At 38.4% G+C, this 72,089-nt stretch overlaps 3 protein-coding genes across 3 annotated transcripts; 2 read left to right on the forward strand and 1 right to left on the reverse strand.

Annotated features, from left to right (window-relative positions):
* The first annotated feature begins 22,763 nt into the window (after positions 1-22,763).
* LOC121977397 lies at positions 22,764-23,896 on the forward strand. Its single transcript, XM_042529976.1, has one exon. It carries the CDS (start codon positions 22,959-22,961, stop codon positions 23,808-23,810), a length of 852 nt encoding a protein of 283 aa, XP_042385910.1. The 5' UTR covers positions 22,764-22,958; the 3' UTR covers positions 23,811-23,896.
* Positions 23,897-50,221: 26,325 nt separating this feature from the next.
* On the forward strand, positions 50,222-51,721 carry LOC121974706 (DNA-binding protein MNB1B-like). The gene is made up of 8 exons (XM_042525883.1): positions 50,222-50,383; positions 50,474-50,531; positions 50,641-50,751; positions 50,846-50,903; positions 51,007-51,051; positions 51,122-51,202; positions 51,298-51,411; positions 51,492-51,721. The coding sequence occupies exons 2-8, from the start codon at positions 50,482-50,484 to the stop codon at positions 51,510-51,512; spliced, it is 480 nt and encodes a 159-aa protein (XP_042381817.1). The 5' UTR covers positions 50,222-50,383; positions 50,474-50,481; the 3' UTR covers positions 51,513-51,721.
* Positions 51,722-52,289: 568 nt separating this feature from the next.
* LOC121978108 (RING-H2 finger protein ATL80-like) lies at positions 52,290-52,844 on the reverse strand. Its single transcript, XM_042530488.1, has 2 exons — positions 52,665-52,844; positions 52,290-52,550 (listed from the first exon to the last, which is right to left on the reverse strand). The coding sequence occupies exons 1-2, from the start codon at positions 52,842-52,844 to the stop codon at positions 52,290-52,292; spliced, it is 441 nt and encodes a 146-aa protein (XP_042386422.1).
* Between the last annotated feature and the right edge of the window lie 19,245 nt (positions 52,845-72,089).

A 72,089-nucleotide genomic window follows, 5' to 3' on the forward strand; every position in this document is an offset into this window, starting at 1 on the left:
TTTAGTTTTGGTTCAACCTTAAGGATTTTATCTTCACTACACTTGTGCTTGATGCTTGAATAGTTGATGTCATTGAAATAGTCATGATTCATCTTGTTTGCTTAGTACTTGGTTTCCATGGTGATTTCTCAACTTTCATTTTGGTTACTGGATGAGGCTCAAATCATTAAAGCTCATTTGGAAAAATCAAAATATCCCAACATGTGTGCTAAAAATACATTTGTGAATAAGTTTTGCACAATGCAAACACTTATAAAAAAAAATAAAAAAAAAATAAGGGATATAAAAAATAGTTGTCATGAGTGGAATCTAGCAAGTCACCCCTTTGAGACCGAGTTAGGTTACTGGGGAAATGACTGTCTAGCTTCCCTTGAGATTGAGCACACTTTTGAGACCTTGGGTTAGTTAAGAAATATGAACCAAGTGAATGGTGAGTAAGTGCCTATCACTGGTTACTTGTCTTTCACTGGAAACATTAGGAATTCAAATTTGATGACGACTTGACTAGGACATGAATTGAGACTTGAAGGGTGTTGAGTTACTTTTACACTGTGCACAAGATTCTTATGCTTGAACCATACTTTACTTGTTTCCATGATCACGCTTGTTAATGAAACTTTTTGATAGAGTTAGGAAAGTGCACTAGGTTTTATGAATGTGTTATAGAACATATGAATTTAGACTGCAGCATTTTGCTCGAGGACAAGCAAAGGTTTAAGTCTGGGGGTGTGATGTGCGTAGATTATATACTCTTTTATGCATGTTTTTACGCACATTTACAAACTTTGAGCATGCTTGATCTATGCATTTTTATACTTCCAGCTTTCCTTTTAGCATATTTACTCTTTTGGTTCGGAGATCTACTTTTTGTGCATTTTCTGTACACAGGAGTCGAAATTGGTGAAGATTATGCGTCCTCGGACAAGCTTGGAAGGAATTAAAGGGAGAGAGCATCAGGCCGTGTACCACACACGACCGTGTAGTTTTAACAGGAAGGGAAGAGGACGTGGCCGTGTGAGATCGCTTTCCTTTTAGCATATTTACTCTTTTGGTTCGGAGATCTACTTTTTGTGCATTTTCTGTACACAGGAGTCGAAATTGGTGAAGATTATGCGTCCTCGGACAAGCTTGGAAGGAATTGAAGGGAGAGAGCATCAGGTCGTGTACCACACACGGCCGTGTAGTTTTAACAGGAAGGGAAGAGGACATGGCCGTGTGAATCTCACACGGTCGTGTCTTGATTTGAAGAGATTAGAGCAGAAGCCTTACATGGCCGTGTAGATCTCCGCGGCCGCCGGAGCATTCCAAAAACCAAGCAGGCTGTGGCCGTGTGCACCACACGGCCGTGTAGCATTTCCAGAGAGCAGAAGGGTCCTGGCCGTGTGAGTCACACGGCCGTGCAGCTTTGGCAGAGAAGGAACTGGACATGGCCGTGTGAATCTCACACGGCCGTGTCATGGGGCCGTGTGGCGCCCGATTTCCTCCTCTATTTAAACCCTCCTTCATGAATTGAAAGGGGATCTCTTCCCCTTTGGGAGAAGGCAAGATTTGGTGGTATCCTCCCATTCTTGGGAGGATTTCTGGGCGATTCTAAGGGAGTTCTTGACGATTTCGACTCCGGAGCGAGGATTGGATCCGAAGACGAGGCTTCTTCGTAGATAAGTTTTCTCTTTCCCCCTTTTCTTGGTTTCTTGGATTGGGGATTTAAGAAATGCTTGTAATCCTTATTTCTTCGGGTATTCTTCCTCGATTCATGGAGTAGATCTTGTATTCTAGGATTAAGGAAGTATTTGTATGATGGATTGATGTAATCTCTTATGGATTTGCCAATTTCTTGTTTCAATGACATTGTCTTGCTTGTATCAATTAGATCTTGAATGATTAATGGTGATTTGTGCTTAATTCTCATTCTTGATTGATTGTTTGGATTTCTTGTGGACTTAGTAAAGATAAACTCTCACTCGATCATCCGAGGGATCCACGTGACAGGTGCAAGCCCGTGTAAGGACGTTTGAGAGATAATCTTGAAGAGGAAATAGGAATATTCAAGAGAGTAGGATGGATCTTGTGATTAGTTTCTTGTATCTTGATAGGTTAATAAGTTGTGGGCTTCTATGTTGATATCCGAGGAAGGCATAGTAATAGGTGCGCTTCTGTGTAAGGACAACGTAGGTTCACGTCTAATTGATCATATTTAGATACATTTCTCAGTCCTTAGCCGGTTATCTATTGCAAGAGAGAACCGGCAACTTTCTACAAGTGTTTGGCAATTGAGGGATAAGAATTGGTGAACCATTTACATTCAAGAAATCTTACAAAGAAATCGAAACTCCTAGAATCTCCCCTTATCATAACCCAAAACACTAAACTCTTGTTTGTTGATCTTTAATATTAGATTTGTTTACTTTCACTTTGCATTTGAAACAATTGGATAGTTGTTTAGCTAATTCGCATTGAGGCATTTCTAGTGCTTATTCCAGTCCCTGTGGATACGATAATCTTTTATATTACTTGCGACATTTCCGTACACTTGCGGAGCGTAACATCTTGCAATCCTCGGTCCAAGTAAACTTCACGCCTTTCATGGTCAAGCGTGTAAGTAGCATAGCAATCCGTGAGAAACCCTCAACGTATCTCCGAAAATATCGAGCCAAACAAAGGAAGTTGCAAGCCTCTTCTATAGACTCCGACTACTCCCAACGATAACAACCTCGATCTCCTGTGGAACCACGGTATACTTCTACTGGTGACCGTGTGTCTCAAACATCTCACAGAAGACAACCAAAATACGCACTACTGATCTTCGCATATAGATGTTCCCATCGAAACAATCTCTAGAACTATGCAAAGATGATGTGCGTGACTCACCGCAGATCTGAAATAGATCACATCATCGTCAACAAAGACAATGGAATCCGATCCAAACATCCTGGGAAATACCAAAATCATCAAGTATCTGAAAATATCTAAGGCTCTGTAAGCCCTAATGATAAAACCAAGACACATAATGCCCGTATCACAGACATTCCTAACCATAACATCCCTGACAATAAATCTGAAATATAATCACTAACTATACAAGTCATCAAAGAATAGATCCACCAGTGTGAGAGCAACACTCCATCACAGAAAACACCACATATGTGGGAGCAACGCTCTATCACAAGAAATCCTCAATATGTGGGAGCAACGCTCCACCATAAATAATCCGAAATATGTATCCACAATAAATATGGGAGCAATGCTCCGCTACCATCAATCCGCAATATGTGGGAGAACAAACCTAAGTGCCCAAGGCACCTAACTATCTAACCAGAGACTACATGGGGTCGCTCTACCACAGATCACTGTGGGCAGCCAAAGGTATAACAACCTAGTAAGCAAATCAAATCCATAGTCAACTCTATCATCATTCTAGTGGGTCGGTCACCCACTAATAGGAGAATTAGTTGACAGGGTAATACAACCAATAATATAATGTACACACTTAACATTCTACATTCGACATAGGAAAAATCATAATGATGCTATCAACCGTACACCTGACACACGTGCACACACAACATAGGTATGATCAACATAATCCTCCAATTATTATACACCAACACACACACAAATCAGGTATATTCAGTATGATACCTCCAACAACACATACCGAATACGTGTGCAAAATCAACATAGGTAAAATCAACAATACACCTCAAACAACATTCACATGACATATATACACCTATGCCAAGAGTATAACCAACATATACTTCTAATAGAGCATACTAAACCCAGGTGCACTCAAAATCAAACATAACAAAAAGATACCTCAGATACCACACCAAACTCATATGTACATATCACAACACTGATGTAATCGACAAGATACTTCCAATTAAGACACTCAAACACATGCGCACATACTACGACACAGATTAAATCGACAAGATACATCAAGAAAAATACCTAAACTCATGTGCACATCCCACAACATAAATTAAATCGACAAGATACTTTCAATAATACAATCAAATACATACACCGAACTACATAGCTATGATCCACAAGGAACCTACAACCCATAACAGAACATGTATACCTATACTACTTGCAAATGGACAGTCTACCACAGGACTCCTACAACACATAACAATCATAATATACATGCAGCATAGACATGCATAATCAGCATACTAGCTCAATCAAAGAGACCAACCCTATGCTACCAACACTCATGGGTTACGGGTATACCTAAACAAAATCATGCATAGGTATCAAGCAGGAATACATCAATCATAGACACCCCAAAATAAAGTAGCCTAATCATCCAGTAACAACCCTGCTCTAGTTCAAAGGAAATCACCAAATTGTCAAATAACTAAATTAGTTCATGGGTCAATTCAACACTAAATACATCAACTCCAACTAGAAAATGTCAACCCACATAATATCATATGTATTAATGTGTACGACCCAAAAGAAAAAGTCAAAATTCAAGAACATCAGACACTCTCATTTTTATCCTCAAAAATATCAGCCCACATACTATGAGATGAATAAATCTCTACTCCCCATGAGAGCTAGTTAGCATTCAAAACATCAAATCCTTATTTATCCACATAGTTTAATATCAGATGAAGCAAATATCAATTTTTATCATCCTGTTAACTAACCGCAACTAACCAGATTTATTAAAATCTCATAGGCACACTCAACCGTAAACTCTCTAACACCCGCTTATAATAGATCATCAAAATAGTTATCCACTAATAGATCATCAAAACAAATATCTAGTAATAGATCATCAGACAACCACATAACATTTACTCTCATAAATCATTAGAAATCAACATATCACAATATCTGATCTCACAATATCCCGCAACCTCCAACCATTCTCAACCATGATCAAACATGATAACTCCCCAATGACCAAATTTTCATTGTATCGGGTACCCTAATATCCAAAAGATATGAGTATAAAAACTCTACTGGCTAAGTCAACAGGAATATGTATGTATCATCCACTACCCAGCTAACAATAGCAGAGGCTGGTATGTGCCTCCATCTCCTACTAGTAGTAACAGAAGCTAAAACTACTGATGGTATGATATGAAAAATCACCAGAGACCTATAATCCTTGATCTCTATTAAGGTCGACCAAGATCAGTGGCTAACCCATCACATGTAATATGGCTACAATAACCAGACAAGTACTAAAGATAAAGTGCTAATACATGACATAACTATCATAAAATAAACATCATACCTATATGTCGTCTGGAGATGTTCCGTCGCTGTCCAATCCCCAAATTAACCTCAAAATTTCAAATGAGAAAATCACCAGAAATCCATTTAAATCTGAAACGGAAGTCCGAAACATAACCATAATGGAAATCTGTACAAACTGAAATAGATATCCAAAAATCTAGAACACCAAAAGCAGGTATCATAACCCGCTCTGATACCAATAAATTGGTATCAGAAAATTCTCAAAAATCCAACACACGAAAATCAAACAAGTATCGCCAAACTCTGGCGCTCTGATACCATATCAATTGGTATCAGGTTATACCAACTATCCAAAATATGAAAACAAAGATCGTAAAACTTAAGCTCTGATACCACTAAACTGTCACGCCCCGGAGGAGTCCCTGTCCGAAGAAATTTCGACAGTATCTCCCCTGTACAGCGGACAATCTAAAACTTTCTACATCTCATATACCTCAGCCACATGCGGCTGGAATAATAACAGAAATAAAATATAGCACACAGACATTCCACGCAGTTTAATAGATAACAAACCGAAACAAAAATAGGAGGACTCAAAAACAACCCTACTCAACTACACTCGTAAAGCTCAAATCCGATAATAAGATCAACTTACCTCTTCTGTCGTCCAGGCAGGCATGTAGTAAAACATATCCAAACACCAAAACCATCGACACATACATTCATACCAAATCCATAGTATCAAAAATCCATAGTATCAAAACCAGCATAAGTCTGACATAGTCTAAACAATAAAACTAAAAGATCATCCAGCATTTTCATGGTCTGCAGGGGACTAGCAACTGGAACTCTCTCCTGACAGCATCAACCTGAAAAATATCAATAATGGAGGCGGGGTGAGTCCAACGCTCAGCAGGTACAACTGATATACATAGTAAGGAATTAACATCTAGCACTAATCATGCGTACAGTCTCCTGATATAAGAAGGATAAAATGCAACTGAAGTAAACAAGAGAAAATCGTACTAACCAGGACCTGGGTATAAGGACAAACAGTCCGAGAGGTATAGAAATCCTGTATGCATGTCAATCATAGACATCCAAACAATATGCAGCATATAAATGCAGCAAACACAAACACAAGCAATAAATGCATCATGCATATGATGCCAATGTCATGGTCACCCCTGACGTCAGTCAGCCAACTCACAACAAAAGTGGGACCGAGTGGGTAGGGCTGTGACGACCGTGCACTCTACATCACTACTCCTGATGAGTGACCGAGAGGACGGGATGCTGTCGGAGTACACACATACTCCTACCCCAAAACATAAATGAGGGAGCGCAATGCTCTCATCTCCCGGTACACTATGACGAGGAGGGATCCCTAACGTGCTACACGCTGCTTCACACTACCCATGAGTGGACCAACGGAGCACCGGAAGAGCAAACTGACGTGCTACCACGCTGCGTCACGCTATCCATAAGCATCACAATGGAGCACCGAACAGTGATGAAACTGGCGATGTGCTCGACAATAATGGAGCAATCCTATCACACAGCATGCAATCATGCGAATGGTGCATGACACTAAGCATGGTAATATACTGAATCAATCTATATACATATATGATGTGCACCATAGCAAATAAAACATATCAAGGGTACACAGATCAGGTAAGGTATCAGATCTAGGTCCTGAACATGGTGAAACATGGTATATCACTACCCCTATAAGCATGTATAAGCAAGTAAGGAATAGCATGAGATGCGAAACAAGCAATCAACCAAGCATGTAACAGGTATTGGGTAATGATTAACCGTAACAGATAAGAAACATAATCTTTGCTATTTGTTAAATTCATTACTATGCATATCAAATGACATAAGTCAAAAGTACCCGCCTCCAATAGAAAGGTCCAATCCGAAATAGATCCCTCGTCGAGACACCGTGTCGAATCAAAGTCCTGCAGATAACGTGATAAACAATTTAGCTAATTTTATAAACAACAACTAGCTAAATCCAACCCAACTTAATTAGGAAAACCCTAATCAATCCATCATTAATTAATCCTAATTAATCTCCTTAATCAATAATCCTCAATCAACACAATCATTTCCTTTCGCTGATCAACTTACGATTAGCAATATGATCATCTCTAATAAATCCAAGGATTAAATCTAATCCAACATAAATCAACTATACTTAATTCATCACAACTACAATAGATTAAGCCTTCCATAATCACATTAGGTTAAGTTAAACATGAATCCATCATAACTTACCTAAATCCACATCTAACCAAGCAACTGCAGATTACACATCTCCAACATAATCCGATACAAATGCATATCTCCAAATATTCATAGAAATAAAACCGAAACTCCACACATAGCTTTACACCAAAAACATTTATTAGCAATGAGTGGTTACCTCCAATGATAGTCGGTAGCAGGATACTCCGCTTCTCTTACCCTTTGAAGCTCTAGTTAGAACTTCACAGAAAATCCACCTAAAACTTGTCGTCGGAAACCCTAGATTGGCGATGGCAGCAAGCTTCTACACAGCCGGAAGCTTCCATACAAATCTGTGATTTCACGATCTTCCCTTAAATCAAAGGTGTCAACGAAAAGGTAACAGGAACAAACAACAAACCCCACCTTCTTGTGGCCGGAAAAATGGCGTCTGTCGGCTACACCTTGGTTGTGCCAGAAATCAACAGTGGCCTGGCATCTCGCGACAGAGTAGAGGAAGAAGGCACTGCTCTCCGGTGGGAAGAGGTGTCGCTCGGGTCCATGCGTGAGGAGTAACACTAGCCCTAGCCCCCCCCCCCCTTGTGTCGATCCTTCTCCGGCGGCCATAACCCTTGCGCCAGATGCAGGCGTCGGTGTCGGGGGCAGAAGCTAGGGCAGAAAGATGGCAGCCGGCGTTGGGCAGCTAGGGCACGAACACTAGGCAAACGGGAGGTGCTCGGCTGTCGGCGCTCAGAAGAGGAGAAGAAACTTCGGCGATGTGTCGGCGGTAGGGCGCCGATGCTGCTCTGTTCGACCTCAGGTGGCGGCAGCGCGAGAAGAGAAGAGGTATCGGGGTGTCGGCGCCGAGAGAGAAAGATCTAGGGCTCGGTGGCTCAGTGTGTGGGCGGCGACAGGACTTTTCCTTGGCTCTCGTCGGCCGACGAGGATGGATTGGCCGAGAGGAGGAGCTGGCGGTGCTCTCGTGGCGGTTAGGGCAGAAGATCGGGAGAAGACAACTCGGCGTCGGCGCTGGGGTTCGGCGGGAGGAGAAGGAAATAAGAAAAAGAAAAGAAAATTGTATTTATAAATAAACATTTCCTCACTTAAATGGGTAGTCCAAACAGGCTTTTCCCGGGACCCTATTTTATCCCCGTAAACTCGTCCATACGAGCTCCGAAAAATTCCCGAAAAATTTCCAAAAATTCAGGAAAAATCCCTTATCATTATTCGCTAATTTTTAGTATTTTACAAAAAGGTTGTAAAAAAAATAAAGAGTACAAAGTCTTATATAGTTAATTATCAAAAAACCTAAACCCTAAATTGAAAAGGTAAAAGACTAAATTGCCCTCAAGGCTATAAATAAATAATTCTAATTATATAATCTAACATTCCCCCTCAAACTCACGATACTACAGCCAAAAACATTGAGAGCTTGTCAGATAAAAATCGGAAGCGCAAAGCGAAATGAGCCTTAGTAAACATATCAGCTATCTGCAGTGAGGAAGGAACAAAAGGCAATGTGATAGTGTCAATCTGTAGATGATGACGAGTGAAATGACAATCTATCTCAATATGCTTCATTCTCTCATGAAAAACTGTATTGTGCGCAATATGAATGGCACTCTGATTATCACATTGAAGAGCAGTAGGTTTCTGAAAAAAATTCTCATATCAGCAAGCAGCCAACGTAGCCAAACAATCTCACAAGTAGTGGTAGTCATGGTATGATACTCAGCTTCTGTGGACGATCTCAAAATAACATCTTGCTTCTTACTTTTCCAAGAGATAAGAGAATCTCTAAGAAAAAACAAAAACCAGTGGTTGACTTACGATCCGCAAGGTCACCCGCCCAATCAGCATCAGAGTATGCACAGAGCTCTAATGAGGAAGTAGAAGGGAATAAGAGACTCTGAAATTGAGTTTCCCGAAGATACTGAAGAATGCGAAGAACAGCAGCCCAATGAATTGTAGTCAGTGCAGTGACAAATTGACAACCACATGTACAACATACGTAATATCAAGACGAGTTATAGTGAGATAAACTAAGCTTCCACAACTGTACGGTAGAGGTTAGGATCTAGCCAAGGAGAACCATCTAATTAAGAGTACCTAGCATTAGTCTCAAGGGGAGTATCAACTACCCTGTTGTCAATAAGACGTGTACGCTCAAATAGATCAGCTATGTACTTTGACTGAGATAAGAGATAACCTTTAGGTGAAGAGGCAATCTCAATCCCCAAAAAATAGCGCAGTAAACCCAAGTCTTTCATAGCAAAACAACGAGCTAATTCAAATTTCAAACACTCAATTCCATCAAAATCATCATCAGTAATTATCATGTTATCCACATATAAAGACAAAAGTATATGACCTGCACGCGTGCACTTGATAAATAAAGTTGAATCATGATTACTAGAATGAAAGCCAAGCGAGATAACCACCGTGGAGAACTTGGCAAACCAAGCATGTGGTGCTTGTTTGAGTCCATAGAGAGCTTTGCGAAGTATGCAAACTTCACCAGATCGGTGACTAACTCCAGGAGGGGGCACCATTTACACTTCTTCTTGAAGATCACCATTTAAGAAAGCATTTTTGGCATCCATCTAAGATATCTTCCATTGACGAATTGAGGCAACAGCAATTAACATATGAACAGTGGTCATTTTAGCAACAAGGGCAAAAGTTTTCTCATAATCCATGTTATACTCCTGAGAATAACCTTTAGCAATAAGACGAGCTTTGTACTGTTCGACAGAACCATCAGATTTAGTTTTGATCTTATAGACCTAACGAGAACTAATGACACATTTCCCTGGTGGTAGAGGTACCAAATCTCAAGTATGAGCATGATGCAGAGTAGTTAATTCCTCATCCATAGCATTCTGCCAAAGAGGATTACCAATAACTTCTCTATATGACAAAGGCTCAGAAAGATGAAAAATAGAGGCAACAAAAGAGACAAAAGAAGTAGAATAACAAGAATAAGCAAAATCAGGTAGTTTAGTAGACTTACAAGGACGTGTAGACCGACGAATAGGATTGTCTGCAATCTCTGGAGGTGAAGGAATAGTCGTAGGAGGCGGAGGGGGAGGTGGAGGAGGTGTCTCGAGAATACCAGATTCAGTGAAGTCATCATGTGGAAGAGTAGTAGTGGGGGAGGCTTTGTCGATGTCGGTACTGAAGGGATCAATGCGAATAAGATCTGCATGAGTCATGTCATGTGATAGAAGAGGTATGGAGAAGAAAGGAATATGCTCAAGAAACACAACATGATGAGAGACATATAATTTTTTACTAACTGGATTAAAACAATGATATCCCTTTTGACCAACGCCATAACCAAGGAAGACACATAAAGCAGATTTAGAGGACAACTTATCACGCTCAATTTTTTGTCGGAGAACAAAACAAGTACAACCAAAAACACGTAAAGAGGAATAATTAGGAGCATGATCATATAGTTTTTGAAAAGAAGACAAACCTAAATTGTGAGAAATTGGAATCCTATTAATTACATGAGTAGCAGTAAGAACTGCTTCTCCCCAAAAAATACTAGGAACATCTACAGACAATAAGAATGAACGGACTGTCTCAATAAGATGTCTACATTTTCTCTCTGCAACCCCATTCTGTTCAGGTGTTTCTCGACACAAGGTTTAATGTATAATACCTTCTGATACAAGTAAATGAGAAAAATTATTGGAACCGTATTGGCCCCCTAAATCACAACGAAAACACTTGATAACTACTAAATGTTGAGTTTTGACAAGAGCTTTAAAGTTATTGAAAATGATAAGATAATCAAATCTATGTTTCATAAGATAAACTTAAGTATAGCAAGTGTAATCATCAATAAAAAAACATAATATCTTGATCCCCCTTTTGTAGTAATAGGAGAAGGCCCCCACACATCAGAATGAACAAGATCAAAAGGATTAAGAGAAAAAGTTAGACTTTTATTAAAAGGTAATGCAGAAAATTTTGCCAGTTTACAACCACTACAATCTGAAATATCATAACTTTTTAAAGTTCCTAATACTCCATATGAAGCTAAAAAATTATAAACGAGAGGCTGAAGCATGACCTAGACGAGTATGCCACAAATAAAAATCAGAAGAAGAACGACTTAATCGAAAAGATGACAAATCGACACTAGAAGCTGCAACATCTGGTACTCGAAGCTTATCCAAGACATAGAGTCCTCCTTGCCTACGCCCTATCCCAATCACCTTCTGAAATCGCGGGTCCTGCACATAACAATTGGACGAAGAAAAAGAGATTAAATATCCAGACTCAGACAATTGACTAACAGAAAGAAGATTAAGTGTAAGACCAGGAATATAATAGATATCAGGAAGACACAAGCAAGTTGTAACAACAGAACCAACACCTAATAATGGCATTGGAGTACTATTAGTCATCATAACTGATAAAGATAAATTAGAAGATAAAGAGATGAAAGATGATAAGTTAGGTGACATATGATGAGAGGCTCCAGAATCTAAGATCCATAAAGAGGAAGATATACATGATGTACAGGAGGATGACAAACCTATATGAGAATAAGCAAACATGGCAGAGGGCTGTGAACTAAGGAATTGTTGAAACTACTCAAGCATATAAGGATCTAAAGAGGGGGCAACCACTGCATTACTTGATTGAGATAGTCCATTTGGCAATTATTGTGGTTGATTACCATATTTCCATAAAGCATTCTAATGTAGCAATGGTGGCTGTTGAGGTCGTTGTTGCTGATATTGTTGTTGTGATGGTCGTTTTTGCTACTTCGGTAGTTTACCTTTGTTCAACAATAATAGACATTGAGACCTCCAATGTCCTTTTTCTTTACAATAAGCACACTTATCACTAGAAACCTTCAAAGTCGACCTACTTTAATTATGCGACATAGATCGCTGTGGTGCTACAAAAACAGATGGCATAGATGGTGCAACAGTTCTCTTATCAACTTGAGATTTAAGACGAATCTCCTCAGCTAGCAATTAATGTACTACTGAATCAATGGAAGGAAGAAGACTACGATACAAAATTGTTCCACGCAATCTTTCAAAGTCATCACGAAAAGCCATCAAGAATTGGATCAGACGTTACTCTTCTCTACGAGTGACATAAGCTGGGAATGCTCGCAATTCTAAGGATTCTGTGAGTGCTAACTGGTCCCATAGTTCTGACATGACAGAATAAAAATCTTGAATCCCCATATCTTGCTGTCAAAGTGCACATATATCTTCTTCTAATTGATATTGTTTGGCAAAGTTAGACTGTGTATAATCTTGCCAGATGATCTCAAACCTTTTTTGTTGTTTCGTACTTGGCCAATTGAGCACCAATGGAGCGTGAAACAGAATTATTGATCCATTCTTCACATTATCGGTCTCCAAAACATCCAATGACTTTGTATAATCATCAACATTAATGTCTGTAGGTTGAACTCGCACACCTGAAATATATCCCCACATAGATTTTTCTCGCAAAAAATTTTTCATAACATATCCCCAATATGAATAATTTTTTCCATTCAATCAGACACTGATCGATTGAAGCGAATTTTCTATGCGACCACTCATGATGATAGAACAAAATGTGCTCACGAATAACCGAATATCAAACAAAACCAAGTATTGCGAAAACAAAAGAAACTCAATCAAAATTGTACGGTTGCGCCAAAAAAAATTTCGAGGCTTCGGCCCGAACTTCGAGTGGGGACGCGTTCCCCCCCCCCCCCCCCCCTTCCAGCGAACTCACTATGGAGTTTGATCCGCAAAAATTGTGAATCGAATTAACAGTTCTTAAATCTAATTATCAAAAACATACAGATGAAGGCTCTAATATCATGTAGAAATTGATGCCAAAAAAAAAATAGCCGTCTTTATTGATAAATCCAAAAGAAAGGTTATAAGAAAATAAATAGTACAAAGTCTTATATAATTAATTATCAGAAATCCTAAACCCTAAATTGAAAAGGTAAAAAGATTAAATTACCATCAAGGCTATAAACAAATAATTCTAATTATATAATCTATATTATATAATCTAACATCTTTGCTATTTTATTATGGACAGTCCCTATTAATTTATGATATGAAATATATGTTATCTTCATTTTAGTCTAAAAACAAAACAAAACAAAAATCTCCACTGTAGTAGCAACATTTCAATGGCAGTAACGTATTTAATGTTTTCTTGTTGGTTTACTCAATTACTCCTTATCCTATACTTGTATATATGTTTTGGAGTCAAATCTAGTCATGTTTGAGCTATCCAAGAGTTTTTAGTCTTGGTGAATATAACATGGTCTCTTTTTGTTTTACGAAGGAGAGCCTTGCTGCAGCAACAAAATTGTTGTAGTGTGTCTTTTTCAATATAATTTTCTTATACACTATGGTTTTGGTATTAATGTTCAGTTGCAAATCTGTTTAGCATTCCTATTTTCATACATGCAATAGTGATGTTTAATGATGGAGCTTTTCCTGGACTAATAAGATGATTTTTTTCTGGATAGAAAATGCTTATGGTTTCTAAATTATACTATATTGTAGTAATATAGAAATATAAGCTTGGTCAAAGTGATTAGCCAATCAACTTTTACAGGAATCAGTTTCTCACTAACTAGACTTCCATTGTGATATCTAAATATCAATTTGGGATAGATTCTTTCTGGATCACTTTGCTGACACTTGGAGTTTTTGGTATAAAGTCATCAGCCAATCGACTTTAACAAATATCAGTTTCTCACTGACTAACTTGACCTCCACTGTGATATTTGGACATCAATTTTGGAGTAATTTTTTTCTGATTTGTAAATATTACTAACTTTAACAGGTATTCTATATTTTGATTCAATTATTTTTCTATTTGCTGATAACTTCACTTGAACGACCATTCACAATTGAAATTTACTAACTTGGATTTCTAGAATGCACCTTACAATATTTATTCTGTGGAGTTCTTTTTCTCTTTTAAATGTAAATTAAATAACATAAACTTAGAAAATGTCACTATCATGACTGATTAATATCCTATAATAGGTGGTTTAACATGACTTGATAATATGAGATGATAAACTAATTGTGGCATATATTAACAACATGGAAAAGTAAAAGGTTCTGTCTCATTAAGATTTCTTGTTTGTGTATTTATTCTCTAAAGACAGATGTCATGGAAAGAGTTACTGATTTTTAACATAAAGCATGTTGTAATAACCTAATCTATTCCAGATGTACCTAACCTTAATGAATTATTGATTTTTTTTTCATAATTTTTTATCTAACTTCTTTTGGCTCGAATTTGCAGTTGTTATGCCAATGCTATTTTGCTATGTCTAACTTCCACAAAACCTCTTATGGTCTACCTACTTCGAAGAGGGCATTCTTGGACCTGCACATTTAAATGTTTTACTTATTCTTGTGAATGAGAATTGCATAATTTCATAATATCTTTAGTTTTACTCATTCATTAGTTTCTTAGGTTGTAAGAAAGAATGATGCCTCAAGTGTGAACTTGAGCAACATGCTTTACTGTTGAGTGAAGAAGGTGGTCCTTTGTCTCCCATCAAGGTCCTTTCAAATATGACAAATATTGGGTGCCCTAGTTGCTATATGTTTTTCCTGTGTGAAATAACAGGTAAGTTACAAACTTGAAAACTTTTTTATGTTTACCCTAGTTGCTATATGTTATTTTTCCTGTGCAATAGTAGCACTTTCAATAGTAGCACTTTTAATCATCTACTTAACTCATGGAGTTGAAGTGAAATACATTAGTCTTCTTTCAATTGAAATCAATAGATTTTTTTTATCTATCGAATTCATTATTTCCTTTGGGAGTTAAATATCAAATACCGAGATTGAGTATCTTCTATTTTTTTCATTCTATTTCTTGTTTGTGTATTCTCTCCACTAGGCCTTGTTGAATAGTATTTTTATTTTTTAATCTTGGCCAGGAATTCCAGTAATCTATTATTTTGAAGTGGATATTGTGGTTTTGAGAAGATGAAGGCTAAGATAGAAGTATTGAGAACGACACAAACATTGGTGGCTAGTGAAACACTGTTAGATGCATATCAGATTTAAGCAGTGTTGGAATGTTGTTGATAGTGAAATCCTTGAATGTTAGTGATTTATTATTTTTGTAGTTGCTTTAGAGAAATTTGTGAGCTTTGTAAAATGATAATTAGAATGAATACAAATTATGTATATCTTTTGATTGTATTTTGTAATTTTTTTTATTTCCTTTTTAAGTGATGAATGAATTATTATAATATCTAAATTTTAAATTTGAATTATATATTTTAAATAAATATTAGTGATAATTATATGATATTTTAACTGCAGTGTTATGCATGCTATGAATGTTGTTAATTGCAGCACGCACCACGCACTGTGAATGTTCTTAACCGTAGCGTACGGTGTGAGCTGTGAATGCTCTTAATAACAGCACGCATTACGCGCTGCGAATGCTCTTAACCGTAGCACGCGGTGCGTGCTACAAATGCTCTTAACTACAGTGCGCAACACGCGTTGTTGATGTCTTATGACTTTTAACAACTTGCAATTGTGCAGCGTGCGATGTGTGATACGGATAGCATAATTGCGTGCTACGAAAAGTCAAATTTATTGTAGTGTGAGACTACGAGACTTCTCCACCTCTAGATTGTTTCCAAGAAGAAATAAATTTCATAGTGGATGAGATTATGAGGAAAGTGGACCCTTGGATTACTCACCTCAAGAAGGTGGCTACCAAGTAAAATCAAGAGTTTTAGCATTGCTACAAGTTTCCATTGCAAATCATTATCAATGAAGCGATTGGAACTAATCACCCCCCTCTAGCTCCCGGAGTATCCTAATAGTTTGTCAACTTAAGAAATTCATATATGATCTTTGACAAGCTCCTTGTGAATGGTTTCATAAATTATCTAACCGGTTGGCCAGCTCAATGATTTTCTATATCAAAGACTTATTCTTCTTTATTATATAAATATAATGATCAGTCTTTGATATTTTTTTCTCATTTACGTGGATGATATTTTAATAACTGACAATGATCAAAAGGGTATCACAACTCTATTAAGTCTTCTCAATCAAGAACTTCCTGTTCGAGATTTGGGTAATGCTTATTTTTTTCTTGGTATTGAATTTATCCCACATGATGAAGATTGTCTCTTCTCTTAGAGTAAATACATTACTACGACTTCTTCAAAGAGCTAAATGGATGGAGAACGTTTTGTCTCCACACCAATTACTATAAACAACTTCTCAGCATCTTCTCCTATTATGTCTAATCCTCAGATTTATCAAAGCATTATTGGAGCTTTACAATATACTACTATCGCAAGACCTAATATTACCTTTGTAGTAAATCATTCTTGTCAGTTCATGTATGCTCCCACTAAACAAAATTAGGAAGGTGTGGAAAGAATACTTCGTTATCTCAAAGGTATGATTTTGCATGGTCTTTTTTTATATCGTCAGCCATCTTGAGACCTATATGCATATAGTAATGTGGATTAGGCAAGCTCTCCTGAAAACAGACGCTCTATTATTGGATATGCAATATTTCTTGGATGAAACCTTATCTCATGGAATTAAAAAAAAGTAACCTACAGTATCTCGTTCAAACACTGAGGCTGAATATTAAGTTGTAGCAAATACAACTTCTGAAATTATTTGGTTTCAATCACTTCTTTCTGAACTTCATCATGTGTTAAATATCGCACTAAAAATTTGATGTGATAATATTGGAGTCACATATCTTATAGTAAATTAAATCTTTCATATTCGACCCCACCTAGTGGGATAAGACTTGGTTATTATTATTGTTGTATGCTCGTACAAAATATGTGAAAATTTATTTTTATTTTATTCGACATGTGGCGGCACAATAATTATTTGTCTTTTACATATCTATAAAAGATTAATTATTGATATATTTACTAAATCACTATCTAGACCATAGTTTGCAAAATCGTGATCCGAATCGTAGGATAGTAGAATCGTATGATCCTATGATTCGGAAATCCAAAATCGATCTAGGATCGTGCAGAATCATTTTTTACAGTAGGATCGCAGCAGGATCAGTAGGATCGGAACAGAATCGGTAGGATCGGAACAGAATCGGTAGGATCGGAGCAGGATCGGTGGAAGCTTTGAGAGGTCATAACTTTTGACTCGGATTGAACCACGGGACCTATAATATATATCAAATCAAAGCTCGTTCAGAGATCTTTAATAAATTTTAAAGGTTATCCTTAACCATGCTATTTCAACCCCAAAAAATATCATTTAAATCTTTTCCGGATGTCTAGAAGATTTTATCTTTTTTTATTATCTTTTTTTTCATCTTATTAGGGGTTTAAATTAGTTAAACATATGTTTAATTATTTTTGAGTTAGTTTTTTATTAATAATATTCTGTCATTTCTTTTCCCTAAAATAATGAGTTTTTGAATGCTTATTGTCTAGTATTGTGGCATCAACTAGTCTTTAGAAGATTATTTCCGACGTTCATATTTGAATCAAAGGATTCAATAGCTTCGGTTATATACGTTGGGTGTTTTGTTGGCCTTTAAATTGAATTATCTTGTAAACCAAGGAAATATTTTTGACATTGAATGTTTTATTATTATTGTATTAATAGAAATTTTATATTCTTTTATTTTATGATATGAAAATATAAATATTATTACTATGCGAGAATGATAGTTGAATTACAAGTTAATTTAAATTTGTACATGTAATAATATAATTTGAGGTGTTGAGGGTAAATAATTATATATATATATATACAAAATTAATTATTTATATATAAATGAGATTTTTAGATATTTTTTCTAATTATTAATCATGTATGATACAATTTTAAGGATTTTTGGTAGGATCGTATGATTCTACGATCCGATCCTAACCCTAAATCAAATCTACGTAGGATCACGATTTTACAAACTATGATCTAAATAATGTTTTAATAGACTGACAAATAAATTCAATATCAAAGACCTTCCATTTGGGTTGGGTAAAAGAGAATTATTAAAGATCACCAAATCAAGACATAATAATTAAAAATTTTCATATTATTTAATTAATCTTTTATTAATGTGTCAATTGACCGAGCATTATAATCATCTATAAATTGTATTGTAAATCAGAAGTTTATTTTTCTTACCTCCGGTTGCTTTTCTAATAGCCACCAGAAATTTAAGAAAACGACGCAGAGCCGAGACGACAAAAGGCATCTCTTATGTCAGCAAACTAAATAAAAACATAAACTCTAAGCAAGCAATCAGATGCATAATTAGAGATTATAGGAGAGGATTACGGTAAGTGATCTGTATTGAAAATAAGGAAAATAAAATAGATGGAAATTCATTATTATATAAATCATTATTTGGTCAGCCATCTAATCATTGTTTGATTGTCAAATCAATTTCTTTTGATAAATTTATCAGCTATTAATTGATGTCACATCAGCCTTGCTTGTCATTATTTTTATTTTGGCTATAATACAATTAATATTTGACTGGATAACAACGACTAAATAATTATTTTATTCCTTATAAAATGGGAGTTGCATCTCTCATTGGATGAATTAAGAAATTATATTTTCTATTTTCTATTTTCTACAAAAAAAGACTAAGGGTACGTTTGGTACGCGTGTTTTCTATTTTTATTTTCTGGAAAACGCACATTTTCTAGAAAATAGAAAACGACTTTTTGTCATTTTTTGTTTTTCTAGAAAACGCTAGCTATTTATTTTTAGAAAACAAGCACGAAAAACGCAAACCAAACATCATTTTTCAAAAAACGCGCGTTTTTCAAAAAATGAAAATGGAAAACGCACGTACCAAATTACGCACCCTAAGTATCTCCTTCTCCACGTTTCTTATCCTCAAACAAGAGGGACAATCTTCCCTTCTTGTGAGAGAAGTTTTTTATTCCTCTTTGAAATACTCTCCTTGTAACATATCTTATGAATACAAGAGTGAGTTTTTTTAAGAGCGGTGCTTCATCTCATGCAATCTGAATCACTGTCAATTTTCAACATGGTATCAGAGCAAGTTGATTGATTCCGATAGGACGTTGCAAGCTTATTCTGGGCACTAGTTCGATCAACCTTGACGAACCTTTATACATTGTACAAATATGGGAGATTTGCAAGCAAGTTCAGCACAACCTTATATTTTTTCATCTATGATTCTCAATTCATCTAATTACTTCTCTCGGACCACTCATATTAAGAGATCTTTAAACTCAAGGAAGCTTTTGAAGTATATTACAAATGATCCTCCTGCAGAGTCGGACCTTTCTTTCGAAGCTTGGAAAGAGAAGGATGATGAATATTTATTCTCCTATCAAATTCTATGGATAAAACTCATAGAATAATGGTCACTTGTGCCCCAACGTCGAAGGTCCTTTGGGAACAAATGAGTAATTTGTATGGACAAGAATCAAATCTGGGAAAGATCTTCGAAATTAAAAGAAAATTTGTAGATATCAAAAAAGAAGAAAAGATTCTTTCCCACTATTTAGTGACTACTAAGATCTATAGAATGAATATAATACTTTGAGGCCGATTACAACCGACTTCAAAGTTTTACAACAACAAAGAGAGGAAGATATGATATTTGGCCTTCTTATGTCGCTAGAAGAAACTTATGCTCCTCTACGTCAAGAGATTCTGAGGATGAAAAGTTTTCCTCCCTATCAAGAGGTCAGGGCTATGATTCAAAGAGCTGCAGCAAGCATGAGACTTGAAGCCTCACAATCAAAGAGTCATGGCTTCAATATAGACCTAGAAGAACAAAAGGCGAATAAAGTCCAAGAATCCAAAGTTGTGTGTGGATACTGCAAGAAGCCGAATCACACAAAGGAAAAATGTTGGCGACTTCATCCACACCTAAGGCCTGATCACTTAAAGAAAAAGGATCAATCATCCCACAACTCGACCAAGATTGCAACTCTGGAAATCGCCATCAATGACATCTCAAAACTACTCGAGCAAGTAAAAACATCTATAAATGATCAAGGTAGTTGCTCAAACTCTTCTAAATTTTTTAGTTCTCAAAGTTGGCTAATTGATTCAGGTTGTGATTATCATATGGTAAGAGATAAGAATAAACTTAGTAATCTCAAACCACTAGTCAACCATATGATGGTAAAAGTAGCTAACGGACATAATTTAAAAATAAAAGAACTATGAGAGATAGAACTTTTTGGGAAAAATACTAATGCGTTATATGTTCCTCAATTTACTTCTGATCTACTATCCATTAGCAAAATCACTAAAGATCATAATTGCAAGGTTGTTTTTTATTCTAACTTTGCTACTTTTCAGAATCTCAAAACGAACAAGGTGATTAGTAATGGATCCAGAAGAAATAATCTTTATTTTTTGGGCCAACATAGTCATGCGCTCACAACATGTCAAACAGATAATTACTCTTTATGGCATACTAGATTAGGTCACCCACATAAACAAGCCTTACAAAAATTGTTTCCATCTAAAATTTATGAAGAAAGATCATGTGAAGCTTGTATTTTTGGAAAAGAGACTCGAACGTACTATCCTATTTCTGAAACAATATATAAAAATGTCTTTGATCTTATTCACTCTGATATATGGACCTCTCCAATTGTGTCTAGAAGAGGTTTTAAATATTTTATATCTTTTATTGATCATGTAACTAAGTACACTTGGACATACATGCTTACATTTAAAGGACAAGCATTCGAGGCATTTAAACATTTCTTTCGATACACTTCTAAGCAATATAATGCTAATATCAAAATACTTAGAACTAATAATGGAGGAGAATATATGAGTCATGAATTTAAAAATTATCTAGAAGAAAAGGGGATTATTTATCAAACATCTTGTCCATATACCCCACAACAAAATGGTGTAACAGAAAGAAAGAATCAACACCTATTAGAAATAACTAGAACTATTCTATTTCATGCAAACATCTCAAAAATTATTGGAGTGATGCAGTTGAAAATAAGGAAGATAAAACAGATGGAAATCCAACATTATGCAAATCATTATTTGGCCAGCCACCTAGCGTTGTCAAATCAGCTTCTTTTGGCAAGTTTATCAGTTATTAATTGATGTCACATCAACCATTAATTGCTTGTCATTATTTTGACTATAATATAATTAATATTTGGCTGGATGACAACGGCTAAATAATCATTTCATCTCTTATAAAATGAGGAGTTGCATCTCTCATTGGATGAATTAAGAAATTCTATTTTTCTATATTCTATTTTCTAAAAAAAAAGGTTAAGCATCTCTTTCTCCACGTTTCTTATCCTCAAATAAGAGGGACAATCTTCCCTTCTTGTGAGAGAAGTTTTTTATTTTTCTGTGTAATACTCTCCTTGTAACATATCTTATGAATACAAGAGTGAGTTTTTTTAAGAACAATATTTTATCTCATGCAACCTGAATCATTATCAATTTTTAATAATTTACAATGAACGAAGTAATGATGAAACATTTAGACATGTTATTAATTGATTAAACATTTGAACACTCCACGCGTACGTCGTGATGTCTCTTTAAATTTTCAATTGCTATAGGATTATTATCTGGAGTTCACTAGGCATGTCGTCGAGCTGCATGCTGTTAAGTCCCCCATCCGGTGTTTGATTGAATCCTGAGGTCTTTCAAGTCCTAACAATGTAATCACAGATCTGAATCTGGTATCGGTTTTTAATTACTCAAAGGAACGTAGCTGTAGAAGCGACACGAGGAATCGGCAAATAATAACAACAAAACAGAAAGTAGTGGCCTGATTTAGTCGCTCACACGTTTGCTTAGTTGTCAGAACACGAGAAGTTTGCATGCCCCATGTGTCGTGCTCTGTGGGTTTGCTTGCATCCCCCATTGTCTTCGGTTGGTCGACCGAACCTAATGCCTTTTAATCTAAGTCAACTTATCTGTGTCGAATGAGATTTTGTGAGAAGGAACACTGTAATTAATTATTTCTGCTCTGCAAATTACAAACAAGAGTTCTATATCACGTAACCTTAAAATAAAGTAAAAAAGAAATGTGAAAATGATTAGAACATAATTACGTAAAAATAAATACAAACCAGATATATCAATTGCTCACAAAATAAAAAGAACAATAATAATTTTTACAGAAAGACTATTAAATCAGAATACAACACGTATTGCCTTTTCCCGTTGGTTACACCACGATGCTCTGATCGACACATGCAGGAGACATGACCAGCCGCGGTGCCAATTATTTCTTTAATTCCCATCTAAACACGTCGCGGTGTTCTGTCCCTCATCCACGATGCTTCTCGTGTTTTCCGTTATTACTTTATTCCCACCCATCTCAGCTACCCTCTGGTACAACCGCGTTTATAAATCCCATCCCTGCTCGCGATCGGTCACCGCCGGCGAAGAAAAAAAGTAAAAGAAACCAAGTAGACGCCTAAAGAAAAGAGAGTAAGCTTAACGGGAGTGCAACTGACGCCCGGAATGATCGCCGGATTTCGTCGCTCCATCTCCTTGCCAGGCCTGAGCCCTAGCGCCAGCCCCTCCCGTTGCCGCCGCCGCGACGCACAGCACACCCGGTCCGCCAGCTTCCCCTGCCGATCCCATCCCGTCCTCTCCCTCCTCCACGACGAGATCCGCTCCCTCCGCGCCTCCGCTGACCTCGGTTGCTACACCTCCTCTGCCTCTGCCGCCGCCACAGTTTTCGAGCGGATCGACCGTCTCCTTGCCTCCCTCGACGACCTCCTCCGGCTCTCGCAAACCCAGGATTCCCTTCGGCGCCTCCCGGCCATGACTGACCTCCTCCTCGACGATTTCCTCCGCCTCGCGGACGCGCAAGGCTCCTACCGCTCCGCTGCTATAGTGCTCGCGCAGCACGCCGCAGAGGCGCGCGCGGCGTCCCGGAGGAGGGACACCACGCGGCTCACTTCCGCGGCCCGATCGCTGCGGCGAGCGGAGAAGGATATCGCGGGGCTCGTGTCTGGGATCAAGGACCTGGCTAGATCTCGTCCATTCGCTGCGGGGAAGTGGGAGGGCGCGGCGGGGGCGGAGGTGGCTGGGATCTTGGCGGAGGCTGTGGCGGCGATTGGGGCTGCGATGACATTGGTGTTCTCGAGTGTTTCCCAGGCCGCGGCGGCGGTGGCTGCGTCGATGGCGAAGGAGGAATCACGGAGGGGGATTTGTGGGTTGAGAAAGAAGACGGAGGAGGGAGAGGAGGCGACATTGGAGATGTTGGAGGAGCGCTTGGAAGGAATGGAGGAGGGATGCGAGAAATTGTTCAGGAGCTTGATCAACATTCGGGTCTCGCTTCTCAACATCATCACTCCCTCTGTGTAAATTGTGTCTCATCTTACAAGTGGTTTGACGAACATTCATTCATTCATCAGCACAAAAAATAACTGCTTGATTTGGATTTTATGATACATCTTCATAGTTATTAAAACATGATAAATCATCATAACCCCACAGGCGTAGTGCAACAGTTAAGATCATAATTTGTAGGGGAGACATCATGAGCATGATACGAAATTTTTTTAACCGAATTCTTCCTAAACATTTTATTTTAATAAATCAATTCTTATTAGTTCTATCTCAAACCACTAAAATAGTATCATGTGTACATCAAATATCGTCCCCTCGAGCATATATATATATATATATATATATATATATATATATTTTGGTAGGATTTAACTTATCGTTGGTTGGATCATAATCCTTACAATTTAGATTATAAATTAAATAGGATGATGATTAATACTAAACAATTTAATATTTGATTAAAATTTTAAAAATAAATTAAATTAATAATATTAATAATATATTTTAAATATATATAATTATTAAATAAATTTTATTTTATAAATTTTAAAATATATATATAGAGAGAGATTTGATATGCTAAGCGACGCTTTGTGCGCGACCATGAGTGATACACAGACGTGGCGTTACTAGCTCGATTTCTTTGTAAAAAAATATTTCATTTATTCTCTCTCCCCTTCGGCCATCTTTTCAAAACATCACCGAGTGAAATTTTCTAATTTCTAAATTTCTCTCGCCGCTCTCTCTTGCGCCTTCCTTCTTCATCGTTCGTCGGACCTCGTGCTCCTGCCAGGAAAGTAAAGCAAAGGCGCTGCAAGCTACTTGGCTCGTCGCTCTCTCTCTCGCTCTCGTCTCTTCCTTCACCGGCAACACCACGTCTGATAGCTGCTATTGTGCTTACCACCTCTCTTCATTCTCAATCGTAAGGACGACATCTTTAATTCCTTCCATTTCATACCCAATAGTAATCCGTTTCATTTTAATTTGTTATTCCCCACCGTGATCCGAACAAATATTAAAAGGATTAATGCTATAACGTGCAAGGACGACGCTTGTTACAAACGCTTGCAGGCTGCAGCCACTTGGAAAGGTAGTTGCTACACGTTGTAGCAGCTACTTCGATAGTTAACTGCTACACCTTGTAGTAGCTAACTATCCATGTAGCTGCTACAATGTGTAGCAGCCACTTGGTAAGTCGTTTTTGTAGCAGTTACATTTTCTAGCAGATATTACCTCTAAAAATATTTAAGTTGATGTATATCAACTTGGTAAAAAATTATTTGAAATTATTTTTACTGATGCAGTGCCTTTACTTTGTTGCTAAACATTGCAGCAGCTACTTCGCAGCTAACTGTCCATATAGCTGCTACAACTTGTAGCAACTAACTTGGAATAGTGGTCATAGAAGGAAGGATTTATGCTACGACGCGCAAGGCTGACACCTGCTACAAACGCCTGCAGTCACTTGGATATCGAATGCTACTACAAGTTGTAGCAGTTATTTCGACAGTTAACTGTTACACCTTGTAGCAGTTAACCGTCCATGTAGCTGCTACAACGTGTAGCACCCACTTGATAAGTCATTTTTTTAGTAGCTACATTTTCTAGCAGATATTACTCCTAAAAATATTTTTGTAGTTGTATATCAACTTGGTAAAAAATTGTTAAAAATTATTTTTACTGCTACAGCGCCTTTGCTTTGTTGCTACACGTTGTAGTAGTTACTTCGACAAATAACTACTACACCTTGTAGCAGCTAACTGTCCATGTAGCTGCTACAACTTGTAGCAGCTAACTTAGAATGTTAGCTGCTACAACATTGTACTAGATCTTTCTTCGTTTACATTCAATAAGATGTTGCTCTGTATTTTCAGCCATTAATAGATCATAGCAATCTCAGTTTTTTATTTAGATCAATTAAATGAGGTTCTACACGTTGTATCAGTTAATGTATAAATAGTTAGAAGTTGCTACACGTTGTAGTAGCTACTACAGCATGTAGAAACGGCTAGTCATCAAAAGTTGCTATACGTTTCTCAAGAGTAGCTACTACACCGTGTAGCAGTTGCTACAGATTAGCTGCTACACATTGTAGCAGCTACTCCAGAATAGCTGCTACAACGCCTAGTAGCTACTACTGATCTCCAAATAACCTTTTCTTACCAATTATAATTTTGTAATTATTGTGCACAAATATACTATGCAATTACCTTTTTACCCTCACCGGCCACAGTTTTACTTTGAAACTAGCCGTGTGATAAATATTTTGAAAGAATTTCAACCATAGTAGATCGGTGCCCACACAGTGTTTTCATCAATCAATCTCACCACGACGACTTGTTTCTCATCCAAATCTTTGCCTCCATTGTAAGTATGGTGTTAGGTTTAAAGTTTTGATTTTTCTCATTTTGTTTAGGGGTTTGAATTTTTAAGGTTTTGATTCCTCTCCTAGCTGGCAGCTACTACAATGGGATTTAATGATTTTAGGGCTGAGGATTGAAGATTTTGTTTAAGGGAATAGAGTGTTTAAAAAAAGTTTATCTTTGTTATAGCAACTACCATCGCGTAACTGCTACAACATAGTTAAACCCTAATGATTGATATAACATGGTTAAACCATACAGTCTGTATTGGCTTCTCATTATTGTAGCAGCTACTTGACCCTAACTGCTACAACGTGTTCAATACTCATGTTGTAGTAGCTATTAATTGTTGGGACCTTGATGCCCGCTAGAGTGGGGTGAATAGCGTCTCACCCAAAACGTCACTTCCTACAATGATTAGTATACATATCGAAATACAAAAACAAATACTAACAATAGAAAGCAAACCTAACATGTTGATTTAACGTGATTTGGAGATAAAGCTCTTACTCCATAGTTGTCCGTAAGGTGGACGATCCCGATCCGTCGGTGGATGATTCCCCGGAGAACTTCTGGCTAGCTCACGTAGCTCCTTGTAGGTGGAGAAACCTCGTTACAACCTCGTACAAGCACACTAGATCACTTGGGCACTTGGAGACTCTAATTAGGGTTAACCACCACTAATTTCGTCAACCTTAGCAAGCACCCTGAACTCTATTAAATAGAGCTCGGGAGGAAATATCTAACTGTGTTTCCCGCCACCAGTCGATTGGTCATAAGTGAAATTTGACCGTTACAAGCCAACGATTGGCTACCAGTCGACTGATGAAAATACCAGTCGACTGCTACAGTACTGCTATAGTGCTGCTACAGTAACGCTACGGTACTGCCACAATAGCGCTACAGTAAAACCTTAATCCTAGGATTTAACCCTCGAGTACATTCACTCAGCACTCGTCCTCACCCGACCAACCTAGACCTAGCCTTCTAGCCTCCTCCATCAGCCTTGCGTCCCTCAGATGTCTCCCCATTCTTCACGTCTTGCCTTCTGGAGCTTCCATTGGCCTTGTCATTGTTGTCGGGTCTTTCTTTGCCAAGAGGTCGTGCCTCCGGGACTTCATCCATTGTCAAGTCACACTTGGACTTACATTGGGAAGACTACATACTTGGACTTACACTGCCAAGAGTCATCCTTGGACTTTCCTCCTTTACCAAGATCACACTTGGACTTTCCTTGTTGTACCTATATCCTGCACACTCACAATACATATCAAATACAACAATAAACCTAACTTAAACCTTTGCCCAAACATCAAAACCTAGGGTACTCAGCTTCCTCTAACAATCTCCCCCTTTTCGACGTTTGGCAACCCGTTTAATTTAGGGAAACAATATAGCAATACATATGCAAATAAATATGTAAATCAACTCATGCATAAATAATGGAATCTAAATCCTTAGGCTCCCCTTTACCTAAACTTCCCCTTGAACTAGAATTTCTTGAAATGGTAAACTTCTCCCCCTTTGCTAATAAATGAGCAATCGCTCCCCCTTCGCCTAAGCTCCCCCTTGAGCTAGGATTTCTTGCAAAAGTGTGTAGGTTTCTCACTTAAACCTAAACTTCTCCCCCTTTTCCATACATCAAAAAGAGCTCCAACAATATCCTAATTATTGGACTCTTTGATCTCTAATGACCATAAACATCATATATTAATCTCTCATAAGATTACATACATGTTCACCACTCTTTTGGTCATTTGCTAATGCTGAAAAATATTTTCAAACCATATCAATCGACTACCATAAGTCCCAGTCGACTGTCATCATCAAAATAAGCTTATAGAGATATTCTATGCTTAAAATTACTGTTACCAATCGACTGGTAACTGCACCAGTCGACTGGTACTCTATTTCTGTAAAAACCAACCTTTCTGACCCAACTTCAGAAATGCACTAAAAATTCCACAAACCTCCAAAAAATCCCAAATTTTATGGAGAGATCTATTTTATTCATGTCTACTTGAAAAAAAATATACATATGTATATTTATCACAGATCCCAAGATTGATATAAAATTCAAAACTAGCTAAATGGTTCAATTAAACTTTGACCTAAAATCCTAGTTTTGGCTTTCTCTTTATGTATCTGCCCATACTAAACCATACTGCATCTCTAGCATTAGTTTATATGGCATCTATACATCAAAAACTAATTTTCATGTAATATGAACTCAATTCACATTTCAATGCATGAAACACATCCCAATTGTACCAACCCACTAGGTTAGAGATTTAAGTCTATCTCCTAACCACTTGGCACATTTGATAACTCATCTACCATGGGTCCCAGAGGCTCTTCCTAACCTTAGGAATCTTAACCTTAGTCACCTCCCTTGGTGACTCATCCACTATGGCTACACTCACATGATGTACCATAGGTGACACTTGGCCTATAAACTTGACTTTCTTAACCTTAAACACTTTATCTTTGGTTAATTTCTTCTTGTCCTTCACCTTAAACACCTCATCCTTGCCATAATTATATGTCACCCTAGCATATTCCTTTTTGTTGGCCTTGGATGACTCTCCCTTGTCCTTTATCACACCTCTCTTGCCAATGTCATGTGTCACCCTAGCACTTGACCTCCACTTAGCATGGGAGAGACCCAATTTGATACTTTTGAATCTTTGACCACCCAAACACATGTCAAGTCCTCTAGGTCCAATAATGAACCTATCTAGAACTTTCTCCATTTCTTCAAGTCTTACCTTCAAGGCTTGATTTTCTAATTCTAGGGTTCTAACTCTTGAATCAACATGTCCACCTTGGACATCCCTAGACCTACCCACCTTCCTAGACATATATCTCCCCTTCTTAGGATTTATGCTTAGGTTTTCACACACTTTTCTTCCCTTAAGTAAAGTAGTTTGGGTCTTATTAGGTTTACCCTTACTAGATTTAGCATGAATAAGTCTCCTAGGATTATCACTTACATTAATCCTATTCCTATCATTGTACCTAAATCCATGATTTTATTTGGATAAAAATAATATATATTATTTCTAACAAGCATATAAGAATTAGAGCTTGGATTAAACTTCAAAATAGGGATTACCTTCCCTTTTACCTTTGAAGCTCTCCCTTGACTTGAGCTCCTTTTCTTTTCCCATTTCTTCAAGTGCGCCCATTTCTTGAGCTCTCCTTTCCTTGGGCACTTTGTGTGGTAGTGTCCCCACTTCGTGTGGTATTGTCCCCACTCACCACAAGTAAAGCACATAATGTGCTTCTTCTCCTTCTTCTTCCTACAACTCACATTAGTTTCTAAATTAATTTTAATGAGTTTAGGGTTTATCTCCTTTATCTTTTTGAGCGAAGGACACCTACTCTTGTAGTGCCCCATCTTACCACACTCAAAGCATTTGATGTGGTCCTTTGTGCTCTACTTGGTAGTTGAGGTGGAGGGTTGAGCTTCCAAGATCTCCTCTTCCTTAGATTGCTCTTCTTCCTCTTCACTTGATGATGTGGATAGTTCCACTTCTTCCTCCCTTGAAGATTTAGATGATACCTCCTCATCTTCCTTCTCCTCCTCGAATGTTGAGCACGTGTCAACAACTGATTGGTCTTTCTCCTTTTGAACCAATGAGCCCTTCTCCTTGGGCTCCTCCACTACTTGGAGTTTTGTAGGATCCTCATAAAGCGCAATTACCTTTTTCCAAAGGTCACTTGCATTCTTGTATTCACCTACATTCAATACCAAATTAAGAGGTAATAAATTAATCAAACTTCTAGTTACCTCCTTGTCTACCTCCAATTGCTCCCTTTGCTCCTCGGTCCAATATCGAGGATGGAGGCGCTTTCCCTTCTTATCTGTTGGAGCTTCAAACGACTCCTCCAACACAATCCATTGGTTCCAATCCATTTGGAACCAAGTCTTCAACCGCTTCCTTCAATACTCGAAATCATCTCGATCATATGGAGGTGGGATTTCGATATCCCATTGTAGACCGTTCTTCAGACTCCATCTTCCTTTAGCGCTTTGCTCCCTCGGCGATTAGTTCGTAGAAGAGCGGCCCGCTCTGATACCACTTGTTGGGACCTTGATAGCCACTAGAGGGGGGGTGAATAGCGTCTCACCCAAAACGTCGCTTCCTACAATGGTTAGTACACACAACGGAATACAAAAATAAATACTAACAATAGAAAGCAAACCTAACACGTTGATTTAACGTGGTTTGGAGATAAAGCTCCTACTCCATGGTTGTCCATAAGGTGGACGATCCCGATCCGTCGGTGGATGATTCCTCGGAGAACTTTCGACTAGGTCGCGTAGCCCCTTGTGGGTGGAGAAACCTCGCCACTGTTGGAATTATAAGATTGCAAATATAGTCCCACATTGAAAACACATGAGAAATATCATGAGTTTATAAGAGAAAAGATATCTCCATTAGCATGAGGTCTTTTGGGTATAGCCCAAGAATAAAACCATGAGGGCTTAGGCCCAAAGTGAACAATATCATACCATTGTCGAGATATCTAAATTCGTTCAATCCTACAATTGATATCAGAGCCTGGACTGCCAGAAGGTTTAACCGCCGACTGTGCACAAAAGCTATAAGCCCTTAGGAGAAAGAACTCACCAAGATTTCAGATGAGTGAATGAAAGAACTCGCCATCTATAAGCCCTTAGGAGAAAGAACTCACCAAGATTTCAGAGTGACTGATGAGACTTGCATGACCACTTGGTTAAACCTATTAATATAGGCCTGTAATACTTCCTTGGGCCCTTGTTTGACCGCAAATAGGTTGACATTCATATTTTGATAGTGGTGATTACTTGTAAAGTGCTAGAAGAATGCCTTTCAAAAGTCTTTAAAGTTACATATGGATCCAATCGACAATCGCCTGAACCACCTTTGTGACCTAGAGAGCATGGTGAGGAATACTCGGGACTTGACTCCATCAATATACTAGTAGAGCATGACCATGTTATCAAATTTGATCAGATGATCCTCGGGGTTGGTTGCTCCCGTGTATTCTCCGATCGTCATGGTCTGTAGTGTCATGGTAGTTGGTTGTCCAAGATCTCTTGAGAGAACTGTCAATTTATTGGCACAGGAGAGTCGTCAAGCTGGGGTGCTTTACCTTTGCACTCATCCCAAGCAGGCGCGTCTTCTAAAGAGGATCCCTATGTCCTCTCCGCTCGTCCTTATTCTTCTAAAAGGGTGTGGAATAACGCCCAATGATAAGGGATCAACGCGTTCGATGACTCTCCGAATGCGCCGATCGGCCTGTTGTTTGGCTTGCAAGTGACGAGGTTTTCTGCTTGAGCTCTGGGCTCAACTTGTTGGCTAGTTATCGACTTCGCTCGGTAGTTAGCTGTTGTCTACTACTGCTATACCATCTTCACAGCTTGGGCTTGTATCAACATCTCCAAGTCTTCTTATGTTAGCATTACTGTAGTAAGTCGTCTAGTATCCTTCATCTTCATATTTCGGTTATAGATAACTTCCCACAGACAATGTCAAATATGATCCTATCTGAAAATAGAGAAGATGGCAAGCTGGGGATGTGGCTTGAAATTTGACAGAGTAAAGACTCCACGTGGTCCTACAACACAAAGGCGTTAGTTCCAGGCCAACAAGGAATTCTCAGCATTGGCCCTCCGACGCTCAAGTCAATTTCTGACAAAGTGGAGAATAGCAAGAATGTTGTAGCAAAGAGCATGTAAAATAACAAAGTTTCGCATTGCTCCACCTGTAGATAGGAACCCCCCTTTTATAGTGTCACTGTAGTGTTTGTGCATGCATCTCAAAGTGTGTGCATATTTTTCAAAATGTCCTACGAAAAGACATGTCAAAAAGTGTTTCTGACACTTTTCCTTAAGTTCGCTCCATCGCAGGCTTTCATCCGACCGGTCGTGTCATTCAATTAGTCGGACCGATGGTTCGAGAATTTTATCGTTGTCTCAATCGTTCCATCGCAGGCTTCCCGAGACAAGGCAAACTGTCCGACCTTTCTAGCTCACTTGGACAGGGCATGCCATTCGTCCGGCCTTGCTGCTTCGCTCGGCCAACTTCGCCTGATCTATGAACCATATCTTTTTGACTTTGACCTCCATATCAGCCATTCTTTCCTGCTTTAACTCACATTTGGTGGGGCCCCTTTTCATCACCGCATCACACATAAATCGGTGTGTATTGTGTTTGTTCTTCTTTTCATTATAGTCTTTAGGGTTAAGCTTTTGTTATACTTGTTGTTTTGTATTTTCATTGAGCTAACAAGTGTAGGAAGCGATCGAAGTGGGTGATCGACTATTCACTCCTCTCTAGCTGAGCATCAAGGTCCCAACAATTGATATCAGAACAAGGAGCGCTCTTGAAGGACTAATCGCCTAAAGGAGCAAATGCTAGAGGAAGAAGATGGAGTCGGAAGGACCATTAGGATGGGATATCCGAATCCCACCTCCATATGATTAAGATGATTTTAAGTATTGGAGGAAGCGATTGGAGACATGGTTCTAAATAGATTGGGGCCATTGGACCACATTAGAAGTTCCTTTCGAAGCTCCAACGGACAAGAAAGGAAAGCGTCTCCGACCTCGGTATTGGACCGAAGAGCAAAGACAACAATCGGATACGGATAAGGAGGTAATTAGAATTGAATTGAATTTACACTACAACAAAAATGACTTTTCGCAGCATGCAAAATCACCTTCCGCGACGTGCAATGCACGCTGCATAGTTTAAAGCGGTTGAAAGTCATTAGTATTGACGGATTGAATTGCACGCCGCGGAAATAACTATCGACTGCATACTATGTATGCCGCGGAAATAACTATCGACGGCGTGCATTGCACGTCGTGAAACCCAACTATCCACAACAAGCAATGCACACTGCAAATATTATCAAAAACAATTATCCATAGCATGCAATGCACGCTGCGAAAACTATCAAAAGCAACTATCCACAGCAAGCAATGCACACTGCGAAAACTATCAAACACAACTATCCACAGCAAGCAATGCACGTTGCGAAAACTAATAAGAACAACTATCCACAGCATGCAATGCACGATGTAGAAACATGTATCTACAACGTGCAATGCACGCCGCGAAAACAATCATCAACAACATGCTTTGCACGCTGTTGAAAAATGTTACAGCTCCATATCAAACAATCTTGAATTCCAATTTAATAAATACTTCAACAAAATAAACCCAAACCCAAAATGTGAAATTAAAAAATAAAACTAAACAGAAATAAATGGCTAAAGACAAAACAGAATAAAAGTCACTAGTTTTTATCATCCAAACAGAAAGATTCAATACAAAAACAAGATGCATAATCTCTCACAAACTAGCTAAAAACTTTCAATCCACAATTCAGTATAATCTATATCAATCACACAAGACTATAAATTTAGATAACTATGCAACTGTGCTTCCTATTGCATCATCGAGAAACTGCATTTCCTCATTTGGTCGAATTAGATCAACCTTCTCCACTAAAATCTTGTCAACCCAAACTTTCCAACAAGATCCACCAAGAATAACATGATGCACTTTTGTGTTTGGATCTGTGGACGCAATTCGACCTTCTGCAACAAATAATCCATCAACACACCAATGAAGCAACTTGCATTTAGTATTAGCACGGATATCTCCCCGACTCACATTCTTCAAATTTGACTGTAAAAAAATAATACAAGTTATTAATTCTATCATGCCAATTTTTGTAATAATTTTGTGGTTTAAAAATGCATATTGTGAAGATATTTACCTGAGCAGTAGCTAAATGTTTATTAACATTATGAAAATCACCATTTTTTTTGCAGCATCATTGATATCACAATTGCTACCAACTTCATTCCCAATACCACTACCAATGCCACCACTGCCAACCTAATTTTACAAATAAATTGTGTCAAACAATGGCAACATATAAGTGTAGATTCCAAATTAACTTATTTTATGTATGTTGTTTAATTATTGACTTGTTCTTGTTGATTCTGTTGCCTCATACTTTGTGAAAACAGACTTCATTTCTTGCATTTCTTGTTGAAGGTTATGTACCATAGCTTGGAGTTATTTAACCGTTTGATTTTGTTGCACAGAAGCTCCAACTTTTGATGGTGTAACTCCAAAGCCCAATCCACGCACTCTACCTCTTGTTTCCTTGCCAAACACAATGCTAATTGCATCATCAACAATGGTAGTAGTCTTTTGAGATTCTGGTGGACATTTTTGTATTTCTTTCTGCAAATAAAACAGTTAAATTTTAAGAAAATAACAAATTTAAGTTACCCAATTTTTTTCTTATTAGCTTCTTCAAATAAAAAAGACATAATTTTATTACCATTTTCTCTCCAACTGATTGAGTACTAGGTTTATCATTTTTTTTTTCTTGTGACCTTCAATCCAAACTTGTGATCTTGTAATTTGTGTAACTGGCGGACTTGTTTTTTCCTTAGATATAGAAATATTAGAAAAAAAAAAGTTAGAAACAATATTCAATAATTAATTTAGAAGTATAAAAAATAATATTTACCATAATGTGAGCCAAACGAGCATAACCTCTCCGGCTCATCGTGTGAATGTGGTCTTGTTTTTCTCGCATTGCTCTAAATCTCACACTCTTTTCCTGACATTTACCAAACAAATCAAGACATTAATTAGAAATTACACTAAAATAAAGGGAAAAAAGGGATGCAGTATAAACATATTTATTCAATCATATCCTTCATGAAGTCACATGACATAAAACAGACCTGGCATGCTCTTACTTGATAAATTTTAGTCGCAATTTTTTCACAGCCCCTGGCAACAAGCTTATAGTGAACATATGAATATATTCTCTGTTATCTCTTGGAAATTCATTTTCTTCACTTAGTGTGTAATTATAAGTCTATATATGCAGCCATAAGTGAGCACTTGCAAATCTATCTGCAACCACAAGTATATTTCAGCTGAACTGCTCAGCATAATAGAGAAGCTCAGCTGACTATTGCTAAGTGCAAGAGATTCAGGATCTATCTTCCTCTCCGATAAGGAGAAAGAAGAAGCATCCCTTGCCACAAAGGAGAGAACTATCCCAGAAGCCCAAAAAAGGATCGAGATCATTGAAAATGCTCTACAGATGCACTAATTCCTCTTACTTGGTCGATTGCATCTCTAAAAATGTAATAGTGCTATCAATCATTTAATATTCTGTGATTCACTGTCCTACAAAAAACTTTTTGCACACAGAAAAGCATTCTGATTTATTTCTTTTGTTCGGTTTTTGTAGAATTATTTTGCAGCAAATGTGACTCTTTGAAATGATGAAAGGAAGATATGGAGGCAGAAAAGATGTCTAAAGAAGGTAACAAGTTCACTTATCCAGTGTAGGATGATTCATACGTAAATTTAAAAGAATGTTTTCAATCATTCATTAAATGATTCAAACTGAAAACTAGAAACACCGCGACAGAGCAACCAAAAGTGAAAAACAATGATGAATGAAATATGAATTAGACATACTAATATAATGATATAACACTAGGCCTAGTGATGAGATGACAAACGTATGAAATAAAAAACAAGTAATGAATCAACTCAAACAACAGGTCTCCCCTGCAATAACCAAGTTGATCAAGTAAAATTTCAGACCAAAAAATGAAAGAATACATTTTCTTTTCTGTGAACCAACTATAACACTGTAATGCACAGATTATCTTATTTTGCTTATAATTGAAAGAAGTATAGTAATAAAATTTGCTCTTCTGTAAAAATAATCAAGACACATATTATCCAATAATTAACGAATAGTGTGAAGTTGAAGTCCTTAAACAACAAAGCACATGATGATTAGCATCTTGCTTCTCTTACATGAGCATGGACAACCAAGATCCAGATTTAAGCTTATACATCTCCTTCAAAAAACTATTTAAAGTGAATAAATACTTACTTGAAAGGTAGTTGATAGTGTCTTCTTCACAAACAAGTCCCATTGATTTTGTTCCATAAATTCAGGCTTCAAAAGATTGAGATCTCGTGAAGTCGCTCGACCTGTATTAACTTCTCGTACAAGTATTTGCAATTTGGATTTTCTATCACGCCATAGCTAACTTTTGAAAAATTACTTTCTTTTCCCAATCTTCAACTTTATAATTCAGCTATACATTAATAAACATGAAAATATATATACATTTTGTTATAGAAATGGAAATGAAAAATGTAGTGTCTGAAGATATTACCTAAAGACAACTCCGCATCCTATCCTTTACTTCTTCACCTATTTCATTCCATCCATCCAATGTATATGGAACAAATTCCTTAATCATGCACACTAGAAAAGAAGCATACTTTACCGAATTATCTCCAATCGGTTGTCCTAACTTGTTACACTCCAGCTCTTTGCACTTGTCTTGGCCACTAACCATTTTCAGTTTGGACGCACCCCTTCCCTTTTTCTTATGAGGTTTGTCATCATTAATTTGTTCTTCACCATGCAAATTATGTGATGCTATAATTTTCTATAAAATAACAAAAATATATATTGAAATGTACAAGTATAGTTTATTTACTAAAACTAAGATTTTTGAAAGAGTAAAATATCACCTGAATTTCATTTGGAGATGATAAGCTATGCTTTTTGCTCTTTTTGTCCATCTTTTTGAATGCTATGTAATGAATTGATCAAACATATAATATGACATAATGAATATAAACAAACACAGTAATTTTGTAGACAAATATATTGCAACAGTAATATAGAGTTATTTAACTTGAGAAGAACATTTATCAATTGAAATAAATAACTATAAAATCTACATCTCAAAATTTTAGTCATGTCTCAGTCACATCAATTCCCTCACACTCATTCCTTGCATATGGTTCTTTCTCGATAATGTTAATTTCAAGTTGGGGCACGTCAAGAGGTGTTGATGATGTATAGGCATCTGCTTCAACCACATTCATGTTATGAATACCTCGAGGCGGTGCTTTTAGCAACATATACCAATTTGATTCATCATTGTCCCTAGAATAGAATACTTGCTTGGTTTGTGATGCTAAAATGAAATGATCATTTTCAAAAGTTTTTAGTCTTTGGTGTAAGTTAACCAGTGTAAAGCCATCCTCCATTTTGATACTATTTCCATGATTGGCCCAATCACACCTAAAAATAGGTACTTTGAAAGAATAGTAGTCTAGTAAAATAATGTTCCGTATAACTCCATAGTATGATAGTCTTTCTACTGTATGTGAATAATCATTAGCATTAGATTGACAAATAGTATCGACTTCAATCGAAACTCCACTATCTTGTGTCGACCTTCCAACATCAATTGTGTGGAATCGATGTCCATTTATAATATAACCCGTATAAGATGTAACATGCTTTCTTGGACCATATGCTAGCCATTGAATTTGGCCTGAAGAGTTAAAAGGAACATATTTTGATAATCATTCAGCAAATGTTTCCATATGTTGCTTTTGTAAAAATGTTTCATTACTTAAGAAACGACTATCTGTTTGTTTAAGCTCCTCGATGTGCATCCTATTGAAAATCATTGAATGTAGATATTAGAATATACAAGATATGTAATACATCAAGACTAATATAGTATGCAATTAATTACACTCACTGCAAGTAAGGTTCAACTTTTGCAGTATTAAACAACACGTATCGATGTGCGATTTGCAGCATGTCATCTTCTAAAATCTTTTCATTTCCTTGAGAAATTAGGCGACCCTCCACTAATCCATTTTCCAAATCATCATTCCGATTTGAACGGACACCAATATTAGAAGTCTTTTTTATATAAGTGCTACAAAATATCATTTGTTCTTCTGCGAGGTAACACTCAGTTATGCAACCTTCTGGCCTTGCTCGATTCTTCACATACCCTTTTAGTGTTTTCATAAATCTAAATCATAAAAAAAAATTACATGAAAGAACCATTGATAGCAAAACTAAATTATTATTTATTACCTTTCAAATGGATACATCCAACGGAATTGGACTGGCCCACACAAGCGAGCCTCTCTTGCTAAATGAATTGTCAAATGAACCGAGATGGTAAAGAAGGCAGGTGGAAAATATCTTTCCAACATGCATAAAGTTTCAGCAAAATTCTCCTCTAGTGCTTCTAAACGATTCCTGTCTAACACTCTTTGACATAATTCATTGAAAAATGAACCAAGCAGAAATATAGCATTACGTGAACCTTTCGATAGAAGATTTCTCAATACTACTGATAGCAATTGTTGCATTAGAACATGACAATCATGAGATTTCAGCCCATTAAGCTTACACTCTTCTAAAGAAATATAGTTACCAATATTTGAGCTATAGCCATCGGGTAACTTTATTTTCTTCAACCTAGAGCAAAATACATCCATTTCTTTTTTAGACAACATGTACGGTGCAGTAGGCAAGTGATATTTATTTTCTCCTTTTTCTTGAGGATGTAATTCTTTTCTAATGTTTAAGTGCATCAAATCTTTGCGAGCATTCACACCATCTTTGGATTTTTTTTCTTTAGATTTAATAATGTGCCTATGATATTCTCGCAAACATTCTTTTCAACATGCATCACATCTAAGTTATGACGTAACAGGAGCCCCTACAAGTAACCATCAACATGTTTCATAATGTTAGTTATGGAAATTTTAAATAATTTGTGGACAAAAACTAATGAATAGAGTGTAAAATAACTTACACTCCAATATGGCAAATTGAAAAAGATTGACTTTTTCTTCCACTGTTGAACAGATTTTTGCATTTCTTTTGAACTATCTTGTTTCTTCCTCTTTTTCCTCGAAGTATTGACATTCACATCCTTTTTCTTTTTACCCCAGTCATTTTCAATATTTATCATTGCATTGAGAATTTCTAACTCATTCAAAGGTCTAGGTTTCCGTTTTCTTTTTTTTTTTTTTCCATTAAACCACTTCTTTTTTTGACGAAATGGGTGATTAGGAGAAAGAAATCTTCTGTGGCCCATATATGCAAACTTTCTGCCATACTTAAGCCACATAGAACATACGTCTTCCCCACATATTGGGCAACCAAGTTTCCCTTTTGTGGCACATCCAGCTAGGTTTCCATAAGCTGGAAAATCATTGATTGTCCACATCAAAATAGCCTTTAAATTGAACATTGACTTGCTGAATGCATCATACGTCTCTACACTTGTCTCCCACAACTCCTTTAAATCCTCTATAAGGGGTTCCAAGTATACATCTATATCATTTCCCAGTTGCTTTGAACCTGGAATTAGTAATGTCAACATAAGATTTTCTTTCATCATGTACATCAATGGAGGAAGGTTATAATTTACCAAAATAACGGGACAACAACTATATCTAGAACTAAGGTCGCCAAAAGGGTTGAATCCATCGGTTGCAAGGCCAAGGCGCAGATTTCTAGGATTTAATGCAAAATCTAGCCATTTATGATTTATTGTATCCTAAGCTACTGAATCAACTGGATGACGCTTCACGTGATCTTGACTTTTGTGGTTGGAGTGCCAAATCAACTCTTCAGCTTCTCATTTTGATTTAAACATCCTTTTAAATCTTGGTATCACCGGAAAATACCGTAGCACCTTTTCAGGAACCCCTTTAAAAACTTTGGTGGTGACTTTGTCCACCTTCCATCTTGATGAACCACACTTTGGACACGTATCCAGATTTTTAAGCTCCTTTCGAAATAGACAACAATCATTTGGGCAAGCATGAATCTTCTCATATCCTAAATCAAATGGTTTTAACAATTTTCTCATCGAGTAAACAGTTTCTGGAAGTGTATTTTTTTCTGGAAGCATGTCACCTAAGATCTTAAGGAGCTCATTGAAACTATTGTTGTGTGACCATTAGTAGACTTGTAATTGTACAATGTGACGATTGCTGATAACTTTGTGTCAGCTGTGCAACCAGGGAAGAGGGGAGTTTCTGCATCTTCTAATAAACTAGGAAAGTCGTTATCTTTTGCCTCAGACATAGTGTATCCAACCTCTTCTTCTGGCACAAAGGCATCCTTATATAAGTGATATGCCTCTCTACTTCCATCATCTTTCTGAAATTCTCCTGAACTACCTTCACCTTGATATTGTCGGTTATAAGTTTCTCCATGGAAGACCCAAATAGTGTAAGAAGGATCAAACCCCTTAATAATTAAGTGATCGTACATTTGGTCAAATTTCATATACTTTTTGTTTTTACAATGCTTGCAAGGGCATAAGATTACTTCACGTGTTTTGGCATAGTTCTTAGTTTGTGCAAGAAATTTTTGTACACCTTCTTCATACTCAGGTACAAGCCTTGAAGGCAAATGTATCCATTCCTTATCTATTCGTAAATGACCCAAACCCTAACATGCAAATATTTCATGTTTAATACAAAATAAGATTTATATATTTATTTAATATACATAAAAGAAAATGAAAGTCGAAAGAAAACAAAATGGGGAGAGTGCAAATTGCAATATTGAAGGTGAAAAAAGGCATATTAAGTGAGTCATTCGCCAAGGTAAGACATATACCAACTAAGTGGGTCATTCGCCAAGGTAAAACTTTGTTAGTTTGCAATGCAAATCAACTATAATTGTTATTTATTTGATAATGGAAAATATAGAAAGGATCAACTTCACTCTATTCTAAAATAGATGCACAGAACCTTCATGTTCATGTTGCTTCAACAAAAGAGTACAAGAAGGTAATGTTATTTATCTTCTACAACTAAAGCCAATGAAAGCCAATGCAACTAAATCAATTAGAGTCCCATTACTAAGATGGAGAATGCCAGGAAGAGGAAGGAAAGTAAATACAAGAAAGAGTTGCAGATGTTCAACATAAAACAAGAAAAACAAAAAGAAATTTCAACCTGAGAAACGGAAGGATTGAAGAAGATGTTCAATTCAGTGGAGAGCTTCGGACGAAAGGGCTTCGGATGAGAGGGCTTCACCGGAGAGCTCTTCGTCTGAGAGAAGATGGGCGGAGATGTTCGACAGAGAGGAGTTTAGGGTTACGGCAGAGAGGTTTTGGCGGAGAGAGTTCGCGTGAGGAGGAGGGCTTCAGCTGAGGAGGAGGGCTTCGGCTGAGGAGAAGGGCTTCGGCTAGGGCTTCGGCTGAGGAGGAGGGCTTCGGTTGAGGAGGAGGGCTTCGGCTGAGGAGGAGAGCTTCGGCTAGGGCTTCGGTTGAGGAGGAGGGCTTCGGCTGAGAGGGCTTCATCGGAGAGGATTTAACCAGAGAGGGCTTCAACGGAGAGAAGATGGGCGAAGATGTTGGCGGAGAGGAGCTGCAGCAGGGAGGTTCCGACGAACGCGTGAGGAGGTGGTCGTGATTTTAGGCTTTCTGGGCAGTTTGGGCGTGAGAATACGTTTCGGGCATGAGGAGATGTTTCGCCGGCAGATGAGGATGCGTAGAAAAATATTCACGGGAGGTTTGTTTCAGCGAGAAATTTTGGTTAAATATTTAGAAAATTTTGAAGATTATTAACGACACATATTGCATGCTGCTAATATCTTATAATATTTATTCACAGTATACATTTTTGTATGCTGTTATTTATATATAGAATAATTATTAATAGCGCGCTTCGCGTGCTGTTAATATTAAGTTTTAACAGTGCACTTTGCATGCCGTAGAAAAGTTTATTAACATCGTACTTTTTCTACACGCTGTCATTTATAATATTTATTCACAACATACTTTTTTGTACGCCGTTATTTATATATATAATAATTATTAACAGCGCGCTCCACGCGCTGTTAATATTATGTTTTAATAGCGCACTTTGCATGTTGTAGAAAAATGTATTAACAGCGTAATTTTTATGCACGCTGTCATTTGTATAAATATTATATTATCCGCAGCACACATAATTAGGCACGCCGTAAAAACTATTATTAACGACATGCTTTAATTGCACGCCGTTGATAATGCGTTGCGGGAAGTCACTTTTGTTGTAGTGTTATTACCTTCTAATATTGTCGCGCGTGTAGGTGAGTACAAGTGTGCGTATGATCTATAGAGCAAGGTGGTTGCTCTACATGAAAACCCTACACAAGTCCATGGAGGAGAGGAGCCCAAGGAAAAGAGCTTAATTATTGGTCCAAGAAAAGGAGAAGGACTAATTAGATGTGGAAACGAGCTCAACATCCAAAGAGGAAGAAGAAGTGGAATCATCCACAACTTCAAGTGAGGAAGAAAAGTCAAAGACAAGAGAGGAAGAAGTCTTGAAAGTTCAACCCTCAATTTCAACTACCGAGAAAAGCGAGAAATCACACATCAAGTACTTTGAATGTGGTGAGATGAGACACTATAAGAGTAGTTGTCCATTGCTCAAGAAGGTAAAAGAGGTAAACCCTAAACCCGGTAAAGTTCTTTTGAAAACTAATGTAGGTTATAGGGATGGTGTCAAGGAGAAGAAATACATTTGATACTTCATATGTGGTGATTGGGGACAATACTACACAAAGTACCCAAGGAAGGGAGAACTCATGGAGATGGAGCAATTGAAGCAATGGAAGAGGATGAAGTCATGTGGATGCTCATGTCAAGGGAGAGCTCCAATGGTAGGTAGAAAGGTATACCATAACTTAAACTTTAATTTAGATATTAATTCAAGTTCTAGGGATATGCATGCTAGAAATAATGTAGATTATTTATCCATGCATAATTATGGATTTAGGTATAATGATAGGAATAGGGTTAACATGATTGATAACCCTAGGAAATCACATGCAAAGGTTAGACCTAACAAAAATCAAACTACTTTGCCTAGGGAGAGGAAAGTAGCTGAAAATTAAGGCATTAATTCCAAAAAGGGGAGACATATGCCTAGAAAGGTGGGTAGATCTAGGAGTGTCCATGGTGGACAAGTGGATTCTAGGGTTAGAAACCTAGAATTGGAAAATCAAACTTTGAGGGAGAAGCTTGATAAGGTAGAAAAAGACCTAGGTAGATTCATTAATAGATCTAAAGGACAGGATAGGATGTTGAGTAGTCAAAGACCCAATGGTGATAGATCTAGTTTGGAATATTGATCTTCATCAAACAAGGGTAAGGGGAAGTTACCCATGAAGCACTTTGGTGGGTATGCTATAATAGAGTTCCCTAAGGCTAAAAGAAAGTCGCATGCAATGATTGCAAGTACAAATGACAAGGAGGAATCATCCAAGGCTAGAAAAGAATCATATGCTAGGGTGACATATGACTATAGCAATGAGAGGCCAAGAATGACAAGGGGAAGTCATTTAAGGATAAGGAGAAATTATCCAAAGACAAGGTGTCTAAGGTTAAAAAAGCCAAGTTTGTAGGCCAAGTGTCACCTGAGGTACACTGATGTGGCCTAACTATAGTGGATGAGTCACTTAGGGAGATGACTAAGGTTAAAAACTCTAGGGAGAACTCAAAAAGTGAGTTTGGGACCTATGGCCAATGAATCTCAAGTGGAAATTGCTTGGGATTCTAAATGAGTTATGAAATGTACCAAAGTGGTTTAGAGACGAACTTGAGTCTCAAACCTAGAGAATTGACACATATGGGATGCGTTTCATACATAAAAATATGACATTGGGTTCAATTGTATGAAAATTTATTTTGGATATATAGATGTTATATAAACTAATGCTAGGGATGCATTATAGTTTAGTATAGGCAGATACATCAAGAGCAAATCAAAACTAGGATTTTAGGTTAAGATTTAATTGAACTATTTAGATAGTTTTGGATTTTATATCAATCTTAGAATATTTTATAAAAATATTTTTAAATATATTTTCCCAAGTAGATAAGGGTAAAATAGACCTCTCCACAAAAGTTAGAAATTTTTGGAGATCTGTAGAATTTCTGGTACATTTCTGAAATATTATTTTTAGCTGAAAACAAGTTCAGATCAAAATATTATTTTTAGCTGAAATATTATTTTTAGCTGAAATATTATTTTTAGCTGAAAACAGGTTCAGTCGACTGGCTCAGGTACCAGTCGACTGGTAATAGTGTTTATCGAGTATAAAATGGTTCTGTGAGGTTTTTTGATGAGGGCAATCGACTGGATATTGGTTTTCAGCCATAGAAAATGACTAAATAGGGGATATACATGTATATAATTTTATGGGGGATTAATACATGATAAATATGATCATTAGAGGTATAAGAGTCCAATAATTAGGATATTGTTGAAGTTCTTTTTGATGTGTAGCAAAGAGGGGAGAAGTTTAGGTTTAAGTAAGAAACCTAAATACCTTTGCGGGAAATCCTAGCTCAAGGGGGAGCCTAGGTTTGGATTCCATTGCTTATGCATGAGTTATTACATATTTTGTTTGCATGTTTATTGTGTTATATGTTTCCCTAACTTAAACTGGTTATCAAGTATCAAAAAGAGAAAAATTGTTGAAGCAATCAGTGTGACCTTAGGTTTTGATATTTGACAAAGGTTTAAGTTAGATTTATTATTGTATTTGATATGTGCTTGTGAATATGCAGGATACAGGTACAATAAGAAAAGTTCAAGTGGAATGCAAAGTCTAAGGGGGAATCTTGGCGGTGTAAGTCCAAGTGTGTAGTCCTGGCAACGTAAGTGCAAGTATGACTTGGCAAGGTTGAAGTCTTGGAGCAAGGAGCTCTTAGCAATGGAATACCCGACAATAAAGGACAAGGCTTGAAGGATGGGGAAGCATCCGAGAGACGCAAGACTGATGGAGGAGGTTAGAAGCAAGGTCGAGGTTGTGCGGGTGAGGACGAGTGCATGAGAGATTATACTCAGGATAAAATCCTAAATTTAGGGTTTTATCAGTCGACTGACAACTAGACCAGTCGACTAGGGTAGGACACAGAATGTTTCTATATCCGACGATTGTGAAAACCAGTCTATTAGTACTATAGCCAACTGACTGGTACTGTAACCAGCTGACTAGTACTGTAGTCAGCTGACTGGTACTGTTGCCAGCTGACTGACACTGTTGTCAGTTGCCTAGTACTATAGCAAGTCGACTGATACACTATAGTAGTCAACTGGTAAAGAACAGATGGCAAAATCGTGGATTCTGTGGAGTGACGTTGGCAAGCACTAATTGATTGGTATAAGGACTAGTCGACTGGTAATGGTAAAATCAGCTTGCTAATTTCCCTAAACTTTATATAATAGAGCTTGGGGTGGCTGACCTTGGTGACAAAATTAGACTTAGTTTAAGCCTAATTAATGTCTCCAAGTCTTGATAGCAAATCCAAGGTCTTGATCGAGTTTGTGGCGAGGTTTTTCCACCGACAAGGAGGATTGTGCTAGCCGGAGTTTTCGGGAACTAATCCACCGACGGATAGGGATCGCCCATCTTACAAACAACCGTGGAATAAATCGACGTGTATTGTGGTTTGATTTTCTTGTCGTTATAGTCTTTAGGGTTAAGCTTTTGTTATACTTGTTGTTTTGTATTTTCGCTGCACTAACAAGTGTAGGAAGCGATCGAGGTGGGTGATCTAGTATTCATCCCTTCTAATCGGGCATTAAAGTCCCAACAATCTTCTCCAAAAACACACATTAATTTTTAACTTTCTATTAGTATATTTTTTTTCATGTAGTTTTAACACTACTAACGTATATTGGGTAGTTAAGCTTTTTCTAGGGATGACCTTGCAATCTTTCAAATCTTTCTACCCTTCTTCCTAACCATAAGAAAATTAATTTACGATTTATTATTTTGATTTTTGAATATGACTAAGTGTTCTTTTTTTTGGTAAAAATGTATTAATATAAGGTCATATGCTATTGTAAAAACTAATATAGTTTTCTCTTCTTCATTTTTCGTTCTAAATCCATAACCCCCATATACCCTCTTATATTCCTCATTTTTACTCCAACATACTCATTTAGATCGCTTTATATTAAAATCATTTTATTTGATGAAATATTTTGTAATACTTCATCTAAGTCATCCCAAAATCCTAATTTGATAACTTTATCTAATCCTACTTGCAGTGCATATACGCTAATTATATTCATAATTTCTTTTGTCACTATTATTTTAAGGGCAATAATTCGATCATCTTTTCTAATTGCTCCGATAACTTCATTATTTAACGAACTGCCTACAATAATACTCACTGTTGGTGCAATCGACCTATGCTTGATCGGTACGATCACGGTTTTGATGTGTGTGTTAAAGAGTTTAAGTTAGACTTTCATATGTGTTTTCAATGTGAGACTATGTTTGCAACCTTGCAACCCCAACAATCCCCCCCTTAAACAAAGGACCACAGGCTTCCTATGTCTGATCCTCGACCCATCAAGTCTTCTTGTCCCTCGGTCCACCCGACCTACTAGGACTTCCTTCCCTAGCCGCAACTAGGACTTCCTGCTTGGTGTCTGGTTCTCTTAATCTAAACATAGGAGCCCCCGCTTCTTTGTTCGAGATCAATATTGTACCCACATGGCTCAATCAGACCATAGCTCTTGTGCACAGTCGACGGTTAAACCTTCTGGCAATCCGGGCTCTGATACCAATTGTAAGGGATCGGTGGCCAGCTTGAAGGGGGGTTGGATAGACGACACCCCCAAATTGATTGCTTTTCTACAAGGTTAGTTTACGCAAGCGGAAATACAAAAACTAAAGCAATAAAGATAAGCAAGAATGCAAACGCTAACACAATTCCTTTACGTGGTTCGGAGATTGCTTGCTCCTACTCCACGGCATGTCCTTGAGGTGGACGAACCCTTGATCCTTCGATGGATCAATCCCCTGCAATCTCCGGCTAGAGCTTATTCCTTCTCGGTGGAGTACAACCTCTCACAAAGGCTCTCTTCCTCTTACAAGATGAACTTAGGTTTAGGAGGAAGAGAGTATGGCTTGGAAGCTTTGGGCAAAGACTAGGAGTTATTCAACAAGCATGAGTGACTTCCTTCAAACCCCAAAGCTTCCTATAAATAAGAGGAGAGAGTTGATCATCATATCAACTCATCTCGACACCAGTCGACTGGCAAAACCATCAGTCGACTGATGTTACCGTTGGAGGTAGCTAACGACTACTTTACAGCACCAATGGTTTGTCAATGGTCATTTATCAGTCGATTGGTAAAAGTATCAGTCGACTGGTCGCTACTGGCTGAGCGAACAGAATGCTTCTGTTTGCTTCCAGTCGACTGCTAAAACATGCAGTCGACTGGTGCAGTCGACTGCTAAGACTGCACCTGGTTACATACACACACTTATCCACTCCGGAGTCGCCCTTGAAGTTCTCTTCCTTGGCCTTCGTCCCTCAGATGCACCCGAGGCCGTGTCTACTCTTCGTGCTATCCTTCATGTTGCCTTGAAGTCCGCTTCCCTCGGCTCCACTCCGTTGCTCCTCGTCCGACGGTCCCTCGGATGTCTTCCACACCACCCTTCACCGACTCAAGGATCCAAGCCCTAGGATGAGCTTCCCAAGCTTAGCTGCATCAAGCTTCTCATGTGTGTTTCACCAAGTCATGCAAGACTCAAACACAAATATCAAACACATATGAAAGCCTAACTTAAACTCTTTGACACACATCAAAATCGTGATCGTACCGATCAAGCATAGGTCGATTGCACCAACACTCACTTCATTTCTTACTTTATTTTTTTTTTATATACCATAACTTAAAACCTGAATTTTTTTTAATCTTTACCTTCTCGTTTATCTATTTTATCTTTTATACATAAAAAATATTATTTTTTTCTCTAATTATTATATATATCATCTCTATTGATTTATCACTAAAAATTCTTATATTCTCTATTTCAAAATTTAGATTATTAATTTTTTATTCATATTTATTTTTATTATATAATTTTTTTTATCTATTTAATACCGTGCCTAAATTTTGATGATTTCTTATCGATACGTTAGTGTCACTTTGGAAGGTCAAAATCTAACATATAAAACTCTAAGGGGGCATTTGGTATGAGCATGAGAATGAGAATCGGAATGAGAATCATTGTATTGTGGAATGAGAATGAGTATGAGCATGGATATCACTCTTAAAAGCAATGTTTGGTTAGTTGCATACTTTCTATCGGAATAAATCAATATTTCCTTTTTTACCCTTAAAGGAAAATAAGAGAAAAAAATTAGAAGTGAGAGAAAGATGAATGTGAGAGAAAAATATGATGAAAGAGAATGATGAGAGAGAAAGTATGATGAGAGAGAAAGTGTGATGAGACATAATGAAGAGAGAGAAAGTGTGATGAGAGAAAATGAGAAAAGAGAATGTGATAGAAGAGAGCATGATGAGAGAAGATGAGAGATAAAATATGATGTGAGAGAAATTATGATGGGAGAGGATGAAGAGATAGAAAATGTAATGAGAAAAAAATGAGGGGAGAGAGAGTGTGTGATGAGAGAGATTGATGAGAGAGAAAGTATGATGAGAGAGAAAGTGTGATGAGAAAAAAAGATAACAGTGAGTGTGATGGGAGAGATTGAGAAAAGAGAAAGTATGATAAGAGAGAAAGTATGATGAGAGAGAAAGTGTGTTGAGGAAAAAAAATGAGGGAGTGTGATAAGAAAGATTGAGGAGAGAGAAAGTGTGATGAGAGAGAAAGGGTGATGAGAGCGAAAGTGTGATGAGAAAAAAAAAGAAAAGAGAGTGTGATGGGAGAGGTTGAGGAGAGAGAAAGTATGATGAGAGAGAAAATATGATGAAAAAAAGAAGGAAGAGAGTGTGATGGAAGAGATTGAGGAGATAGAAAGTATGATAAGAGAGAAAGTGTAATGAGAAAAAAGAGGAAAGAGAGTGTGATAGGAGAGAGAAAAGTGTGATAAAATGATGAGAGAGAAAATATGATGAGAGAGAACAAGGAGAGAGAAGTGATATGAAGAAAAAATAAATAAATAAATTTTGATATTTGATATTAAGGGAGAAAATTTTAGTTTTAGGTCAAGGGTATTTTTGAAATAAGAGAATATTTTGATTGATGAAAATAGGGTAATGACTTATTGAAGGGGAGATACATAAGAATGAGTTATTGTCCAATTTCAAGGATTCATTCCCTTATTTGTATTCCTATTCCTATAATCCAAATATTAATAATGGCAATCAACGATTCTCATTCTCATTCCCTACTCCTATTCCCCTAAATCAAATGCCCCCTAAATTTGTATGAATCCAGATTTCACTACGTGTAGTAGCAGAAGATAGACAATGGTGGATGCTAATGTCAGATCAAAATGTATACAATGACTAATTTTCAATTGTTTTGGATTATTATTATTCTATGATATTTTCTATGATGTACTATTCTCGATGCATCTAACGGTAAACAAAAGAAAATTCTTTTTAAATTTAGACTCAATATGTAAGTTTAAAAATTATTAGGTAGCTAAATTTGAACTAAATATATAAGACTATAAATTATTGGACTACTAAATTTTACTAAGATGAAAACCTAAAAATTATTAAATTGCTAGATTCAATCTCAATATCTAAATTTTTCCGCTGCATTGGACTAAGCAAGGTAAAGCTTAGTCTGGCTACGCCATTGAGTGGGCATGTGGGGGCATGCTAATGCCAATGACACATAATATGAGACATTTTATAATAATAATAATAAATAATAATAATAATAATAATAAATGTGCTTTAAATTTTCGCAATAACTACTTCCCTTGTCTTCATTGGACCCATCCTTCCCTTATTGATCCTGCAAGAATCTAAACCACGAATTTCAACCTACAATCCAATTACAACGTGGGTATGTTTCCTCCGACGTCTCCGAAGCGCGCATTTGCTAAGCCCATGCGTATTCATCTACCCGAAACACATCACTTCCTCTACGTGTCTCTCTCCTTCCCGTCCGATGCAAATCTAACGGTTGAAACCTTCCTCAGCACCTACCCCTGCGGCTAAGAACGAACGCCATAATCATATCCACCAAAAATATCTAAACCAAACCCGAATTAAACAAAAGGACATACATAACGTTACCCCAGGCCCCACCGGAAGCAGTTTTCGTATTGGAACGGAGGTGGCAAAAACACACCGCAGAAACCCAATTAGCGACGATCACAAGGATCGGTGACGTGTCATAATACGAAAGCACCGGCCTCCAAATCCCTTCGCTTCGACATCGTCTCCGCGGTTCGATCGCGGGCCGTCGGATTCGAGCCCTCGCTTCTTCACCCCGTACCCACTCCTTGCCCCTTCTTATCCCCTTTTCCTCCACTACAACATCGTCTTGCCTCCCTCCTGTCGATTGACGCCGTCTCGAATCCCTAATCTCAAGGTGAAGTTTCCTCCTTTTACGTGTTTTTTTGGTTTTTATTGGCGATTTCCGTCGGTTTTCGCCAGATCTGATCGATTTTTTTTGCTGCAGATCTCGCCATGACGAGGGGAAAATCGAAGGCCGACGCCCCCAAGAAGGCCGATACCAAGTGAGTATCGATTTCCCTCTTTTGAGTGTTTTGCGGATGATTGATTGCGGAAGATAGTGTTATTTTTTAACAAATAAAAAATAAATAATCTAACGCTGATTTCTGAAAGGCTTGCGGTGAAGAAGGGAGCGGAACGGGCGGCGAAGAAGCCTCGGAAGACGAAGGCGGACAAGGATCCCAACAAGCCCAAGAGGCCTCCCAGTGCCTTTTTCGTCTTCATGTGAGATCAATTGCTCTCGGCCGTTGATTGATTTCGAAGTTTTGTTTCCATTTTTTGATCGATTTGTTGGCTTTTCTACTTATTGGACGCGCAGGGAGGAATTCAGGAAGATCTACAAGGAAAAACACCCGAATAACAAGTCGGTTGCGGCAGTAAGATTCCTCTTTCTTTCTGCAGTATTTCTCGTTCAAAAGTTTCGTTTTTTCTCCCCTTTTAGAGATGCTATATTTCCTTCAATTGCTTCGATTCAAATAGGTTGGTAAAGCAGGAGGAGACAAATGGAAATCCTTGTCAGAGGATGTGAGTAGTCTTTCTCTCAATCAGATTGACAATTCTTTAGAAACATCAAACTTATCTGCTTTCGTTACAGGAGAAAGCTCCCTACGTCGCCAAGGCAGCCAGGCTGAAATCAGATTACACAAAGACTATGGCCGCCTACAATAAGGCTCAAGTAAGTAGCGATCTTGAGTTTGAAATCTTTTGTTTTGTTACTCCAATAATTCCTGCGCTGGATCATCTAAATCTTCATCTTTGCCGGAAAAACAGTCTGGCGGAGGAAGTCGTCCTGCCCCTGCCGCTGCTGCTTCAGCAGATGACGACGAAGAATCCGACAAATCCAAGTCTGAGGTGAACGATGACGAAGATGATGAAGAGGAAGAGGTTTGTAGAACTGTAATGACTTTAAAAAAAAACTAAGCTTTATATTTGACAAATTCCATTTAATATTCTGATTGTAACAGGATGAAGAGGATGATGATTGAGGAAATCGTTAGGAAAGATGATCTATGCTGCGTTCTCCTTGCCATTTTCTTTGTTCTTGTTTCTATTTGATGTTGGAAGATTCCTATAAGCTATCATCATCGCCTGTAATGGTAATAGCCATAGTTTGGATGTTCGCTGCTCATTTAGTGTACTTATCTTGTCCCAGATTAATCTAATTTAGTACCAATTGAGTCTGTGTTCATCCTTAGTTGTTGCTTTGTTTTGGTTAAGCATGCGATTTGTTTTGTTCGACATTTTTGTTTAATTTAGTTGAAAAATTATTGCTTTTTTTCTTTCTTCATAAACGAGCCATTGCCATAGCTACTCTGCAATAGGACTTTGGGTTGTTACTCTACAATAGCATTTTGTAACAATCCTGTCCCCTAAATCTTTCATGGTTATGTACGTAGAAAGAAACATAGCACCTTGAATGCTTTCAAGGTTGGTTTTAACTGTGGGTTTGGTCAAAAAGTTTATTCATTCTACAATGTATAATCCAATCACAAGTCTACCATGCATCTGTTAAAGTGGAAGCTAACTAATTGATGAGTAATAAAGATAAAATTAAAATATTATTTGTCTACAACAAATGAATAATTCAACTACATGCATCGCAACAAATACCGTCGTGCACCTTGGCGCCGGTAAATGAGTAATTTGATAAGTGGGTTTTACGTCTCACGGCAAGAACGCACTGGAAGCGCTGCTGTCGTGCACCTTGGCGCCGGAGCTGGAGCCGCACTGCTGGCGCTGCTCCGGAGCGGGGTCTGCCAAGTTCAGGCGGCTGGAGGGGCAGGAGTGGGAATGCAGCCAGGTGTCGACGCACTCGTAATGGAAGCTGTAGCCGCACTGTGGCAAGACCGGAGCACCTCGCCGTCGGCGAACTCGGCGAGGCAGATGGTGCCCTCCAGTAGAACGATGCCGTCCGCGATGGAGGAGGTGGAGTAGTTGAAAGAGAGCGTGGGGAGAATGCGTACGGCTTTCTTCTTGAGGCTTTTGTTTGGTGGAGCAGGGATGGGGGCGAGGGCCTCCTTTATCTGCTAATCAATATTAGTAGTTCGTGATTTATTTTTTTCGTATTGATCCCGAGATAAATTAGTAGGAATATTAAGGATGAGCGTATTCACCTTTTATCATAAAAAGATGAGGACAAGGGTGGATGAGGCGGCAGCGTGATGGAGCCATATGCAACGGGTGATGAGGACGAGACTGACGACGCATACTATGGCACAGAGGAGGACGACCAGGATGATGGTGATGTCAGAGTCGAAGGGGAGGGGGCTCGGAGCTTTCGCTTCCGACGAGAGGAAGAGCCTTGCCGGAGAACACATACCATCGTTAATCTGCGATAAATGGAAGAGACGAGCTTTGGGGAGAGTAGTAAGTAGGAGCTTTCATTTTATAGTGCAAAATTCTATCAATAATTTTTCAAATACAATTAATAATTAATAAGGATCATAACTCATCAGAGCTTTCATTTTATAGTGCAAAATTCTATCAATAATTTTTCAAATACAATTAATAATTAATAAGGATCATAACTCATCAAAGCAAAGTTTAAGTGACCGTGCAAAGTACATTTCCATATGTTCGAATTATCTATTCCTTTATCCCTGAATTTTTTCCTTATCTCTATATATTTCGGATGTCTTCCATTTAATAAATTCATTTGAAAAAAAAAATCACCGTCTAAATTAACTCGTGTATAAATTATATATATATTTTTATATTTTTTATCTTATCAATTATTTAATTAAATTTTATTTTTTTCCAACTTAGGTACTAACACAAAAAAAAAATCAATTAAATATATTTATAAGTAAAAAAGTTTTATATATATATATATATATATATAGTATTTATCCGTGGTTCTCTAAATACGGTTTGGTGTGGTGCATTCCTCATGAAAATACCACGTATTTTTATATAAAAAAAATGCTCCTTATCTTTTTCACCGACCTCATCGTGAGCTCTAGAACCATCGATCGCCGCATGCCCGTAGGCCTTTTGTTCAATGTTCATTCGCCACCTACCCAAGCTGAAACTATACCCTGGGGGAATCTGAACCCTAGGGGGTTCCAGCGCAATTCCTACCGGATCGCGTCCAGATTCGACAGCGCTGTGTCCCTAGTGTTGTGGCCGATTTTGGCCACGAAACAATTGGATTTTGACCGCGATCCGACCAGAATTCGATCTCGATTCGTCAGGGGACGATCCGTCGACGTCCAATAAAGATTAGCGGTGACCGACCGGAGGCGTGAGGGAGAATAGCAATCGACATTTGTGGCGATGGAACAAGAGCTCACGAAATTGGATTTCATATTTTTTTCTTTAACATGTTTTCTCTTTGACGTGGCATGTCTAGGTCAGCCAAACGACACGCACATGTACTATTCATGCTGTAGGGTAATATTTTCGTATATATATAAAAGTTATTTAAGCACCTTTTTTTTTAAAATAAAAAATAAATAAATGAGTGTCTCTATATGATTGTATCCTAAAAATATCAATGGATTCAAAAAGTTATCACTAAGTATAGGGCTGTGCAAAAAAACCAACCGGTAGCTTACCGGTTCCGGTTTATCGGTTAACCGGTTCCAGTTAACCGGTTTTAACCGGTTTACCGGTTGGTTCCCGGTTTTGGATTTTTTTTACCGTTTAACCGGTAAACCGGTAAAATTAAGAACCGACCGGTTTTCTTTAGGAAATTTTTAATTGGGCCTTTAATTAATTAATTTGTAAAAAAAAGGTCCAATAACCCACTTTACTAAGTAACTTACCCAAGTCCAAACGGTACCGCTTCTCCATCTGATCCCCTTCTTTATTTGCCGTCTGACAGATTTGGTTCGTGCAGCTCATCCTCAATTTCCCTTGTGTAGAGAGACAACAACAGAGAGTGTTACAAGTATGGAGGATGGTGGTTGGTGTGGTGGACGGGCACTTACAGCATGGTGCTCTCCAAGGCTTCCTTTTTCCACAAGAAGTACCTTGATCTTTACCAAATCACATGCCTAAATCCATCAAACAGACACAGTATGTCACCAAATACAGGTCACAAACATATCATCTTCCTCAACATCTATCTCATAAACCTATATTTTCTTATATATCCAACAAAGTTTGTGTTAAGTATTTTGATGGATAACTTTGCAGAAACTGTGAAGATATTGCGATGTCTTTTTCTGGTCGCAAATGCAACAGGTGCTCCACCAATTTGGATGAAAGGTGAGGAAGAATTTTGATGCATGATTTTACCGGTTCAACCGGAACCAGTAGAACCGGTAAGATACCGGTCGGTTAACCGGTTTTAAATAAATCATGGTAAATCAGAATTAATCGGAACCGATAAACGGTTTAACCGACCGGTTGAACAGATCTAACTAAGTAGCTTCTATAATTTGTAAACTAGTACCTAATTATTGTATGTTTTACTAATTATATACCTAGCTTCTACATATTTGATCATGATTAAATTATATTCATTTGAAATGTAATGAATGTCACGAAATCTATATACTTATTTTACTCATTTAAATATAGTTTTAATTAAGTTATTACTAAAAAAAATAAAATTAAAATAATACAAATTTACTATTATAGAAGTTATCATCCAACTTTTATAGCAACTAGCTTCTATAATCATATAAGCTAATTGTTACCTTCTATAAAGCCGAATGATTATTTTAGACAGTTTATATTAAATAAGATGCTCATTTAATTTTACTTGGAAATGAAGTACCATCTTAAGATTTTTCAAATTTTAATTTTTGCCCAAATATAATCTCATCCAATTTTATTATTGAAGAGAAAAATCTAAGAAGTAGCCAAGTAGGGCCAATTTTAAAGCAATATATTCCTTATTGATAACTCAACATCACAAGGGATTTGAAGTGGAATAGTGGCTTCTAAGACTAAAAATAATAAAATGGTTAGGAAGCATCTCCATGACTCGGTGATACGGTCTGTGTTGTTAAAATCGAATCATTTGTACATGCCAATCAATTAATTTAAGAATAAAAATTTAATTCAATTAAATCGAAATAATAAAATATTACAGATGGAATAATAAAAATAACATATTTATTTGAAGAATTGATATATCCTTTCTTGTCCATAAAATCATGTAAAAAATAATATATTTTTTTTATTAAACTAACTCAGCGTGGTTAAATCTGATCTGTGTCATTCATATATTTCTTTTAGATCTTTTTATATCACTAAATTTATCTCTATGAAATATAATTTAGGCTATTTCAATTGCATAGAATATTATTAACCTAAACTCACCTTGGAACTTAAAAGTTGGATATTATCACAAAGAGTCTTGTGGCAGTGGTACTTTCACCAAGAGAAGGTGGTATCCTTTTTTCTTTAATATGATTTTTTATTTCAATCATGTGCATAACATCTTTTTCTGTCACATAATAACCAAATTGAATCCAAAAATGGATGAAAAAAAAAATCTTGTCAGTGTCCATCCTCCTACCATTGTATGTATCCAAACCAGATAAGCCGCTTTCCAGTTAAGTGGAAGAAGATTCAATTAATTTCAAGATTTTCTATCATAGAGAATATATCTTTAAAAGATTGCAGTAAAAAGTGGGGCCATGCCCTCCATGAAATCCAACTTTGAGAGGCACGCATTAAGTGCCTTCATTTTAATTGATTGAATTTGCCAAATAAACCGATCGAGAACCAAAGCCTTTGGCTAGATATAGGATATTGTGATGCGGCGGTAAAAGGAGCCCATTAAGGACGAGTGAAAGGTAGAAAAATAGTCAATGTGAAGATTAAAGTTAAGGCGGTTAAAGGCATGAAATCGCCGAAACATTTAAGTTGATCGAGTGGGTAGCAACAGGCCGATCGGATTTAAAGGATCCTATCAGACATGGCCGTCAATCAATAAAATGAGGGCCTAGTATTAGGGTACCACCCGGAGGCTCATCCGACCAGACCTCTGCTGGTCCTCAGGTCTCGCGAATCCAATTGGACTCCCTACCAGATATCAGGTCGACCCTTTGACCTATCTGGGTTTTGTACTAACTATCGGGCCCCATAAACCTAGCTGGATTTCAGTCTGGAGTCAAGTCCTCCAGACCCGTCAATTCCCGCATACTTGGTTAAGCAATTAGATCATAACAACACCTACCTTAACTTACTTGTCATTCATCAAACTTGAGTTAGACCGTTAGTGTAAACTGTTAGAAATGTGAATGGAATAAAGAGGTGGAGACGAAGAGACTCTATTGTGCATGAGTTTAGTCCCACATTAGAAGTTTCTTGGCTTTATTGTTGGTTTAAATTATGACACATGCATTTACGTTGTAAACATATGCATGGGAGAGACTCTCTCACGTGTGAGTGCGCATTTGTGGGTGCAAATCCAGGGCCCAAATTGTACTGAACCAAGGTTGACTTGTGCGCGAGCACGACTTGCGCATGTCGAATGCCGGACCGGTTGAGGTAAAATTTACCCAAAAGAATGAACCAACATATTGCCACTTGAATCTTGCTCAAGGGTGTAATGGAATGTGATTTCGTAACGTCTCAATATTAATGGCGACATTAATCTCATTAATAATGATTCTGTAACGTCTCGACATTAATGACGAAATTAAACTCAGCATTAAATGATCATAATTTGATCATTTATTGCAGGCAAGATGAGAGCTCCTATATAAGGAGGCTGGATCTTGAGCAAAGCGAAAGCGAAGCAAAAGCAAGAGAATTCCTCCACCTTCGTTCCCCGATTCTTTTCTCTCAGTCGTGCATCCGCTCGGCTAAACTACTTGTGATAACACTCGGGTGCATTCTCAGTTCGCCACAAACAACCAGTACTTGGTTGTGTTCGTAGTTTTGCTGTTGTATCATGGGAAACAGACGATCCGAGAAAACCTCGAAGCACAGCCAGCCGGAGGTGGGACGAATCTGTTTCAAGGAAACTGCGTCGATCGCAGGCCTCGGTCCGCTGCTCTGTTTGTCCGCTCGGTTGGACTCTTCATCTGCTGGGTCGGCCACTCGCCCTTCTGATCTGCCCGACTGGTCTCCCGCTCTGCCTGTCTATCCTTCAGTCCGCTCGGACGCTTTGATTGCTCAGACTCTGAGGTTAGAAAACCAGCCTCTGCTGGTAGCCTGAGATTATCTGCTCAGGTCATCTTAACTATGAGTTGAATTTAATTCGAGTATTTAGATTCAGCTAATTTCCTGTAAATCTCCGGCTACAGATTGTTTGGTTTGCAACATAAACTACACCAATAATCTTTCCCTTTTTGATGCAATGACAACCTGAGTTAAAGTTAGGAAAAAAATATGCAAAACATAAATAAAAAATGATTTTAAGAGAAATATAAAATAAGATAGTTAGTTTTGTTCTCTTGATCATTTTTTAGGGTTAAGTTCTTCTGATTTTCTTTGGTTTTCTAACTTAAACTCTAACCCTCCCCCTTTAATATTCATCAAAAAATATGCAGAAAAAATATAATAAGTCTTGCAAAGTAAGTATGGAAAGTAATAAGACTTTGGTAAAAATAAGTACAAAATTTTTAGATTTATTAGAAAATTTCACTTAACTTTCAGGTTAAAGAAAATTTTACTTAATTTGAAAGAAGTCTAACACAATTTTTAACAAGTTTTGAAAGTTAACTTTTGTAAAGTAACTAATAAGGTTTAAATTTTGAGTAGCTTCTATGATATTTTCAAAGTAATTTTAAAAATAATTGTTCAGGTTTTAAAAGTGATCTGATTTTCAAAACTATCACAAATTTAAAGTTTTCAAGGTAAATAATTTTCCCTAAAAATGCATTTTCGATACTTTTAAAATAATCTTAAAGTATGAATTTTAAGCACAAATTCTGAACTATGAAATAATTACAAAATATTTTTGAAACAAGAATTTTTAACTTAGAAATATTTTCAAAGTAATTTAAATAAGAATTTGTAAATTAGAAATATTTTCAAAAGCTTTAAACAAGAATATCCTAAGTTATTTTGGAAAAAAATTTAAGTAAGTATTTCTAAAATAATTTTCAAAATATGCCTTTGTTATAGGAAATTTTTAAAAATTTGAAAGACTTTTGCAAAAGATCCTTTAACAAAATAAAAAAAATATTTTCAAAAGAATCCTTTTGAAAGAATTTAAAATGATTTTAAGTTATTTTGGGTAAAAGAAATCAAAACAAAACACATATTTTATTTTCAATAGTGAAAGTTTAAAAAACATTTTTAAAAGTGTTCTCCCCATGAACCTGATATTATTTAAGAAAATTAGTCATCTAGAAATTGTCCTTAAATGTCTAACCAATAGTTATTAACTGACTATCAGAAAATAGCAGTGTTCACTTGGTTAGTCAAGCTAAATACATATATCCAGTTACTATTTGAGTAAGATGAATTACTTAACCTGATCACTGTAATTTGGTATTTCTTACTCAGACTTGTGATGATGCACTGATACAAATATCTTAAGTCTAGACAATTTTCCTATACATCTCACACCGTTGTAGGTTTTTGGATACACAATCAAGGAAGACCTAGTGTGTTTGTGAAATGCTTAAGTCCTAAATCTATAGGATCATACATTTTATGAATTTGATCTAGACTAAGGCTAAAGTCAATTTTTAAAATTTAAGGAAATGAGAATTTTAGAAATAGAAGTAAAGACTTTTTTTCTAGAATTTACAAATCATTTAATTTTTTTAAAGTATTAGTCCTAATCTATGAAACTCATTCCTAATTGTCGATGTAAATTGCTAAATTCACTGTCATGGAGTGGTTTGATAAATATGTCAGTTAAGTTTGACTTGGACTCAATATAATTGAGTTCAATATCTCCTTTTGTGACATGATCCCTGATAAAGTGGTGCTTAACTTCAATGTGTTTAGTTTTTGAATGATGCATTGATTTTTTTGTTAAGTTAATTGAGCTAATATTATCAATTAACACTTTTGTATTTTTAAAGTTTAGATTGAAGTGTTTTAAGGTGTGTATCATCCATAGTAGTTGTGCAACACATTCTCCTATTGCTATATATTCTACCTCAGTAGTAGATAAAGTAATACACTGTCGCTTTCTACTAAATCAACTAACAAGCAATGACCGAAGTAGTTGACAACCACCAATTGTATTCTTTCTATTTATTTTACAGCCGACATAATCTGAGTCATAGAAACCTATAAGTTTGAAGTTGACTGTTCTAGGGTACCATATTCCTACTTTGGATATTCCTTTTAAGTATCTAAAAATTCTTTTAACATTAGCCAAATGTGATTCCTTGACGCAAGTTTGGTACCTAGCACACATACTGACTGCAAATAAAATATTAGGTCGACTTGTAGTTAGGTATAGTAGACTACCTATATCACTCCTGTAATATTTGAGGTTTGTAGGTTTTCCACTCCAAATTTCTTGAGTAATTCAAGTGCATATTTTTGTTGATAAACATAGTTTCCTTTATTTGTTTGTTTAATTTGTAAACCTAAGAAAAATGTTAGTTGTCCTACTAGACTCATTTTAAATTCTTATTTCATCAATGTTATAAATTCTTGTAAAAGTTTTGAGTTAGTTGACCCAAATATTATATCATCTACATAGACTTGAGCTATAAAAAACCTTGATCAATTGTTTTTATGAAGAAAGTTGGGTCTACTTGACCTTGTTTGAAGTTGTTTGAGATTAAGTATGTGGTCAACCTTTCATACTAAGCTCTGGGAGCTTGTTTTAAATCAAAAAGGGTTTTCTTTAGTTTGAACACATGATTAGGGTGTTCTAAGTTTTCAAACCCTAAGGGTTGACTTACATATATCTCTTCTTTAATTAATCTATCGAGAAAGGTCGACTTTACATCCATTTGATATAATTTGAAACCCTTATGGGCCACATAGCTCAACAACATTCTAATTGATTCGAGTCTGGCAACAGGGGTATAAGTTTCATCGTAGTCAAGTCCCTCAATATGGCTGAACCCTTTGCTACTAATTTAGCCTTGTTTCTAACAACTTCCCATTTTTCATTTAGTTTGTTTCTAAAGAGCCACTTCGTTTCTATTACTTTTTTATGTTATAGTAATGGAACTAGATCCTGTTGGTGCGGTTAGCACTTACGTTCTAACTCAGATTTTGATGAATGACAAATTAGGTTAAGTTAGTTTTGGTGTTGTCTAACACTTTGATTGAGTGTGCAGGAGAAGTCCAGACAGGTCGACTGGCTGACTGGATGTCTGGTAGGAAGCCCAGCTAGGTCAACGGGCCGACTGGATAGCTGGCACGAAGTCCAAACGGGTCGACGGGCCAACCGGACGTTTGGCACGAAGTCCAACTAGGTCGACGAGCGGACCGGATAGTTGGCGCGAAGTCCAGACGGGTCGAAGGGCTGACCGGACATCTGGCAGGTGGGTGAAGGTAAGTCACTGGAGTTGAGTGACTGTGAGGACGCGTTCCCGGGAAGAGAACTTAAGCGCCGATCTGACTTAGAGCCATTTCGGAACTCTAAGTCGAGATCTTGACTAGATTCCGGTCTCGGTGAGACGGAATCTAATTACTATTCTTTTTTCTATTCTAACTCTATTTTGCAGGAAACTAATATTTTTATGCAGGGTTAGAACTGACCGGGATCAATCGACCGAACCTCTGGATCGGTCGACCGAACCTCTGGATCGGTCGACCGAACCCCCAAGCAGCGGCAGGTCAAAGCTCCAGCGGATGGACCGGGTTCGACCAGGGGATCAGTCGACCGGACCTTGGTATTGGTCGACTGAACCAAGGATGATCATCGACTGGAGTGGACCGAGATGATCGAGTCAGAGAAGACTAATCGGTCAACCGAACCTGTTTATCGGTCGACCGAACCTTGGATAGGATTTGACCAGAGCGGAGCGGAGTGAGCGGATCAGATGAGGTGGAGATCATCTGATCGGTCGACCGAACTGGGGATCGGTCGACCGATCCACTTCAGGTCAAAGTTGATCGTGAGGATCGAGGATCAGGATCAGTCTCACAGTTGCTATAAAAGGGAGCCTCGGGGTGCAGCCTCTTTAATCAATTCGAACATAACATCGTGTGCTCCTATACGCTGCTTCAAAGTCTTCAACTGCGCTCTGCTACTCCGACATCCGACTTCTAATTTTCTTCATCCTTTGTATTGTCGGTATACTTGTTCTTCATTTAATACTTGTACTTTCAAGTTATAACCATTTTACGGATTGATAGTGATCGCCCACCGAATCCTTGGAGTAGGAGTCAACCTAGGCTCCGAATCAAGTAAAATCTTGGTGTTCTTGATTCTCTGTGTCTTTTCTTTTTCCACTGCATCTCTTTGAAATTAATTTTTAAATCGCTATTCAACCCCCCCCCCCCCCCTCTAGCTTAAATTCGGTCCAACAAGTGGTATCAAAGCAGATACCGCTCTGACTTGGTGCAACCACTAGTCAGAAAAGGGGGGGGCATTTCTTTCCAATTTTTTTCTCTCTTTCAGATTTTCAGTTTTTTCACATAATTCCAAACTGCTATTATTACCTTTTTGGAAAGTTTTTTCATTGCAATTAAATTCAAATTGGTGCAACACCAATTTGGCTCTTCTTATTCTTAAATCTTCCCGCACTACTAATCCAAGACCAAGTCTTGAGATTGTGTTTTTTGCTGCTTTATTGTGTGCAGGGTTATCATGTCTTAGATCGAAGGTTTCAGTATGGTGCATCCTCCCCTATTCAACGGGGACGACTTTCCGTACTGGTAGAAAAAGATGGAGGTTTACTTGAAGATGAATTTTGACCAGTGGCTCAGCGTCACGAAAGCCTACAAAACACCCGTTGACAACTCCGGAATTCCGCTAGATCTGAAACAGTGGACTTTGGACTTGAAAAAGAAAGTGTCGACGGAGAACAAGGCAATCAACACGTTGATCGAGCTATGGGACAAGTTGATCGAGCTGCACAAAGGGACCAATGACACAAAGGTAACGAAACGAGATTTACTATTAAATAGAATATTTAATATAAAAATGCAGGAAGGAGAAACGGTGAGTTAGCTTCATGCGAGGATCAAGGACATCCTCAACGGGCTCCACGCGATAGGCCACCAGATGGATAACAGAGACTTGATAAGGTACGCGTTAAACGCATTTCCATGTAATAGTTTGTGGGCATCCATCGTGGATGCCTACAAAATTTCTAAACATCTATCAAAATTAAAATTAGACGAACTCTTTTGTGAATTAGAATTATACGAACAAACTAACGCTAGATTCGAGAAAGGTATAGCTTTGTTTGCAGGTTCCTCCAAAGAAAAGAAGAACAAGTCTGAACCTGAAAAAGATTCTGACCAAAACTCTGACGATGAAGAACACCTGGTGAACCTGGTAAGGAAGATGTTCACCAGGAGAAAGAAGATGTCACGCCCCGAGAGTAAGGTTGTTCGACGAAAGTCGGACAACACCTCCCCGTAGCAGTGGCAAATGAACCAGTATACATAGCTAACAAATATACATATGCAAAATATAGCCAACTCGGCTAGAACTAAACACATCCACACAGATAATAAGCAGCCCACTCGGCTAATAAATCAAACACAGCGGAAAATGAAACAACAAGAACAAAATAGCAAAACTACTCACTGCGGGTCGGCCCGGCTTGACTCCTCGACAAAACAAAACCAAATACAAGTTGACACAAAGTCCACAATGAATTATTACAATACCAAGTTCACAAGTCCAAATCATAACCAAATCGATAAACCAAAACCAGAAATCTGTCCTCGGTAGCGACATGGGACTGGCAGTCAGGATCCCCCAAGTGTACTGGCATCACTATCGGCTACCTGGTGAAATTACTGTAACTCGAGTGCAAGTTTCCTTCGACTTGAGGTATATAAGTCATCTTGGTCATGAAGACTTATACTTTAACATCTTAAGCAAGCACCTCATTGAGGTGTGGACTCGGAATGCTTGGGTATAAGTCAAAATGCCTGAAGAAGTTTGGATAACCCACAAAGAATTCACTACTCCTTGTGAGGAGATGTATATCCTATGCCCACTCGTTAGGATGATTAATCAAAATCTTTGGCCAAAGTATCACATGTTAAGAGTGTGAGACTCTTAGACACATGTACGAGTAATTTGAATCCGTAGAAGGAAGAAGTATTACTTTGACTAGGTGTGATATAGTCAGTTTAGTGGGGACAAACACATAGACCATGTCCTGAACTAAGTGAGTATAAGACGAGTGAAAGGAATAAGGTACGACTCATTATAGTTGTTGAAGGGTTTAGAATTAGTTCTAAGATCAACTATGATTTTTCGGCTAACTGGGGATCATGATATACTATTAGGTACCACTCATGATCATTCTATAATTAAGTAGTTAATTATGGATGACCAACATAAACCGGGAACCTATTGGATCACACGCACTAACGAGTTTCTAAAAGATGTAAACAAGTTAAAGAATATGATTCTTAGATCAAGAGATAAATGTTTAGTTGGACCATATATAAGACAAATATGGAAATATTTGTCATAATGGAAGTGTGAATGGAATACATCTCTTATGGTAGAGTTGAATCATATTTGGTTTAATCATGAATTAGTCATGAACCAACTTGGTTTAGTTGTGAACTAAACCAAGGGGTTAATAGACTAATTTTTTGTTAAGAGATAATGGGTTGGATTTGAGCTTTCTAATCTAACTCATTAAAGAGGATTATATATATATGTAATTGGGAGAGAATTAGATAGAAGTTTCATTATTGGTTGATTAGATTTTGGAAACTCAATCCTCCTCTCCCTCTCCTCTTTCTCCCACCACCAACAAGAGGGTGCTCCCTCTTGTTGTCATGACCAGCACAAGGGAGAAAAACTCTCCCTTGTGTGCTTCTCTTCTTCTTCTTCTTCTTCTTCTTCTTCTTCTTCTTCTTCTTCCTCTTGATTCATCTTCTTCGCTAGTGGCTAGTAACTTCCGAATGAGAGGCTTATACTCAAAGAGTTGTCTTGAGGAGCTCGACATGGATATGAATAGAGGTGAGGTTCGACAATGTCGCTATGATTAATGACCTTCTCACTATAGGTCATTCGTAAGGTATACCTAACTTACATTTATTTTTTATAAAATTTTAATTATATGATCATGTTTGGCATGTTGTATTCTTGTATGCGTGTGGTATGTGATGTAATAATTAAGAATTATTATTATTTTATTTTTCATTGCGCATGTTTAAGAAACATGTTCTAGCACGCACCCGTATCGAGCATATCCCAACAGGGGTATCTGTAACGGCCAACCTTCTTACTACTACTACTACACTCTAAGGATGACTGTTACTCAACTACTAACTCTACTTAACCGGTGTGATCGAAACCATGAGGAATCCCTACCGAAAAATTTCGACAAAGTCTCCCCTGTACCGGTGACCATAAACTAAGATACAAACCTAGTATACATCAGCCACAGGCGGCTAGAACATTTATCAAACATCCACGCAGTTAAATAAGTATCAAACACACAAATATTTACTTACTAAACTGAACTCATCCTACATACAACCTAGAAAAAGAATAAACTCGAATGACACGGAGTGTAAAGTACAGTCTCAAATGTTTACAATAACTAAAATGCGGAAACTAAAAAGAATAAGGAAAGAAGACTAAAGGAACTCCTTTCTAGTCCCAAGACTTCCATAGTCCTGGCATCACACATCATCTGCGCCACCTTGTCGCCTTCCTTTATCTGCAGTAAGAGGAAATGCAAACTATAAGCAAAATGCTTAGTAAGCGCTATCTAACTCACAAATTCTCGATATGCATGTGAATATACTGAAAACTAAAACTGAATGTTCAAAAGAAAAACTGCTCATGCTCATCTACTAGTAAATAAACAAACATACTGAAGTGCTAAACATGTAAAGCTACTCATGCTCTTCTAGTAGCAAAGAACAGTAAGCTAATCTAAATAACATGCTAACATAAAAGGAAACTAAACTTGCTGATTTTAAAACAAAGTGAAACTTAATTCATTTGTTCTAAAATTATTCTTTTATACTTTTATACTTATGTGAAACTTATTTTGTTTGTTCAAAAACTTATACTTATAATACTTCAAAATAATAATCAACTTTCTTCTTGGGCCCGACAACTGTACTTGCTATGCGTGCATCCCTAACTAGACCCGAGATAGCTGGTCTCGAATCTAGTAGGGTTTACTAGGTTATCTAAACCTAGGGACGACTATGGGAGTCCAGCCCAAGGACAACTGAGAGTCCTGCATACTAGGTTATCTAAACCTAGGGACGACTATGGGAGCCCAACCCAAGGGCAACTGAGAGTCTAGTACAGTGCCACTAATAAAAGTAAAATACTTGTTATCTTTTAATACTTCTAATATATAATGTCTCGGCATTTTCTTTAGCACATTATGTGTCAAAATCCCTAAAGTCTTGACTTTGGGATCTACTTAAGGCCTTGGCCTTTTCTTTCTTTTTCTTTATCTTTCTTATACTTTTCTTAAACTCAAAATTTGTAACTGAAATGCTTAATGAAAAATCTACATTGCAATGCATATTAAAAATATGCACATGCACTACTTAACAAAAATCTGCACTGCTCTACTAAATAAAATCAGCACTACTCTACTCAATAAAAATCTGCACTACTCTTCTTAATAAAAATCTGCACATGCTCACATTACAGCAATTAAAAAAAACTGCTCATGCTTATAAAATAAACAAGAAAAACTAAATTTTCAATGTTACTAAACAGGGCTGATCATGTTTATTAAATAGCAAGAAAGCTAACACTATGTTCCTGAACTTAGGGTTGTTCATGCCCACTACCTAGCACAAAAATGTCTAAACAGAAATGCTAATTATAGGGTTGTTTTTTATCCTTGTCCAGCACAACCGAAATGGGCTGTTCTAAGCTTCAATGGAGCTATTCGGTGCTCTTATTGAAAATCTGCATTTGCTAAAGGTAAAAGACAAAAAAAAACAAATCTACACTTGCTAAAGTAAAAGACCAACCTAAATATGCATTTCCATCTTAAAGGGGTTGTTCCTATCCATCGTCTAGTAAGAGGATTCCAATCGAAACACTTAAGGAAGGGGACATGTTCTGTTCATGTTTGAGAAAAAGAAAAGGTACATGTATCACCGTATAGCACAAGGAGTATGGTCTGTTCTAAGCTTCAACGAGGCTGTTTCTATCTCATACACAGCACAAAACCAACCAAATTAAGCTTGCTGAAGACTTAAAACAAAAACCAATATGAACTGATTCATTGCTACAGCAGAATTGCAAGGAAGAAAAAAAAAACAGAAGCTTGGATCTATTCTAACAATCAAGAAAACTGCTATTGTAACTTAAAATCTTAATAGTTTCTCATGCTCATTACCTAGTGATCCGGCGGTAAGAACAGGGGACCCCCGTTCTGGGGAGTCAACGCCACGTGGAAGTCAAAGGGCCAGGTGGTCGATAGAAGAAGGATGAACCGACCGGACACCCGAGAAAAGGTTAGATCAATAGGCCGACCGGAGAAGGGTTGGTCGACCGCCCGGCCGGTCGACCGGTCGACCGGTGTCCATCTGGGGACAAAAGGCGCCCCGGTGGGAGTCGGGGTTCCGACGCCCGGGGAGCAGGATCATAGGGCCGAGCGGATGGCACGCTCGGCCGAAGACATAAGGTAGCATACTGCTAACAGTCCACAGAGCACATTACTGAGAATCTCCCAAGTAGATCACTATATATGACCGGCCGGACGTAAGGCGAGTGCTGGCCGGCCGGACGACCGGCAGGGAGTAAGGAGAAAAGGACAAAGGACATCTTCTGACAGCGGGCGTGCTCTATAATCCGACCATACTTCAAATCTTACGACAAGGGGTTCCGTTGTCCCATCAAAGACATGCTTGGACTGTAGTAGTATGGTGTCAGGTAAGCCTTCTGACACGCCCTTACGGAGGTATGGGCTGGGGACACGTATTCACCTCGGTAAGTGTGCATGAGCTCCTTCCCAGCTCTATATAAGGAGCCTCGCACTTCACCGGAGGTACGCAATCTCTGATACTTAGAGCCGCTTCTTCATTGTTCGCTTACCTGACTTGAGCGTCGGAGGGTCGTCGCCGGGAATCCCTTCCCGGCCCGACTTCTGTGCAGGTTCGCCGGAGCGTCGTGCGACGTGCCGAAGATCTACGTCAGCAACTCGGAGAGCGCCACGTGCCCAGCATCCGTTGATTCAGCTTTCGGACATGATCAATTTGGCGCCGTCTGTGGGAACGCTCCTGCATCCGATCTGAAGCAATGGATGAGGCTGGACGGCCGCACTCGGTGATGCTCTCCACAGAGGAGCTCGACGCTTTGATTGAGACCAGAGCCGCTAAGCTTGTGGAACAAAGACAAAAGTCGCAAGCCGAGCGGATTGAGCAGCAAGCAACATCAGCGTCAGGTGGCCGAGCGGAAGCACCACCGGCCACGGTTCCATTCCACCGGGCTCTATTCCGCACACCTCCAGAAGCCGCAGCAGTTAACCGTGATCGAGGATCTTCTTCAGATGAAGTACCGAGACGAGACAGTAGAAAAGGCAAAGCCCCCCGAGCGGACGCTTCTCCCGAGCGGATCAACCGTCAGTTTTCGGAGGCCATCTTGCGGGACCCTCTGCCGAAGCACTATGTGCCCCCGGCGATCGGTGAATACAATGGAACCACCGACCCGGACGACCATTTGGGTAAATTCGATAACACGGCTACCCTGCATCAATACACAGATGGAATGAAGTGTCGAGTTTTTCTTACCACCCTCTCGGGATCGGCTCAACGGTGGTTTCGAAGGCTTCCGGACGGATCCATCACAAGTTTCAAAGACTTCTGAACGGCCTTCCTCCACCATTTTGCAAGCAGTCGGCGCTACCAGAAGACTAGCATGAGTTTATTCGCCATTAAGCAAGAGCCCAGAGAATCGCTCCGAGCCTATATCCAGCGGTTCAACGGGTGGCCATGGATATTCCTAGGGCCACCTCAGAAACCATGATGAATGCCTTCACACAAGGCCTTGTGGATGGGGATTTCTTCCGATCACTCATTTGGAAGCCGCCCCGAGACTACGACCACATGCTACACCGGGCCAACGAATACATCAACGTGGAGGAAGCCCAAGCGGCCCGAAAAAAGGAAATCCCAACCGAGCGGCTTCTCCTGCCGAGCGGAAGCCGCACGCTGCTCATCAGCCACCCAGAGGACCGAGGGCCGAAGCGATCCGCTCCCCCCATGCTAGGTCCCATGTACAAGAAGTGGCTGCAGAGCGGCCCAGACCGAAGAAAAAGGTATGGACCCCTATGTTTTGCTCATTCCACCGGACGGACACGCACAACACGAGGGATTGCCGGAGTCTTCCCTTGATCGCTCATCCCGTGCCCCGGAGTGGCCACCACCGATCGCCATCATCCGACAGGCGACAGAGGCCTCGTGAAGCCGATCATATGGTAGCCGACAGGCGACAACAGTAGACTCCCGAGCGACATCACACTCCAAGGCATGAAAATCCCTGGAGGTCAAGGGAGCGGTCCCGACCGTCTGCTCGGGAAGAAGAGAATAGAAGTAACACTTCCCGAGGCGAAATCAACATTATAGCAGGCGGGCTGACCGGAGGCGATTCTAACCGAGCAAGAAAGGCAAGCGTCCGACAGCTCCAGATCCATGCTGTCGGCTGTAGCCAGGAACGGGCGAGCGGACCCGAAATCAGCTTCGGGCCCAAGGACTTGGAGGGAGTCGAAGTGCCGCATGACGATGCTCTCCTCATCAAAGAGGTAATAGCCAACTACACTATTCACCGCGTTTTTATTGACACAGGAAGCTCGGTCAATATCATATTCAAAAAGGCCTTCGACCAACTACAAATTGATCGGGCCGAGCTGCTGCCCATGACGACCCCCCTCTATGGGTTTACGGGCAACGAAGTTCAGCCGATCGGACAAATCCGACTGGCTATCTCGCTGGGAGAGGAGCCACTCAGGAGAACGCGGACAACAAACTTCGTGGTGGTGGACTCTCCGTCGGCATACAACGTCATATTGGGGCGACCAGCTCTTAGTGAATTCCGAGCGGCCGTCTCCACTTTCCACCAGAAGATCAAGTTCCCCGTCGAGGACAAAGTGGGAGAAGTACGAGGAGATCAACTAGCAGCTCGGCGATGCTACGTTGAGATGGTCCGGGCAGAAGCCAATGCCGCTCGGAAAACACCCCGGATAGAGGTGAACACTATCACTGAAAAGCCACCCTCTTTGATTTATGAAGAAAAAGAGGAAGTGCAGATTCACCCGACCCGATCGGAGGCCACGACATTTATTGGGTCCGATCTGGAGGCGAGCCAGAAGGAGGAAGTGATCCAATGCCTCCAGAGAAACCATGATGTCTTCGTCTGGTCGACGCATGAGTTGCCCGGAATTTCACCGAGTATAGCGCAACACGAGCTCCATGTCTGACCGGACGCTCGGCCGGTGAAGCAGAGAAAGAGGGACTTCAGTGCCGAACAAAATGCAATAATCCGAGCGGAGGTCGAGAAACTCCTGGAGGCCGGCCATATACGCGAGGTCTAGTTCCCCAGCTGGTTGGCGAACGTGGTATTAGTCTCCAAGCCGGGCAACAAATGGAGAGTGTGCATCGATTTCCGGGATCTTAACAAGGTCTGCCCAAAAGATTTTTATCCTCTACCTCGGATCGATCAACTGGTGGATTCTACGGCCGGCTGTGAGTTGATATGCATGCTCGACGCATATCAAGGTTACCATCAAGTGTCGCTCGCCCGAGAAGATCAAGAAAAAGTCAGCTTCGTCACAGCCGATGACACCTATTGCTATAATGTGATGCCGTTCGGACTGAAGAACGCGGGAGCCACTTATCAGCGCTTGATGAACAAAGTGTTCAAAGAGCAGATCGGGCGAAATCTGGAAGTATACGTGGATGACATTCTCATCAAGACCGTCCGGGCGGCCGATCTCTCAGAAGACATGGAGGAAACTTTCCGAACGCTACGGAAATATGGAGTTAAGCTAAACCCTCAGAAGTGCTTGTTCGGAGCAAAAGGTGGGCGTTTCTTGGGATATATAGTGACTGAGCGGGGCATCGAGGCAAATCCCAGCAAAGTGAAAGCATTACAAGATATGCCGCTCCCAAGAAATCTGAGGGAAGTGCAGCGTTTGACCGGTCGGATAACTGCTCTGTCCAGATTCATCTCCAAGACCGCCGACCGGAGCCTACCTTTTTTCAAAATATTGCGCAAAGCCACTAAGTTTCACTAGGACGAAGAATGCGATCGGGCGTTCGAAGATCTGAAGGCATACTTGAACTCTCTACCTATGCTAGCCAAGCCAACTATGGGTGAGCCACTTTGTATCTATTTATCTTCAACTGAGCAAGCAGTCGGCTCGGCACTAGTGAGGGCGAGTGGAGAAAAGCCTGTATATTTTCTGAGCCATATTTTAAAAGATGCTGAATCTCGCTACACTGGGCTCGAGAAGCTGGCTTTCGCTTTGGTCCTCGCCGCTCGGCGCCTCCGTCCCTATTTCTTGGCTCACACTTGTTAGTTAGAGCCCTAGAGCCAATCATTTGATGATTGTATGGACTCATTGTATCATATTCTTGTATATTAATAAAGGCATTTGTTTGGTTATTGTACTTATTTGTATTAGTGCCAAATAGACTAAGTATAATAGCGTCCTTGAGTAGAAGGTTCATACCTATATCAATCGATTAGTTGAATCGATAGTGAGATGATATAGGGAACACTACTCTAAATCATTCCTAGTCGAGTATTAACATTCAGGGACAATGTTAATACAATAAGACTAGCATGTAGGTCAGCTCGATGACTTGATCTCACAAGTCATGGATATAGAGATATCAAGCTGACACATGAGTATGCATTAGAGAATATATACTGAATGACCCGCCATGAGAAAGTATCATGGATCGTTATATGAGTGTCATATACTTTCTCATGTGGCTATTAGTATGACTATTAGTCCTTAGACCTGAAGTCACCATGGATCCCTACATAAGGAGTTATGTACTTTAGTTTCGTCAAACGTCACCCGTAACTAGGTGGACTATAAAGGCGATTACTGGGTATATAACGAATTATGTAGAGGGATGTGAGTGATATAGATGGAATCTATCCCTCCCATATGACGGGAGCGACATCGGTATTCTTGATAGAGTGAGACCACTAAGTGCATGGCCATGCCCAAATGAGTCAACATTAGATGTTGAGCTCATTTGATCGAGTGAGTCTACTTGGAGTTCAAGATTTAGATTGATTAGAGGATGACACGGTCTATGCCTCATATTGATCAATCTAGATGTCTAGGATAGAAGGACACTTGTCATTATTTTGTGAGGAGTCACAATTAGTAGTCATAAGGTGATGTTGGATCTCGATATTCTTGTAACTTGGGTAGTAATGATGTGTTGCTAGATACCGCTCATTACTTATGCTCCTAAATGGGTTTAGGGCATTGCCAACGTTACAAGAACCTATAGGGTCACACACTTAGGACAAATAGATGGAGATTAGGTTCATATGATGAACCAAGAGGATTAGATTTATTTGA

Source organism: Zingiber officinale, chromosome 4B (assembly GCF_018446385.1).
Source record: "Zingiber officinale cultivar Zhangliang chromosome 4B, Zo_v1.1, whole genome shotgun sequence".
NCBI classification, from domain to species: Eukaryota; Viridiplantae; Streptophyta; class Magnoliopsida; order Zingiberales; family Zingiberaceae; genus Zingiber; species Zingiber officinale.

What these genes read in the sequence shown, in the direction of transcription:
- LOC121978108 (XM_042530488.1), bottom strand. Translation starts at nt 52,844, where the DNA reads ATGTGTTCTCCGGCAAGGCTCTTCCTCTCGTCGGAAGCGAAAGCTCCG. An exon ending in CTGCCGCCTCATCCACCCTT is followed by an intron (nt 52,551 to 52,664) that starts GTCCTCATCTTT and finishes ATTGATTAGCAG; the next exon opens with ATAAAGGAGGCCCTCGCCCC.
- LOC121974706 (XM_042525883.1), top strand. Translation starts at nt 50,482, where the DNA reads ATGACGAGGGGAAAATCGAAGGCCGACGCCCCCAAGAAGGCCGATACC. An exon ending in CCCAAGAAGGCCGATACCAA is followed by an intron (nt 50,532 to 50,640) that starts GTGAGTATCGAT and finishes GATTTCTGAAAG; the next exon opens with GCTTGCGGTGAAGAAGGGAG. An exon ending in CCGCCTACAATAAGGCTCAA is followed by an intron (nt 51,203 to 51,297) that starts GTAAGTAGCGAT and finishes CCGGAAAAACAG; the next exon opens with TCTGGCGGAGGAAGTCGTCC.
- LOC121977397 (XM_042529976.1), top strand. Translation starts at nt 22,959, where the DNA reads ATGATCGCCGGATTTCGTCGCTCCATCTCCTTGCCAGGCCTGAGCCCT.